Source organism: Schistocerca americana, chromosome 7, assembly GCF_021461395.2.
Source record: "Schistocerca americana isolate TAMUIC-IGC-003095 chromosome 7, iqSchAmer2.1, whole genome shotgun sequence".
NCBI classification, from domain to species: Eukaryota; Metazoa; Arthropoda; class Insecta; order Orthoptera; family Acrididae; genus Schistocerca; species Schistocerca americana.
The window spans coordinates 593,455,957-593,528,045 of NC_060125.1; the positions used below are offsets into that span (position 1 = coordinate 593,455,957).

Below are 72,089 nucleotides of genomic sequence, written 5' to 3' on the forward strand. Positions count from 1 at the left end.
CTATTTGATTTTGTATTTATAACCCTGTAATCACCTGACCAAAAGTCTTGTTCCTCCTGCCACCGAACTTCACTAATTCCCACTATATCTAACTTTAACCTATCCATTTCCCTTTTTAAATTTTCTAACCTACCTGCCCAATTAAGGGATCTGACATTCCACGCTCCGATCCGTAGAATGCCAGTTTTCTTTCTCCTGATAACGACGTCCTCTTGAGTAGTCCCCGCCCGGAGATCCGGATGGGGGACTATTTTACCTCCGGAATATATTACCCAAGAGGATGCCATCATCATTTAATCATACAGTAAAGCTGCATGTCCTCGGGAGAAATTACGGCTGTAGTTTCCCCTTGCTTTCAGCCGTTCGCAGTGCCAGCACAGCAAGGCCGTTTTGGTTAATGTTACAAGGCCAGATCAGTCAATCATCCAGACTGTTGCCCCTGCAACTACTAAAAGGACTGCTACCCCTCTTCAGGAACCACATGTTTGTCTGGCCTCTCAACAGATACCCCTCCATTGTGGTTGCACCTACGGTACGGCCATCTGTATCGCTGAGGCACGCAAGCCTCCCCACCAACGGCAAGGTCCATGGTTCATGGGGGGATACAGACATTATTAAAAACAACAGTTATAAATATATAACTATGGGTCACACTAATTCTACTTTCATATTCCAGCATGAAAATCATAAAGAAAACTTTAGTAGCATATACTGGTAGATGTAAAGCTATGGACGTGGGTCGTGAGTCGTGCCTGGATGTCTCAGTGTGAAGCGCATGCGCCGGCAAGACACTTAGGTTCGCCGCGCGGAGTGGCCGCGCGGTTTGAGGCCCCATGTCACGGACTGCGCGGCCCCTCCCGCAGGAGGTTCGAGTCCTCCCTCGGATATGGGTGTGTATGTTGTTCTTAGCATAAGTTAGTTTAAGTAGTCTGTAAGTCTAGGGACCGATGACCTCAGTAGTTTCGTCTCTTAAGAATACACACACACATTTGAACATCTGAACGCTTAGGTTAACCCAATCTGGCACACAGTTTTAATCTGCAGGGGTGTTTCAGTAGTAGTAATAATAATAATAATAATAATAATACACTACTAGCCATTAAATTTGCTGCACCACGAAGATGACGTGCTAAAGACGCGAAATTTAACCGACAGGAAGAAGATGCTGTGATATGCAAATGATTAGCTTTTCAGAGCATTCTCACAAGGTTGGTGCCGGTGGCGACACCTACAACGGGCTGACATGAGGAAAGTTTCCAACCGATTTCTCATACACAAACAGCACTTGTCCGGCGTTGCCTCGTGAAACGTTGTAGTGATGCCCCGTGTAAGGAGGAGAAATGCGTACCATCACGTTTACGACTTTGATTTAGGTCGGATTGTAGCCTATCGAGATTGCTGTTTATCGTATCGCGACATAGCTGCTCGTGTTGATCGAGATCCAATGACTGTTAGCAGAATATGGAATCGGTGGGTTCAGGAGGGTAATACGGAACGCCTTGGTGGATCCCAACGGCCTCGTATCACTAGCAGTCGAGATGACAGGCATCTTATCCGGATGGCTCTAACGGATCGTGCAGCCACGTCTCGATCCCTGAGTCAACAGATGGGGACGTTTGCAAGACAACAACCATATGCACGAACAGTTCGACGACGTTTGCAGCAGCATGGACTATCAGCTCGGAGACCATGGGTGCGGTGTGACAGGTGATGAAACATGGCCCCATCATTTTTCACCAGAGACGAAGAGGCAATCAATGTAGTGGCATCATGCAAATTCACCCAAGAAAAAAAATTCAAAACCCCACCTGCTGGAAAAGTTATGGCTACGGCGTTTTTCGATTCCGAAGGACTGTTGCTTGTGGACATCATGCCAAATGGAACCACCATAAATTCTGATGCATATGTGACGGTACTGATGAAACTTCAAGCTCGACTGAGTCGTGTTCGACCACATCGGCAAAAGCAGGATGTTTTGCTGTTGCACGACAATGCACGGCCACGTGTCAGTCACAAAACCATGGAAGCGATCACAAAACTCGGATGGACAACACTGAAACACCCGCCTTACAATCCTGACCTGGCTCCATGTGACCATCATCTCTTTGGGAAACTGAAAGACTTCGTGGAACAAGGTTTGAAGATGATGACTCCCTTGTGCACGCTGCCAAACAGTGGCTCCAACAGGGTGGTCCAGAATTTTACCGTGCGGGTATAATGGCGCTGGTCCAAGATGGCGTAAGGCAGTTGAGAGGGGTGGGAATTATGTGGAGAAATGAAAATATTGTTCCTAAGGATGTATCTACACACTGTAAAACTTTCAAACATGTAGAATAAAAGATGGATTTAAAAAAAAATAGTGTGCATTTCTTTTGGAGTGACCCTCATATTATTTCAAGCTCCATCGATTACAACGATGCCGCAAAAGCAATCAAACACAACTTCTACGGTGAAAGTACGATGAGGACGAGCATTATTCAAATGAGAGTGCCGCGAGGGGTAGCCGCGTGGCCTGAGGCGGCTTGTCACGGTTCGTGAGGCTCCCCCTGTCCGAGGTTCGAGTCCTCCCTCGGGCATGGGTGTGTGTGTTGCCCTTAGCGTAATTTAGTTTAACTTAGATTTCCTCTTCCAATTTCTTGCATTCCTCACCAAACCACGATTTCCCCCTGTACTTAATTGTACCTATTGTGACCTTCGGTGCCTCTTTGATATTATTCCTCACAGAGATCCACTGTTTATTTACATCCTCGTCTTGATCTTCGTGTGTCCTGAGAGCATCAAACCTATTTGAAATTTCTATCATGTACCTTCTTCTAAGGTTTTCATCATTTAGCTTGTCAGTGTCGAACCTAACAAGTTCTGCATTGTGACACCTTGATGTTGCTGTAGATAGCCGTTGGTGAACTTTGGCACCTACAAGAAAATGATCAGAATCGCAGTCTGCTGCTCTGAAAGTCCTAACATTTTCTTTACTAGTGTGCCAAATCCGATCTACAAGAACATGATCAATTTGGTTTCGGGTGTGTCCATCCAGAGAGACCCAAATTGCTTTATGAATGTCCTTCCTTCTGATATATGTGCTCTCAGCAATCATGTCTTTTGAAACAGCAAAATTAACCACCCTTGTGCTATTATCATTCGAAATGTTATGCATACTTTCTTTCCAAATTGTAGGCCGGAAGCTTCTTCCTTCACTATCTTCGGATTAAAATCACCTATGATTAATTTTGTGTCGTACTAAGAGAACTCATCAACCTAAATAATGCTCACTGTATTGTATTTGTTGATATTTTCAAAGAACAAAGGGCAAAGGAAAGTGTGGGATTGCAATTAAATTTCCAAAAGGGGTTGTAAGGCGTGCACGGAATCTTCGTATATAAAATTAGACACTTATTTTTTTTGCAGTTGATGATTTACACATTCTGGACTAACGTTCATCGTAAAAACAGGGAAATCAGCAATTTTCTCGGCGTGTTGCACTCCTTATAAAGCCGTTACATTGTTCTTTTACAGTTGCTATAAAAAAATACTCGGCTTACATTCATAAAAGGTTGTCTCTCATCGCGTAGTTCGGCGGCAAACCGCACGTAGCGCATCATTTCGCCAAATATTCTTGAGAATAGCTAGTGACGTACAGCGGAATGTATTTTGAAGCGGTCTGCTCAGAACGTGATTTTTTTTTCTCTCTGGACGAGATAAGAGCAGTTTTGATGCTCTTTGGTCAAATGATTTAGCAGACGATAAAATTGGACATCGCTGGATGGCTCTAGCGGAGTCCATTTGGAGGAGAACGGGGGTGGGGAATTACTTTTCCAAAATCCTCGTCGTATAATTGTGAGTTTGATGCCCTCCCCACGAGTCATTCAATAGAAGAGATTTGTTCTCCTGCGCGTAGGGTTTCATCACATCAAATACACTATACTGAGCGTTATCTCGATTTGCTTCCGGTGTAAGTAACGTAGAAATTGAAAATAAAAAGTAGTTACCGGACAGGGAATCGATGCCAGGATCCTCAGATTGCCGTTCTGTACTCTTCCCGCTGCTCTAACTGCCCCCTGAAAACTACGCTAAGACAAAAGGGCTCATGTCTCGACCGACCCGCGTAAAAATTAAATTTTTTCCAAACGCGTGACAATCTGGAACGTCCACTTCAGTCACTTTCATTCCTAGCCTAGCCCTGAATGTGCACCGAATTCGGTAGAAGTCGGTGGTGACGAATTGGCGCGGTACCCTAGTAAGAGTGAAATAAAGCAGAGTCAGCAAATCCACAGAGCTCACTAATTATGAGCATGATTATTAAAATGGACTGCATTTGTTGGAACGCCTGGCAGTGAAGACTCAGAACAATATTCCTCCAGCGGCGCAGACGTGAAATAAAGGGTTTCCATGATTTGTCGAACTGGGAACTCTCCTCTCGGTTGAGTAGGCTGTCTGCTAATCGTGTTTGCGCAGCTTCCTGAACTACTGAGTACCGATAGGATGAGGCTGTGGCCTGTACCTCTACGTCCCCGTAGTCCACTGAATGGCCAGTGCGAGTACAACGTTGAGCCGCTGCAGAACGCTGGTGTGTCGCTGTTGACCTGTGCACCGCTCTCCCGTTATGCGTATTGTTTGTCCTACGTACCTCTTACCACAACGACAAGGCATTTTATTTTTGCCCGCTTTTATTGAAAGTAGACCATTTTTCACAGATCTCAGAAGAGATGCTGTCTTGGCCCGTGGCAAGAAGATCACACGTACTTTATGTACTTTATCATTATTCTGGCAGTTTGGGTAAAAACATTTCCCACAAACGGCAGAAAAGCCGTAGATTTTTCCATCTCTTTCTTCTTGCTTTTTCTTTGGTTGGTCTGACGTTCTCGCTTGTAGAATCCTATAAATTTGACGGTTAGTGCCTCCATTTTCACTGAGTACGTTTTCGAAGGGTACCAGTTCATCCTATAGGCTGTCAGCGTCCCACATTACATATGCCCTTCGGCAGGGTTGAAAGTTTACCACCCGCAATACCGTAAGAAGAAATAATAATATCCCAGACGCTCCCATGCAAGATGATGAACTATTCTATCCGCTGGGAAAAGTGCAAGTAACACATTGTCATTACATCGTTTGCACGAAGTATTATAGTAATACGAACTCCTGAAAAACACTGGGGAGAACATAATATACACAATTTATTGCAAGCTACATTAACGATCCTCTAAAATGAATTTCCGATCATATACAAAAGTAACTCCCCCTGAACAGTCCATGAAGGCCCAACAGTACCGACCGGCAGCCGTGTCATCCTCAGCCGGCCATAGTGGCCGTGCGGTTCTAGGCGCTACAGTCTGGAACCAAGAGACTGCTACGGTCGCAGGTTCGAATCCTGCCTCGGGCATGGATTTGTGTGCTGTCCTTAGGTTAGTTAGGTTTAAGTAGTTCTAAGTACTAGGGGACTGATGACCTCAGATGTTAAGTCCCATAGTGCTCGGAGCTATTTGAACCATTCGTTCTATTTGTCAATAAACCTCTTTCTTCGAGGTAAGTAATAATGCTCGAACACAGCATATGTTCCAAAATCCTACTGCAAATCAACGTTGGTGATATGGATCTGCAATTCAATGGATTACTTCCTTTTTTGGGTATTGGTGGGACTTGTGCAACTTACCAGTCTGTGGATACGGAACTTCCTACGAGCGAGCGGTCGTGTGTGATTGCTAAGTATGGAGCTCAGGTGTTAGCGTACTCTGAAAGGAACCTGATTCGTGTACAATTTGGTTAGCATGCTTTGCGTTCATTAAGTGACTTGAGCAACTTCGCTACACCGACATCTACTAAGTTACTCATGTTGGCAGTTGTGGGATGTTTGACATTAGAGCGGATTATTACAACCGTGGTTACTCGCGGTCAACAACAGGATGGGCTGTGCAATTTGTCCATGGTTGATACTATAGCAATGTGTAGTAGCCTAATAACCTGTTATCAGTGTTATTCTACGTGTAACTAATGTTCATAGTGCGTTTTAGCGGCAGAACGCATGTCTTGTACCTTAATTCATATACAGGTTTAGAGTGCAGTATTACGGTAATTCTCCTCCATGTCTTCTGTGGCATCCGCCGAGAGGTCGGATATAGACTTGTCTTCTGTGGGCTCGTGTCTATTTATAGTTTATGTTTTGGGTATTACCAGGATAATACTCCAAATACATGTGCTAAAACCTCAGTAGCAAACGTATTGCAACCCTGGGCAAGCCACTGTGGGGGCTGTCGTATGAATTCCATATTATCATACATACGCTGGTTAAATGCTCAGCATTCAGGAAAAGTAAGCACATTGCAGAAAATACCGTTCATGTGCAACACAACTAGTTCTTTATTCTCATGAAGAAATGGGTGCTATCGACAGGGGATCTCAAATTGATAGCATATTTTTAGATAGGTTTTTGACACCGTGCCTCAGAAGAGAATTCTAATCCAATTGCGTACCTGTGGAGTACCGTCTCAGTTGTGCGAGTGGCTTCGTGGTTTTCTGTGAGAAAGGTCACGTTTCGCAGTAATCGACGGAAAGTTATACAGTAAAACATAAGCAATATCAGCCATTCCCCAAGCTAGTGTTATAGGTCCTTTGTTGTTCCTAATCTACATAAAAGATTTAAGAGACAATGTGAGTAGCGCTCTTAGATTGTGTGCACATGAAGTACTCATTTACCGTCTAGTAAAGTCATCAGAAGATCAAAACCAATTGCAAAGTGCTTTAGAGAAGGAATTTCTATGGTGTGAAAAGTGGCAATTGACACTAAATAATGAAAAGGGTGAGGTCAACCTCACGAGTACCTGCTAAAAGGAATTCGTTACTTTTCGGTTGCACGATAAATGACACAAATCTGAAGGCCGTGAATTCAAGTAAATACTTAGGGAGTACAATTACGAACAACTTAAACTGGAACGATCACATAGACAATGTTGTGGGGAAGGCGAACCAAAGACTGTGATTTACTGATACATCATTTAGAAGGTGCAATAGAAGCCTACACCTCACTTGTCCGTTCTGTGCTAGAGTACTGCTGTGCGGTGTGGACATCGAAAATATTCGAATGGCAGCTCGTTTTTTACTGTCGCGAAATAGGGGAGAGTGTGTTATGGGTAAGATACACGAACCAGTGGTGGCAATCTTTAAAACGAAGGCATTATTTATTCCGGCGAGATTTTTCCACGAAATTTAAATCACCAACTTTTTCCTCCGAATGCAAAAACATCTTGTTGACGCCCACCTACATAAAGAGATTATCGCAATGAAACAAGAGGAATCAGAGCTCTCACGGCAAGATTTTCGTTTTCTTTTTGCCCACGCGCTGTTCGAGAATGGAACGGCAGAGAAATAGTGTGAAAGTGGTTCGATGTACCCTCTGCCAGGTGCTTAGTTGCCAGTTGCATGGTAGTCACGTGAATATAGACGTATATTACTATGAGAACCATTTCCAATGAAATCGGTTTTAATCTGTAGATCAACTTACTAGGAGCTGCGAGAAAGCCTCGTTTCTTCTCGTTCGCCTACGGTAGCCGTTAAAAACTGGTTTTAGAATAGAAAAAACCGTCAAATACTAAATCCGTTATAATAATAAATGAAAAGCACCAGTTTGCTTTTGTTCTACAATATTACTTTTATTGCTAACCGGTTCTCGGCTTACAAGGCCATCTTCAGACATTTACTTGTAAGCCGAAAACCGGTTAGCAATAAAAGTAGTATTGTAGAACAAAAGCAAACTGGTGCTTTTCATTTATTATTATAATGTTGTTATACCAAGAACCGACGGAAGATTCTGTTAATATGACTAAATCCGTTCTATAATCGTGTTCTTAGTGGCAAAGAATCTCAAAGCTAAAGATACCAATTGCGAAATTTGTACTGTATACTTACGGAATCTCGTCGTCATCGTCTTCCTTACAAGGCACAGCCTACTGCCTTTACCCAACTGTTTTTCTATTCCGCTTGTAGTTCAGGATCTAGGTGAATTCTACGACTTGTCATTCTCATGAGGTCTCCAATTTTCATGATACTTTTGAATCTTTTTAGTGCTGAAAATATATAATTCTGTTCAGATATCTTCATTTATACATAACTATGTCTCTTCACGCGCAGCCCTTCGTCCTCCCGAGGCGGAATTCTATTGTATTTTTTCTTAATTTTTTGGTAACGCCGTTTTCGCTTTATTCAAAAAGGATTTTTTAATAATATGTTTTAAGGAAAGATAGTGAGTAAATGAAATTATATTGATGAAAGAATGATAAAAGTCAACTTTTAAGGTAATTTAGTTTTTTGTATTTGTAACTGTGTAGCTTCTTGTTGCTAGAACATTGCGTATGGTTGAAGTTTGCTGTAGAAATTTTGTAATGGAGTATATGGTCCTGTCTTATAGTTGAAACAAGTGTCAGGGGAGGCAATAGTACACAGGGGAGTTATTAAGAAATATTTTGCTAACTTGTCTAGACGTGAGGACCTTACGAGAAGGTGTATTGTTGTTGTAGCTTAATGAAGCACAGTAAACTTGTAGCCTTTCTTCTCATTTAACACTAGTTAAGATTAGTTTCCCATTTTCATTTATGCTACGGTCGCAGGTTCGAATCCTGCCTCGGGCGTGGATGTGTGTGATGTCCTTAGGTTAGTTAGGTTTAAGTAGTTCTAAGTTCTAGGGGACTGATGACCACAGATGTTAAGTCCCATAGTGCTCAGAGCCATTTGAACCATTTTCATTTACTTGCTCAATCGCATTGCACATCGCGAACTGTGCACTGACAAGCGGTTATGAAAAATGGTAATATACTATCTTGCACTGCACATAGCAAGTACGATTAATTAAATTTGATTTTTAACAGTCACATCATTATTCCTGGTAGCAACAAGTTGCGGAGCAGATGAGCGTTCAGTGCCCACAGGTAGGCCAATAAATTTAAGTACCACCAAAGTTCATGTTCCAATGTGAGGCACAGTGTTTGGCAGAGTGTATTTGTGAAAATAATATCAGTATCACTTCAGAAGTGTTGCACCAGTAAAAGATCTTGTGAATTTTCATGCAGTTTTATCAGAAAGTCAGATGCGTTAATTTTTTTGTTAATTTGCTGTTTAATTACAATAACAGTTCCAGTACAGTGATTTTTTGTAAGACTAACGATAAAGATTAGTAATATTCAGGGCCAACATTTTTAACTGAGTAATTTTGTTTTGCACTGAGATGGCGTATGTAAATTTCATTGAAAACGGATTGCCCTCTCACAGATCAATTGTTTGATGTACGGGCTAGTGTGTATCTTGCATCGTGTAGCGTGAGATCCTGAAATTTCCCTTTAAAAATAAATTTTCACATAGTTACGAACTTCACATTGACGAACACGAGGTTCAAAAAATAAGTAGCTTCCAAAAGTGATCGTCAGTTTTCCGTGACCAACGAAATGATGAGGAAAACTATCCAAACAATTCGTGGTAACCGTCTTTTCAGAATGTATCATTTGTTGGACAACTATTTGCATGTTTCTCGATTTGTAAGTAGTTTGATGCCAACAGTTCTGTGCTCGTTGGGTTAACAGTCATGTGGTAGAATTATATTCAGAGGGAATTAAGTAACTCATGAAGAGATATGATAAATGCTTAAATCTGACTGGTGATTATGTAGAGAAGTAATGCGAACATCTATAGTAAATCCCCACTAATTCCTTCCCTTCCCGACAAAAAAATAAATAAATAAAAAATTGAAACGTATGTGAATTCCTAAGGGACCAAACTGCTGAGGTCATCGGTCCCTAGACTTACACATTGCTTAAACTATCTTACACCACACACACCCATGCGGGAGGACCCGAACCTCCGCGGTAGGGGCTGCGCAATCCGTGACGTGGCGCATCAAACCGCGCGGCCACTCAGCGCTGCTTCCCTTCCCCTCCTATTCACCTGTAGGCCGGAAAGGTTCCGGATGGTAAAACCATGGAAACATTGGTATAGGTTTAAATGTTGATGTGTCATTTAATAATCGTTCTTCTGTTTACACTCTTGAAATAGCTAACTAATTCGTATGAGCATGAAGATTTATTACGTAACTGTCTACAGATGTGCCTTCTGAGCGGAGATTTAATTCACACTCAATCTTTTTCCAAACATGTTTAAACATCCGATGACTCGTGACTTCATCTACTCCGAGGCTCCCCTTAAATCCAAGTGCCGCGTCCCGCTCAAGAAGTGCCTCAAACCAACAACAATATAACACAAAACAAATGTTTGACCATATAAAAATGTCCTTTGCATTAAAATGACTCTTTCATGTATTTTTTAAACATCATTAACGTTATTATAATATTTGCTGCAGAAACGTTTTTTTTTTTTCATTTATATACGGCGACGAGGGTTCTAACTAATAAAAAATTTGTTTTTTTGTAATTTTACTATTCACACTTAAATATTATACGTGGTGGGAGATTATGTTTACTTTTATATAGCTATAACAATGAAATCCTACACGAAGCTGAAATGCGGTCGTACTGCAACTTTTGTTCATAAATGGTTATCAAGAATACTTTCTTTCGTATGAAATGCTAACGACATAAAACACGTAATATTCCATAACTTACTACGTAAAAAGTCTTAAACTTAAGAAAAGAGGGGCCACAGGCTACAGAAACTTCATACGCCTAATGTTTACGCGACTAATCCAGAATTTTATTTCACAAAAAATTCTGTATCTTCACAGGCCGACAACGAATAACATACGTATCTGTGTTGCGTAGAGGGACACAACAATTTAGAAACCTGCTCAGTTTGCTTTCTCAAGCTTACATAATGAGTTACGCTAAATTCTGTCTCTTTGATCGCTTAAAAGGGTATTAAAATGCGGTAGTGTATTCATCAAGTTTGTTAAATGTTTGAATTTGCATTGCAAACTTCAACGCATTTAATCCAGTCGCACATTTTTGTGATATCATTGCATATCTTCTGAACTCTGGCTACTAGCTATACTCAACGATAGTTAATGACCACAAGACAAATATTACAGACTAAAAATACACGCTTTGTAACAAACATAGGTAGGAATTTATTAGAAGAAATAGTTATTAACGAAGGAGAAAGAAAAGGACGTGGCACTCTGCTATTCATTCTGTTATTTACAGTGACTTCACTCTTTGTAAATGAAAATGTAATATAAACAAAGGAATTAAGATTACAAATGTTCATCTGTTTGCTGATGATATCGTTATCATTCAGAAGAATGAGAAAGACGCATAACGTTACATTTCAACTTAACTACTACGTCCACGGGTTGTTAGATTCATTATTACAGCTGCAGATAACTATTTTAGAAAACATTTATGTGATTCCGACTTTCTATAATTCGGACTAGGACTGGCCCCAATTATACAGGTTTCGCTGTAGTTTTAAGACTTTTCTACTAAATTGGCTGAACAATTTCAATATTTCATTTATATCTGTAGTTCTCTGTAGGGAGCTTCCGATAAGTATCGTCGTTCAGTAGCGCACAGATCTTCGTGTCATAGTCCTCGAACTCCATAATTACGGCGGCATTGCCCTTTTCAGCGGGAAGTACCATAATGCTTTCATCATTACGTAGTGCTCGAAGGCCGTTGCGCTCAGCCCTGGTCATGTTGGATGCTCGTAACTTCGCCTTTGTCAGTATAAAGCTGGGTTCTCGCCGTATTCCGTCCGCTGTTTCATGTGGGAGATTGTGGACTGCCTGTTCAACACCGCTTATTACTTCACAGACAGGAATGTCCCTCGGGGAAGGTGCGAAATTAAGTCCTTTCTTAAGTGCCGACATTGCGCCCGCGTCTATATCTCTCGCCGTCAAGTTGATGACGGTGCGTTCTGAAGATCTGTGGTCCGCACCATGTTGTTGTTGCGAAAGGCGGCCGAACTTTCCTTTCTGCTTCTCTGTAGTTCTTTCCTGTGCTGACGTCTGTTGAGATACCGTAGCAGCGTCGACCCATTCCCAGTCCAAAGCGGTGAGTGTTTTTGATAACTGCAGGTGCAAGGCCATAATAGGACGTCCAATTGCATCCAGCTGTTGCCTTGTGTTGTGAATCCTTTCTCGTAATAATGCAAAGCTGGCATGACGAAAAGACACAAGATCAAATCAATCTTCAGGCCTCCAACGAAAATCAGCCAATTACTGAGACCAGTTAAAGACGCAGTAGGTCTCAGAACACCTGGAGTCTACGGAATACCTTGTGAGTGTGGCCAGAAGTACATCGGACAAACAGTGCGCACTGTGGAACAACGCAGGAAAGAACATGAGAGGTATTATCGCCTACGCTATCCAGAGAAATTTGCGTTAGTTGAGCATGCCTTAAAAACGGTCACCATATAAAATTTGGCGATACCTCTGTCGTGGCTCGCACTAACGGCTTCTCGGACAGTTTAATAAAGGAAGCTATTGAAATAAAAATTACCACAAACACCCTGAATAGAGACGGTGGCTTGCAGCTCAGCGCTGCGTGGGATCCAGCGATCGCGCGGTTGAAGAGGGCACATCGAACGCTGACTCAAAACATGCCCATATATGGCAATGTCACGGGCACCAGTGACGTCACAGCCGACAGCTAGCGTATATAAGGGCACACCAACAGCCCACTGGCAGTCATAACACTTGACAATGGCCAAGGAGTGCTTGGCCGAAAGCTCGTGTAGTTTTAAGCAATTGACGCGGTTGGAAACCCGAGAACATTTTATTCAATGTTATCACCGCGAGACTCTGCATTCATACAGCTTCAAATACCGGTTCTCTAAATTTTTTCAATAGTGTTCCCCGAAAAGAACGTCGCCTTCCCTCCAGGGATTTCGACTTGAGTTCCCAAAGCACATCCATAGAACTTGCGTGTTGTTCGAGCCCACCAGTAATACATCTAGCGGCCTGACTTTGATCCAGCCTGGTGGGAATCCCAAACTCGCTAGCAGTACTCAAGAATAGGTCGCATTAACACTGTACCAAAATTCTCCCAGTAAACTGAAGTCGACCATTATCCTTTCCTACCACAATCCTCATATGTGTGTTCCATTTCATATCACTTTGCAAGTTACGCCCAGGTATTTAAAAGATGTCACAGTGTCAAGATGGACACTGCTAACGCTGCATCCGAACATTTCGGGATTGTTCTTCCTACTCCTTCGTATTAACTTACATTTATCTACATTCAGAGCTAGCTGCCATTCATCACACCAAGTAGAAATTTTTTGTAAGTCATCTTGTTTCATTCTATAGTGTTTCGTCCACGACAACTTGCCTTACACACTGTATGATCAGCAAACAACTGTATATTGCTCCCCACCCTGTCCGCCACATCACTTATGTGTATATAAAATAATAACGGTCCTATCACACTACCCTGGGGAACTCCTGACGGTACCCTTGTCTCTGATGAACGCTCTCTGTCGAGGACTTCATATTTGGGTTCTATTACTTAAGAACACAAACATTAACCAGCTACATGAATATTTTCTATCGTTTCATGCTCTTATAGTTGTTGGTGTGTAGCACTTAAGTTATGTTGTTTTCGGGACAACTACGTGCTGGGACATGTAATCTGACTGTGGAGTTAAATAATGGACACAACACACAAAAGGTTTTCTATAAAATTAATTTCTTTTTAGTTTACAAAAATGAAAGCACAAACAAATTCTGAAAGAATATTCTGTCCCAGTCATCCAGCTACCTTTTGTAATTCACTGCACAAAATACTGTAACAAATTGTCTTTGGCCCTGCTCATGCGCCCAAATCTAGTACGGAAGTATGCTTCACGCTTCAGACTTTGACAACAGCTTTCCGTAGGTTCTCTCCTTGCAGCATGCCAACAAAGGCTTTGGGAGTGTTCTGGAAGCCGTCGGTAACAGTCTCGTGGTACTTGATTTTCCCCTCCCTGATCCACTGCATCAGCTGTCCGATGCCCTCTCCCCAGCGGTCGTGCCATCGGATGTACATGAATCCCTCCATGCGGAGCTGCTTGAATATGGCTGCGTGCTGGATGATGGTAGCCTTCGGGAGATTAGACTCGTTGTATCCAGATATCGCGCCGCACACGGAGATGCGACCGTACTCTCGCATGCTGTTGATGATTGCGCTGCTCATCTCGCCGCCCACGTTGTCGAAGTACACGTCGACGCCGTCAGGTGCCGCCTGCTTCAGCGCCTCTGTGACGTCATTCGTCTTGTAGTTAAATGCGTGATGGAATCCCAACTTCTCTTTCAGCCACTTCACCTGCGGAAGAGAGGCCAGTTACGCAGCTAGAAGCGTGAGTTCTCAATTTTCGTAAATGGTTATTGAAATAGTACCAACTCATTTTGCTTTGTAGGTGACTTCAAAATCGTTCGAGGCGAATGTTTGGACTGTTCTTACTAATAGGTCCACAGTCAACACCTTCCCCTTTCTATCTCCATAAATAATACCTCTAAAGTGTGGTAGATTTTTGTACTATATTATTATTATTATTATTTCCAATTGCGCTTTATTTTTCATTCTGGAATAATAAGGAGCAGTCAAATAGAAATGAGACAGATGGGAAAAAGTAGATCAACTGTTTATTATTTCAAAATTAATCAACGTAACTGTTAACACGTTTACTCCACAGTGAGACAAAATCGTCGTTCCTTTCGTGGATAAGCGTTTGCGATTGCCTACAGAATCTTGGTTATACTGAGGTGTGCATCTTTCCATCCGAAGCAAATTGACAGTCAAGAATATCTTTCTTCAGGGCTCCGAAAAGGTGGAAATCGCATGGGGAGAGATTTAGACTCTATACAGGATGTGTGAGGGTCTCCTAGCGAAACTTCTGCAGCGAAATCGAAGAACCTTAGCAACATGTGGGCCTGACCCTTGGCAAGTTGCCAAGTCCTTTTTTTTTCCAGTGGGCTGCAGAAGTTTCTCTGGGAAGTCCTCACACATCCTCCATACAGTCTCAATCTCTCCCCATGCGATTTCCACGTTTTTGGAGCACTGAAGAAAGACATTCGTAGCCGTTGCTTTTCTTCGGACAGAGAGGTGCACGTCTGGTTACAACCAAGATTCTGTAGGCAACCGCAAACGTGTCTCCATAAAGGCAACGACTGTCTTGTTTCCCAACAACAGAGATCACGAACGAAACAAGTTTTTGTGCTTTGTAATTATTTTTGACGCGCTGAAAACATAATATAATTTTTGTGCGGTACAAAATCTCGGCGTAAGGGCAGACACCGACAGATTCACAGATTTTCGCACTCAGGTTGCTGTAAATCATGATTCACTTAGTTTCATAATAGAAAAAATGTCTTTCACACAATTATGCCGGTCGAAATATTGTAGCACTTTTCCAACCTCTTTATGGAGACTTGGAAATTCTACGAGAGGAAAGCAATGTAGACGTCCTAGACAGTTTTAATGTCAAAATATTTCTCATTAGAACGGGAACTACCTTTCAGATCAGTCAGTTACAGTTAATTCCACATGCACAGGGGCGCTTTCAACTGAGACGGAAAACGTTCTCGATAACACATGTAAGACAGATAGACTGTCGTAGGACACTATCCTTGTAATTCCTTCATGGGCACAATGAATTCTTCAAACCTCGCGTTTTCCTTAACAGCAGCGAGCTTAGGGAATTGGACTGTGTTTGTCTGAATGTGTCCCTTGTATAATCCGATCTTCTTTTTGAATGCATTCCCATAAAATCAGAAAAAAGATGTTTCTCCCTTGCAATGTCTTATTGTGGGCAGTGTGCAGTCAAGTCCACTTAAAATACTAGGTCTCCAGTCCTTTCTGGATGATCTACTTTTCAAGTCTCCTCTCCAACCCCCCCCCCCCCCCCCCTCCGTCATCCTCATCCTCTTTTTCATAAATTCAGCAATAGCATATTGACTTAATCGACGTACTTTGTAGTGATATATAAAGTCTCCATACCTTCGATCAGTTCCATCGAAAACTGCTACAACTGAGAGTGGAATAATGTGAGCGACTTCAGCAATTTTACTAGTCGTACCATTCATTTCTACCGGTGTGGCATGCCTGTTCATGTAGCACAAAAAGCTTCTTGATCAGCAGAACAGTGAATTCCGTCTGTCGATTGTTGTAATTTTTCGCTCTTTCATTGTTCGCTAAATCTTTAAATTGTTTCTGCATGGTATTGTAATATACAAGAAACTGATATGGGCATGCGTATTCAAATAGGGAGATATGTAAACAGGCAGAATACAGCGCTGCGGTCGCCAATGCCTACATACGACAGAAGTGTATGGTGCAGCTTTTAGATCGGTTACTGCTGCTACAATGGTAGGTTATCAAGATTTGAGTCTGGTGTTATAGTTGCCGCACGAGTGATGGGAAACGGCCTCTCTGAGGCAGCGATGAAGAGGGAATTTTCCCTTACGATCATTTCAAGAGTCTATCGTGAATATCAGGAATTCAGTAAAACATCAAATCTCCGACATATTTGCGGCCGGAAAAAGATCCTGCAAGAACGGGATCAACGACGACTGTACAGAATCGTTCGACGTGACAGAAGTGCAATTCTTCCCCAAACTGCTGCAGGTTTCAGTGCTAGGCCATCAACAAGTGTTAGCGTGCGAATCATTCAAAGGAACATCATCAATATGGGCTTTCGGAGGCGAAGGCCCACTCGTGTACCTTTGATAACTGCGTGACACAGAGCTTTACACCTCGCCTGGGCCTGTCAATACCGGCATTGGACTGTCGATGACTGGAAACATGTTACCTGGTCGGACGAATCTCGTTTCTAACTGTATCGAGCGGATGGACGTGTACGGGTATGGAGACAACCTCATGAATCCATGGACGCTGCATTTCAGCAGGGGACTCTTCAAGCTGGTGGAGGTTCTGTAATGGTGGGGGTGGTTGCAGCTGGAGTGATATGGGACTACTGATACGTCTATATACAACACTGACAGGTGACACGTACGTAAGCATCCTGTCTGATCACCTGCATCCATTTATTCCCATTGTGCATTCTGACAGACTTGGGCAATTCCATCAGGACAATGCGATACACCACGTGTCCAACAGAGTGACTCCGGGAACACTCTTCTGAGTTTAAACATTTCCGCTGGCCACCAAACTCCCCACACGTGAACATTAATGAGCATTTCTGGGATGCCTTGAAACATGCTGTTCAGAAGAGGTCTCCACCCCCTCGTACTCTTACGGATTTATGGACAGCCCTGCAGGATTAATAGTGTCAGTTCCCTCCACCACTACCTCACACATTAATCGAGTCCATGCCACGTCGTTTAGCGGCACTTCTGCGTGGTTGCGAGCGCCCTACATGATATTAGTCAGGTGTACCAGTATCTTTGGCTCTTCAGTTTAGTTTCACAGCAAATTTGCTGTACCCATCACTTATGCAAATGCATAAGACATATTGGGAATAATAATCCCTATCTTCTGTCATCCCCATTCCTTTTTAGAGGCTTGTGACGATGGATTGCTAGACTGCTTATTTTGTGCTAACAGCCACTGGACCTGTGAACGTCTGTCATACCACAAACAAATAGCGGACGGTAGACAGCGCTGACACCATGATTCTGCCCAGCTGTAAAGAGCCGTGCCGACCAGCTTATGACACACTGCAATACTACACTACTGGCCATTAAAATTGCTACACCACCAAGATGACGTGCTACAGACGCGAAATTTATCCGACAGGAAGAAGATGCTGTGATATGCAAATGATTAGCTTTTCAGAGCATTCACACAAGGTTGGCGCCGGTGGCGACACCTACAACGTGATGACATGAGGAAAGTTTCCAACCGATTTCTCATGTACAAACAGCAGTTGGCCGGTGTTGCCTGGTGAAACTTTGTTGTGATGCCTCGTGTAAGGAGGAGAAATGCTTACCATCACGTTCCGACTTTGATAAAGGTCGGATTGTAGCCTATCGCGATTACGGTTTATCGTATCGCGACATTGCTGCTCGCATTGGTCGAGATCCAATGACTGTTAGCAGAATATGGAATCGGTGGGTTCAGGAGGGTAATACGGAACGCCGTGCTGGATCCCAACGGCCTCGTATCACTAGCAGCCGAGATGACAGGCATCTTATCCGCATGACTGTAACGGATCGTGCAGCAACGTCTCGATTCCTGAGTCAACAGATGGGGACGTTTGCAAGACAACAACCATCTGCACCAACAGTTCGACGACGTTTGCAGCAGCATGGACTATCAGCTCGGAGACTGTGGCTGCGGTTACCCTTGACGCTGCATCACAGACAGGACCGCTTGCGATGGTGTAGTCGACGATGAACCTGGGTGCACGAATGGCAAAACGTCATTTTTTCGGATGAATCCAGGTTCTGTTTACATCATCATGATTGTCGCATCCGTGTTTGGCAACATCGTGGTGAACGCACATTGGAAGCGTATATTCGTCATCGCCATACCGTCGTATTACCTGGCGTGATGGTATTGGGTGCCATTGGTTACACGTCTCGGTCACCTCTTGTTCGCATTGACGGCACTTTGAACAGTGGACGTTACATTTCAGATGTGTTACGACCCATGGCTCTACCCCTCATTCGATCCCTGCGAAACCCTACGTTTCAGCAGGATAATGCACGACCGCATGTTTCTGGATACAGAAAATGTTCGACTGCTGCCCTGACCAGCACATTCTCCAGATCTCTCACCAATTGAAAATGTCTGGTCAATGGTGGACGAGCAACTGGCTCGTCACAATACGCCAGTCACTACTCTCGATGAACTGTGGTATCGTGTTGAAGTTGCATGGGCAGCTGTACCTGTACACGCCATCGAAGCTCTTTTTGACTCAATGCCCAGGCGTATCAAGGCTGTTATTACTGCCAGAGGTGGTTGTTCTGGGTACTGATTTCTCAGGATCTATGCACACAAATTGCGTGAAACTGTAATCACATGTCAGTTCTAGTATAGTATATTTGTCCAATGAATACCCGTTTATCATCTGCATTTCTTCTTGGTGTAGCAATTTTAATGGCCAGTGGTGTAAATGAAATGTCGTGCTGTACCAGGTACTTCCAGAAAGGAATGATCAAATGCAAGATGGACCAGACCAAGCCTTGGCCTGCAAAGCAGCCAGCACGAAATGTGGCAGGCTGCGGCCGGCCCTGGTATAGAACCTTGACTGACTCCATTTGTCACGTCTAAGCATTTGGAGTATTCACCATCCACCTTTATGGTTGCAGTATGACTGGTACGAAGATCTTTCAATAATGATACTAGGTACTTCTAAACCCTAAAATCATTGAGCACATGCCTCTACTCGTCCCACATGACACAATCAAAGGTCTTTTTTATAATCTAGGAAAAAAATTAAGGGAAGGGCACAAAATTCACGACATTTTCCAGTTACCTGCCTCAAATTCAGGCTTGTCTCTCGAGTAGTTTTACTTGTGACAGGACCTGCTTGTTCTGCAGAAATCTGAGACTGCAGGAAGAACAGATGCAGTCCAGTTTTAGGCATTCGCCAGTCTGCTTGGTGGCATTCTCGATTCAACTAATCAGAATATCAGGTACCATGTCTGAATTCATATAAATATTCTCTTCCTCGAAGTTACGTTCTTTGCAATACAGTGTAGTGAAACCAAAATGGTATAGTGTCTTACCTTAGCGTCTGATAACGGGAAGCCAATTACTTTGCACCCCTTGAGGCGCGCTATCTGCCCGACTATGGACCCCACAGCACCTGCTGCCCCACTGACTACGGCGACCTCTCCCTCCTTAGGCTTGCAGACCTCCAGCAGTCCAAAGTAGGCCGTGATTCTGGGCATGCCCAGCACCCCCAGAGAGAGGGAGAGGGGCAGCTCCCCCAGGTCTGGCACCAGCATGGCCGGAGAAATGAAGTAGGGAGCGTCCGGCCCCACGTCGGCCACGGTGCGGTCGCGCCACCCCCAGTAGCCGACCACGTACCGCCCCACTGGGAAGTCCACAGCACGGCTCTCCACGATGCGGGCCACCTGTGGGCAGAGGATAATATTCTGTTACCTGCATATCACTGCATAACAACGAACAAACACCTCACCACAAACATCTACATCTACGCAGATACTCCACAAGCCACTGTACAGTACGTGGTGGAGTGTACGTTGTACCACTACAAATCGTTTCATTTCCTGTGCCACTTGCATATAGAGCGAGGGAAAAACGGTTCTATAGATGCTACCGTATGAGCCCTAATTTCTTGTATCTTGTATCTTGTATGGTCCCTACGTGAAGTGTATGCTGGCGGCAGGAGGATCGTTCTGCAGTCAGCATCAAATGGCAGTTCTCTAAATTTTCTCAATAGTGCTCTTCAAAAAGAACATCTCCTTCCCGCCGGGGATTCCCATTTGATTTCCCCAAGCATCTGCGTAACATTTACCTGTTGTTCGAACATACTGGTAACAAATATAGCACCTCGCCTCTGAATTGCTTCAATGTCCTCGTTCTATCTGACCTGATGTGGATCCCAAATACTCGAGCGCTATTCAAGAACAGGTTGCACCAGCATACTGTTTGCGACCTCCTTTACAGATGAGCCATACTTTCCTAGAATTCACCCAATGAACCAGAGGCTATTATTCGCCTTCCTTACCAAGTCCTCACAGCTCGTTCCATTTCATATTGCTCTGCAACGGTACACCCAGATATTTAAACGAGGTGACTGTGTCAAGCAGGATTTATGCTGCATCCGAACATTACAGGTTAGGAGTTTCTATTCATCCGCATTAACTTACATTTTCTCACATTTAGAGCTAGCTACCATTCATCACACCAACTAGAAATCTTGCCTAAGTTATCTTGTAACCTCATACAGTCACTCAGTTTCGACACCATACGGTACACCACAGCAATCTTCAGTAAACATCACCAGATTGCTGCCCACTGCGTCCGCCAAATCATTTATGTATACTGAGAACAATAGCGGTCTTATCACACGTCCCTGGGGCACTGCTAACGGTATGATGAAAACTCGCTGTCTGTTAGTTAAGAAACCTTCGAGCCACTCACGCATCTATGAATTTAATGTATATGCTCGTGTCTGCGTTAATAGCCTGCACTGGGACGCCATGTCAAATGCTTTCCGGAAATTTAAAAATACGGAATCTGTCTTTTGGCGTTCATCCGTAGTTCGCAGTATATTACGTGAGAAAAGGACAAGCGATGCTTCTAAAACTATGCTGATTCGTGGGCATTATCTTCTCGGCCTCAAGAAAATGTGTTATATTCGAGATGAGAATATACACAACAATTCTGCAGCAAACGGCAGTTAGGAATATTGGTCTCTAATTTTGCGGATCCGTTCTTTTACCTTCTTATGTGCAGTAGTCACCTGCGCTTTTTTCCAGTCTCTTGGCGAGAGATCGCAATAAATGCAAGCTAGGTAGGGGGCCAGTGCCTTAGAGTACTCGCTGTAAATCCGAATTGTGATTCCATCCGGACCTGGTGACTTATTTACTTTCAAATCTTTCAGCTGTTTCCCAACACGCCACAGATACGTATTACTGTGTCGTCCACGCAGGCATCTGTCCAGTGCTCAAATGACGCTACGTTTGTGCGATTCAGCTGCGTGATCGATTTCTCGAATGCGAAATTTGAAGCTTCGGCTTTCGTTTTGCTATCTTTAACTGCCACAGAAAAAACTGGTCAACAAGGGAATAAATGAAAGCCTTAGATATGCTTCGCGATTTTACATGGGGCCAGAAATTTGTCAGGTTCTCTGCCAGACCTTTTGCAAAGGTATGACAATGGCAGTTGTTGCATGCTTCGCGCATTATCTTTTCACAGACGCACGAATCTCTACTAACCTTTGCTTGTCGTTATTTGTGCGCTCTCTGACTTAATGATATAGTAACATTTATTTCTCTCTCTCCTTTGTTTATTTGTAACATACCTATCCTCTATTGTTCTTAAGTGCTAATTTGTATATCTGGAATAGTCACACCACTAGCAGAAGATATATTGTGTTGCTCTTCTGTTAGAGATTCACGGCCTTAAATAACATCGCTGCAATAGACAGACTTTCATTAGCACAGATATTACTACTACTATTCAAACTACTTTTGAAATGTGGTGCTGAAGAAGAATGCTCGAAAAGAGATAGTTGCACCATTTAATTAATGAGAAATACTGAATCGAACAGGAGAGAAAAGAACTTTATGGCACAACACCACTAAAAGAAGGGATCGGCTGTTAGGACACATTCTTAGGCATCAAGGAATTGTCAACTTGCTGTTGGAGGGAAGTGTGTGTGCATGGGGTGGGTGAGTAAACATTGTAGAGTTTGACCAAGAGACGAATACAGTAAACAGGATCAAATCGATGTAAGTTGCAATTATTATTCGAAGGTGGAGAGCTTTTCACGAGAGCTGCATGAAGCCAGTCTTCAGATTGAAGACCACAACAACTACTTATGTTACAGTCGATTCTGCATAGCGATTTATGCCCAGTTTCGCTGCTAAACATAAACATTTGTAAACTCAGCAAGATTTACGAAAAGAGTATACTGTCGTGCAGTGACTTCAAATTAAATAATTTCGTTGTGCATGTGTTGGGAAGTAAATTTTGCTTTTATTAATTTGCACTAATTTTCTTTAAAGAATGATGAATATTCGAGCAGTAACTGCGACGTTTTCCAAGTTAGAAGACTGTTATGGAATTTGCACAACAGACTATACTCAGCCGGCCGGAGTGGCCGAGCGGTTATAGGTGCTACAGTCTGGAACCGCGCGACCGTACGGGACCAAGTTCGAATCCTGCCTCGGGCATGGGTGTGTGTGATGTACTTAGGTCAGTTAGGTTTAAGTAGTTCTAAGCTCTAGGGGACTGATGACCTGAGAATTTAAGCCCCATAGTGCTCAGACCCATTTGAACCAAGACTATACTCTTTACGTGAATTACGATAGGAACAGATGCTCGATCCGAAATATCATTGACATCGGAAGATTGTGGAATAAAACACTAGTCACACTCTTGTCTGACAGTTCTGCGTATTGTCCATAGCTCCTTGTTTTTACATAACTGTCACCGTTTAATTTTTAATACGAACACTGTTTGCGTAAATTACATAAAACAATTTGATATCTTCCCATAAATCGAGAAGGTTGGACAATGTTCAAAACAAAACGAAATGTGTTACTGTCACTTCGGACTCTCATTTCGAAATTTGGAAATTTGTGGTAAGTGCTACGGGACCAAACTACTGAGATAATCCGTTCCTCAGCTTACACACTACTTGATCTAGCTTAAACTAAATTACGCTAAGGAAAACACACACACCCATGCCCGAGGGAGTAATCGAACCTCCAACAGGGGTAGCCACGCGAACCGTGACAAAGGGCCTCAGGCCGCGCGGCTATCCCGCGCGGCACTCTCATTTGAATAATGCTCATCCTCATAGTACTTTCCTATAGAAGTTGTGTTTGATTGCTTTTGCGGCATCGTTGTAGTCGATGGAGCTGGAAATAATATGAGGGTCGTTCGAAAAGAAATGCACCCTATTTTTTTTAAACCCATCTTCTATTCTACATGTTTGAAAGTTTTACAGTGTGTAGATACATCCTTTAGGAACAATATTTTCATTTCTCCACATAATTCCCACCCCTCTCAACTGCCTTACGCCATCTTGGACCAGCGCCATTATACCCGCACGGTAAAATTCTGGACCACCCTGTTGGAGCCACTGTTTGGCAGCGTGCACAAGGGAGTCATCATCTTGAAACCTTGTTCCACGAAGTCTTTCAGTTTCCCAAAGAGATGATGGTCACATGGAGCCAGGTCAGGATTGTAAGGCGGGTGTTTCAGTGTTGTCCATCCAAGTTTTGTGATCGCTTCCATGGCTTTGTGACTGACATGTGGCCGTGCATTGTCGTGCAACAGCAAAACATCCTGCTTTTGCCGATTTGGTCGAACACGACTCAGTCGAACTTGAAGTTTCTTCAGTATCGTCACATATGCATCAGAATTTATGGTGGTTCCATTTGGCATGATGTCCACAAGCAAGAGTCCTACGGAATCGAAAAACGCTATAGCCATAACTTTTCCAGCAGGTGTGATTTTGAATTTTTTTTCTTGGGTAAATTTGCATGATGCCACTCCATTGATTGCCTCTTCGTCTCTGGTGAAAAATGATGGAGCCATGTTTCATCACCTGTCACAACGCACCCATGGTCTCCGAGCTGATAGTCCATGCTACTGCAAACGTCGGCGAACTGTTCGTGCATATGGTTGTTGTCTTGCAAATGTCCCCATCTGTTGACTCAGGGATCGAGACGTGGCTGCACGATCCGTTACAGCCATGCGGATAAGATGCCTGTCATCTCCAGTGCTAGTGATACGAGGCCGTTGGGATCCAGCAAGGCGTTCCATATTACCGTCCTGAACCCACTGATTCAATATTCTGCTAACAGTCATTGGATCTCGATCAACGCGAGCAGCTATGTCGCGATACGATAATCCGCAATCGCGATAGGCTACAATCCGACCTTTATCAAAGTCGTAAACGTGATGGTACGCATTCCTCCTCCTTACACGAGGCATCACTACAACGTTTCACGAGGCAACGCCGGACAACTGCTGTTTGTGAATGAGAAATCGGTTGGAAACTTACCTCATGTCAGCACGTTGTAGGTGTCGCCAACGGCGCCAACCTTGTGTGAATGCTCTGAAAAGCTAATCATTTGCATATAACTGCATCTTCTTCCTGTCGGTTAAATTTCGCGTCTTAGCACGTCATCTTCGTGGTGTAGCAATTCTAATGGCCAGTAGTGCATTATTATTATTATTGTTATTACTACTGAAACATCGCGGCAGATTAAAACTGTGTGCCAGATTGGGTTAACCTAAGCGTTCAAATGTTCAATTGTGTGTGTGTATTCCTAAGAGACGAAACTACTGAGGTCATCGGTCCCTAGACTTACACACTACTTAAACTAACTTATGCCAAGAACAACACACACACCCATGCCCGAGGGAGGACTTGAACCTCCTGCGGGAGGGGCCGCGCAGTCCGTGACATGGCGCCTCAAACCGCGCGGCGAACCTAAGTGTCTTGCCGGCGAATGCGCTTCACACTGAGACATCCAGGCACGACTCACGACCCACGTCCATAGCTTTACATCTACCAGTATATGCTACTAAAGTTTTCTTTATGATTTTCACGCTGGAATATGAAAGTAGAATTAGTGTGACCCATAGTTTTATATTTATAACTATTGTTTTTAATAATGTCTGGATGTACCCTGAGGTATCTGGTATCTATTGTTATTGACACGCTGTTCCGATGACCCAAAAGCTAAACTTTTTTTTTATTATTTTCATACTGGAATATGAAAGTTGAATTAGTTGTGTCCCACAGATTTATGTTTATAACTATTATCTTTTCACTATACCTGGATGTATTTTGATGTATCTGTTACCTAGTGTCATTGAGACTGTATTCGAATAGCTCAAAAGCTAAATAAATATGTATGTTATTAAAACGTGTTTTTTTAGAATATCGTAAGTTTAGCTTACAAAACATTCTGTTAACAATATTCTTCCGGGTATTTTGCAGCTTTATCAAGCTTTTATATCGAAGACTGGCAGTGTATAAATTGCCTCGAAAACAACAATCAATAGGCAAAACTGATAAAATAGTAATTACTACCTTGATCCGTACATCTTATTCCACCATCTTTCGAGCGTATTCGGAATAGTGTTAATTCACCGTCTGATATCGTGGCTGATAACTGTAGCTGATAGCCATGACTGATAGCCATCTCCAAGGTGAGTCGCTGGCAGAATATAAACCACTTGACTTAACACGTGGAGTAGGATCACGAGTACGACTGAGATGACTATGCTAACAACAAGAGTGTCAAGTCATAGATAAAACTTCATGAGTCTCAGAAAGGGACCGCGCCTCTTCGTCATCACCGTTTTCGCCTAAATTTATGGTACATGCAGGGCTCGGCCAAAAATGGAAGTGACAGATGTGGGTGCTACAGATGGCCAAACGCTTAGAAAAGAGTAGCATTTTTGGCGCGGATCGGGTGAGACACGAGCTGTTTATGTTATCGTACTTTCTCCGCAGCAGTTGGCGCAGCGGAAAAGAGTACTGAACAGTCAGCCGAGGGCCGTGGGATCGTATCTCTGTGTAGGAACTTATTTTTATTTTTAGTTTTTATGTTCCTTATACTGCAAATAAACCTAAACAAACACACACTCACACACTCGAGAGTCCGTTACCGCAGCAACGTATTTTCGCCATCTGTCCCTGTCTTGGGCTATTTCCTTCCATTCCGCTTCAGTACCTAGGCTCCTCAAATCAGCCTTTACATTGTCCTCCCATCTACGCCTCGGTCTCCCCACAGTACGTTTTCCCTCTAAGTGCCCTACCAGTACTCTGCTCGCTGACCTGCCCTCATCCACTCAAGCTACGTGACCCGCCCATCGCAGCCTACGTGATTTAATAATACTGATTATGTCAGGGCTTGAATAGAGTTCGTAAACCTCTTAGTTACGCAGTTTTCGTCACTCTCCGCTAATGTCATCCCTTTTTGCTCCGAAAATTTTCCTTAAAAATTTTGTTTTCAAATACCCGAAACGGCTTTTCATTTTGCACAGTGAGAGACCAAGTCTCACACCCATACAACATAACTGGTAGAATAATAGTTTTGTATATTCTAATCTTTAAATTCCTAGACGGTATCCGTGATGAAATTAATTTATTCAGTGAGAAGTAGCACGCATTTCCCGTCCGTAATCTCTTCTTCAGTTCGGATTCAATCTCATTTCTCGAAGCCACGCCTAGATACATAAATGTGTTCACTTTTTCAAACTGCATGTCTCCCACTCTTAACATTTCCTGGTCTACTGCTGTTGGCATTCTAGTAGTAGCCAGGAATTTAGTTTTGTCTTCACTTATCCTTAGACCTACATCTTCACTAGCCTTGATTAACGCATTCGAATTTGCTGTAACAAATTCTTCCCTATCGCTAATGATGTTTAGATCATCTGCATACCCTAATATCTTAATATTTCCATTTAACTCCACACCCTCTGAATTATCTGCTACCATTCGTACAATTTATTCTAGGACTAAATTAAAAAGTAGCGAAGACAGGGCATCTCCTTGCTTAAGTCCGTCCTTTATTACAAAATTCTTCTGACTCCAATTTCCCCACGCGTACTCTACCTTTTGTCTTTTTTAAACTCCCTTCTAACATATTTCTTTGGTATTCCAAGTTCCAAAAGAATTCTGTACAATTTTGATTGCAATGCTGAATCATATGCTTTTGTAAAATCTGTGCAAAGATTATGAAATGGTTAATTGTATTCCCACTTCTTTCCCAAAAATTTGACGCAGTGTGAATATTTGGTCTATAGTTGATCTGTTCCTCCGAAAGCCAGCTTGGTAATCCCCCACAATTTCAGCTGCATGTGGTGTAAGCCTGCTTAACAGAATATTCGAGAAAATTTTGGAAGATAATAGTAATAGCGAAATCCCTCTATAATTACTACAATCCGTTTTGTCGCCCTTCTTAAAAATTGGGATCAGAATCAACTCCTGCCACTCTTCAGGTATCATCTCTGAGTTCCATACTTTAGTTATCACTTTGTGAACTACTTCCACCAATTTCTGTCCCCCATTTGTGCTAATTCTGCAGTTATGCAATCTGATCCTGGTGTTTTACGGTTTCTCAATTTGTTGATTGCATCTCTGCTGTATGTATTTCGTACGCCTGCTCATTTCCTGCTTCCTGGTGTACATTTAATACATGCTCAAAATACGCGTTCCATTTACTTAATATAGCACTGGGGTCTGTCAGTATTCCCCCGGCATCCTCTTGAAGTGCAGTTGTCTTAGCCTTGAACCCCTTCCTATAACCATTTATGTCTAGGTAAAGTTCCCTAATGTTTTTTGTTTCACTGTTTGTTTCCATTTTTTTAACTTGATTGTTCAAATAATCCCTCTTATTTGCCCGTAGCCTACGACCAACTTCCCTTCTCATGTTCAAGAAGTCCTCTCGTTTTTTGTCTCCCATTCTATTCCAATCTAATCGCGCTTTTCTCCTTTCCTCTACCAATTTCTTGCATTCCTCACCAAACCACGATTTCCCCCTGTTCTTAATTGTACCTATTGTGACCTTCGGTGCCTCTTTGATATTATTCCTCACAGAGATCCACTGTTTATTTACATCCTCGTCTTGATCTTCGTGTGTCCTGAGAGCATCAAACCTATTTGAAATTTCTATCATGTACCTTCTTCTAAGGTTTTCATCATTTAGCTTGTCAGTGTCGAACCTAACAAGTTCTGCATTGTGACACCTTGATGTTGCTGTAGATAGCCGTTGGTGAACTTTGGCACCTACAAGGAAATGATCAGAATCGCAGTCTGCTGCCCTGAAAGTCCTAACATTTTCTTTACTAGTGTGCCAACTCCGATCTACAAGAAAATGATCAATTTGGTTTCGGGTGTGTCCATCCAGAGAGACCCAAAATGCTTTATGAATGTCCTTCCTTCTGATATATGTGCTCTCAGCAATCATGTCTTTTGAAACAGCAAAATTAACCACTCTTGTGCCATTATCATTCGAAATGTTATGCAAACTTTCTTTCCCAATTGTAGGCCGGAATGCTTCTTCCTTCACTGTCTTCGCATTAAAATCACCTACGATTAATTTTGTGTCGTACGAGGAGAACTCATCAACCGAAATAATGCTCACTGTATTGTATTTGTTGATATTTTCATAGAACAAAGGGCAAAGGAAAGTGTGGGATTGCAATTAAATTTCCAAAAGTGGTTGTAAGGCGTGCACGAAAAGTTCGTATATAAAATTAGACACTTATTTTTTTTTTTGCAGTTGATGATTTACACATGCTGGACTAACGTTCATCGTAAAAACAGGGAAATCAGCAATTTTCTCGGCGTCTTGCACTCCTTATAAAGCCGTTACATTGTTCTTTTACAGTTGCTATAAAAAGATACTCGGCTTACATTCATAAAAGGTTGTCTCTCATCGCGTAGTTCGTCGGCAAACCACACGTAGCGCATCATTTCGCCAAATATTCTTGAGAATAGCTAGTGACGTACAGCGGAATGTATTTTGAAGCAGTCTGCTCAGAACGTGATTTTTTTTTCTCTGGACGAGATAAGAGGAGTTTTGATGCTCTTTGGTCAAATGTTTTAGCAGACGATAAAATTGGACATCGCAGGGTGGCTCTAGCAGAGTCCATTTGGAGGAGAAGGGGGGTGGGGAATTACTTTTCACAAATCCTCGTCGTATAATTGTGAGTTTGATTCCCTCCCCACGAGTCATTCAATAGAAGAAATTGGTTCTCCTGCGCGTAGGGTTTCATCACATCAAATACACTATACTGAGCGTTATCTCGATTTGCTCCCGGTGTAAGTAACGTAGAAATTGAAAATAAAAAGTAGTTACCGGACAGGGAATCGATGCCAGGATCGTCAGATTGCCGTTCTGTACTCTTCCCGCTGCTCTAACTGCCCCCTGAAAACTACGCTAACACAAAGGGCTCATGTCTCGCCCGACCCGCCTAAAAATTCTGTTTTCTTCCAAACGCGTGACAATCTGGAACGTCTACTACTGTCACTTTCATTCCTAGCCTAGCCCTGAATGTGCAGCGAATTCGGTAGAAATCGGTGGTGACGAATTGGCGCGGTACCCTAGTAAGAGCGAAATAAAGCAGAGTCAGCAAATCCACAGAGCTCACTAATGGTGAGCATGATTATTAAAATGGGCTGCATTTGTTGGAATGCCTGGCAGTAGAGACTCAGAACTATATTCCTCCAGCGGCGCAGACGTGAAATAAAGGGTTTCCATGATTTGTCGAACTGGGAACTCTCCTCTCGGTTGAGTAGGCTGTCTGCTAATCGTGTTTGCGCAGCATACTGAGTACCGATAGGATGAGGCTGTGGCCTGTACCTCTACGTCCCCGTAGTCCACTGAATGGCCAGTGCGAGTACAACGTTGAGCCGCTGCAGAACGCTAGTGTGTCGCTGTTGACCTGTGCACCGCTCTCCCGTTATGCGTATTGTTTGTCCTACGTACCTCTTACCACAACGACAACGAATTTTATTTTTGCCCGCTTTTATTGAAAGTAGACCATTTTTCACAGATCTCAGAAGAGATGCTGTCTTGGCCCGTGGCAAGAAGATCACACGTACTTTATGTACTTTATCATTATTCTGGCAGTTTGGGTAAAAACATTTCCCACAAACGGCAGAAAAGCCGTAGATTTTTCCATCTCTTTCTTCTTGCTTTTTCTTTGGTTGGTCTGACGTTCTCGCTTGTAGAATCCTATAAATTTGACGGTTAGTGCCTCCATTTTCACTGAGTACGTTTCCGAAGGGTACCAGTTCATCCTATAGGCTGTCAGCGTCGCACATTACATATGCCCTTCAGCAGGGTTGAAAGTTTATCATCCGCAGTACCATAAGAAGAAATAATAATATCCCAGACGCTCCCCTGCAAGATGATGAACTATTCTATCCGCTGGGAAAAGTGCAAGTAACACATTGTCCTTACATCGTTTGCACGAAGTGTTATAGTAATACGAACTCCTGAAAAACACTGGGGAGAACGTATTATACACAATTTATTGCAAGCTACATTAACGATCCTCTAAAATGAATTTTCGATCATATACAAAAGAAACTCCGCCTTAACAGTCCAAGAAGGCCCAACAGTACCGACCGGCTGCCGTGTCATCCTCAGCCGGCCTGAGTGGCCGTACGGTTCTAGGCGCTACAGTCTGCAACCAAGCGACCGCTACGGTCGCAGGTTAGAATCCTGCCTCAGGCATGGATGTGTGTGATGTCCTTAGGTTAGTTAGGTTTAAGTACTTCTAAGTTCTAGGGGACTGATGACCACAGATGTTAAGTCCCATAGTGCTCAGAGCCATTTGAACCATTTTCATTTACTTCCTCAATCGCATTGCACATCGCGAACTGTGCACTGACAAGCGGTTATGAAAAATGGTAATATACTATCTTGCACTGCACATAGCAACTACGATTAATTAAATTTGATTTTTAACAGTCACATCATTATTCCTGGTAGCAAAAAGTTGCGGAGCAGATGAGCGTTCAGTGCCCACAGGTAGGCCAATAAATTTAAGTACCAGCAAAGTTCATGTTCCAATGTAAGGCACGGTGTTTGGCAGAGTGTATTTGTGAAAATAATATCAGTATCACTTCAGAAGTTTTGCACCAGTAAAAGATCTTGTGAATTTTCATGCAGTTTTATCAGAAAGTCAGATGCGTTAATTTTTATGTTAATTTGCTGTTTAATTACAATAACAGTTCCGGTACAGTGATTTTTTGTAAGACTAACGATAAAGATTAGTAATATTCAGGGCCAACATTTTTAAATGAGTAATTTTGTTTTGCACTGAGATGGCGTATGTAAACTTCATTGAAAACGGATTGCCCTCTCACAGACCAATTGTTTGATGTACGGGCTAGTGTGTATCTTGCATCGTGTAGCGAGATTTTCAAATTTCCCTTTAAAAATAAATTTTCACATAGTTACGAACTTCACATTGACGAACACGAGGTTGAAAAAATGAGTTGCTTCCAAAAGTGATCGTCCGTTTTCCGTGACCAACGAAATGATGAGGAAAACTATCCAAACAATTCGTGGTAACCGTCTTTTCAGGATGTATCATTTGTTGGACAACTATTTGCATGTTTCTCGATTTGTAAGTAGTTTGTTGCCAACAGTTCTGTGCTCGTTGGGTTAACAGTCATGTGGTAGAATTATATTCAGAGGGAATTAAGTAACTCATGAAGAGATATGATAAATGCTTAAATCTGACTGGTGATTATGTAGAGAAGTAATGCGAACATCTATAGTAAATCCCCACTAATTCCTTCCCTTCCCGACAAAAAAATAAATAAATAAAAAATTGAAACGTATGTGAATTCCTAAGGGACCAAACTGCTGAGGTCATCGGTCCCTAGACTTACACATTGCTTAAACTATCTTACACCACACACACCCATGCGGGAGGACCCGAACCTCCGCGGTAGGGGCCGCGCAATCCGTGACATGGCGCCTCAAACCGCGCGGCCACTCCGCGCTGCTTCCCTTCCCCTCCTATTCACCTGTAGGCCGGAAAGGTTCCGGATGGTAAAACCATGAAAACATTGGTATAGGTTTAAATGTTGATGTGTCACTTAATAATCGTTCTTCTGTTTACACTCTTGAAATAGCTAACTAATTCGTATGAGCATGAAGATTTATTGTGTAACTGTCTACAGATGTGCATTCTGAACGCAGATTTAATTCACACTCAATCTTTTTCCAAACATGTTTAAACATCCGATGACTCGTGACTTCATCTACTCCGAGGCTCCCCTTAAATCCAAGCGCCGTGCCCCGCTCAACAAGTGCCTCAAACAAACAACAATGCAACACAAAACAAATGTTTGACCATATAAAAATGTCCTTTGCATTAAAATGACTCTTTCATGTATTTTTTAAACATCATTAACATTATTATAATATTCGCTGTAGAAACGTTTTTTTTTTCATTTATATACGGCGACGAGGGTTCTAACTAATAAAAAATTATTTTTTTTTAAATTTTACTATTCAGGCTTAAATATTGTACGTGGTGGGAGATTATGATTACTTTTATATAGCTATAACAATGAAATCCTACACGAAGCTGAAATGCGGTCGTACTGCACCTTTTGTTCATAAATGGTTATCAAGAATACTTTCTTTCGTATGAAATACTAATGACATAAAACACTGTAATATTCCATAATTTACTACGTAAAAAGTCTTAAACTTAAGAAAAGAGGGGCCACAGGCTACAGAAACTTCATACGCCTAATGATTACGCGACTAATCCAGAATTACATTTCGCAAAAAATTCTGTATCTTCACAGGCCGACAACGGATAACATACGTAACTGTGTTGCGTACAGGGACACAACAATTTAGAAACCTGCTCAGTTTGCTTTCTCAAGCTTACATAATGAGTTACGCTAAATTCTATCTCTTTGATCGCTTAAAAGGGTATTAAAATGAGGTAGTGTATTCATCAAGTTTGTTAAATGTTTGAATTTGCATTGCAAACTTCAACGCATTTAATCCAGTCGCACATTTTTGTGATATCATTACATATCTTCTGAACTCTGGCTACTAGCTATACTCAACGATAGTTAATGACCACAAGACAAATATTACAGACTAAAAATACACGCTTTGTAACAAACATAGGTAGGAATTTATTAGAAGAAATAGTTATTAACGAAGGAGAAAGAAAAGGACGTGGCACTCTGCTATTCATTCTGTAATTTACAGTGACTTCACTCTTTGTAAATGAAAATGTAATATAAACAAAGGAATTAAGATTACAAATGTTCATCTGTTTGCTGATGATATCGTTATCATTCAGAAGAATGAGAAAGACGCATAATGTTACATTTCAACTTAACTACTACGTCCACGGTTTGTTAGATTCATTATTACAGCTGCAGATAACTATTTTAGAAAACATTTATGTGATTCCGACTTTCTATAATTCGGACTAGGACTGGCCCCAATTATACAGGTTTCGCTGTAGTTTTAAGACTTTTCTACTAAATTGGCTGAACAATTTCAATATTTCATTTATATCTGTAGTTCTCTACAGGGTGCTTCCGATAAGTATCGTCGATCAGTAGCGCACAGATCTTCGTATCATAGTCCTCGAACTCCATAATTACGGCGGCATTGCCCTTGTCAGCGGGAAGTACCACAATGCTTTCATCATTACGTAGTGCTCGAAGGCCGTTGCGCTCAGCCCTGGTCATGTTGGATGCTCGTAACTTCGCCTTTGTCAGTATAAAGCTGGGTTCTCGCCGTATTTCGTCCGCTGTTTCATGTGGGAGATTGTGGACTGCCTGTTCAACACCGCTTATTACTTCACAGACAGGAATGTCCCTCGGGGAAGGTGCGAAATTAAGTCCTTTCTTAAGTGCCGACATTGCACCCGCGTCTATATCTCTCGCCGTCAAGTTGATGACGGTGCGTTCTGAAGATCTGTGGTCCGCACCACGTTGTTTTTGCGAAAGGCGGCCGAACTTTCCTTTCTGCTTCTCTGTAGTTCGTGTCTGTGCTGACGTCTGTTGAGATACCGTAGCAGCGTCGACCCATTCCCAGTCCAAAGCTGTGAGTGTTTTTGATAACTGCAGGTGCAAGGCCATAATAGGACGTCCATTTGCATCCAGCTGTTGCCTTGTGTTGTGAATCCTTTCTAGTAATAATGCAAAGCTGGCATGACGAAAAGACACAAGATCAAATCAATCTTCAGGCCTCCAACGAAAATCAGCAAATTACTGAGACCAGTTAAAGGCGCTGTAGGTCTCAGAACACCTGGAGTCTACGGAATACCTTGTGAGTGTGGCCAGAAGTACATCGGACAAACAGTGCGCACTGTGGAACAACGCAGGAAAGAACATGAGAGGTATTATCGCCTACGCTATCCAGAGAAATCTGCATTAGCTGAGCATGCGTTAAAAAACGGTCACCACATAAAATTTGGCGATACCTCTGTCGTGGCTCGCACTAACGGCTTCTGGGACAGTTTAATAAAGGAAGCTACTGAAATAAAAATTACCACAAACACCCTGAATAGAGACGGTGGCTTGCAGCTCAGCACTGCGTGTGATCCAGCGATCGCGCTCTTGAAGAGGGCACATCGAACGCCGACTCAAAACATGCCCATATATGGCAATGTCACGGGCACCAGTGACGTCACAGCCGGCAGCTAGCGTATATAAGGGCACACCAACAGCCCACTGGCAGTCATAACACTTGACAATGGCCAAGGAGTGCTTGGCCGAAAGCTCGTGTAGTTTTAAGCAATTGACACGGTTGGGAACCCGAGAACATTTTATTCAATGTTATCACCGCGAGACTCTGCATTCATACAGCTTCAAATACCGGTTCTCTAAATTTTTTCAATAGTGTTCCCCGAAAAGAACGTCGCCTTCCCTCCAGGGATTCCGACTTGAGTTCCCAAAGCACATCCATAGAACTTGCGTGTTGTTCGAGCCCACCAGTAACACATCTAGCGGCCTGACTTTGATTCGGCCTGGTGGGAATCCCAAACACGCTAGCAGTACTCAAGAATAGGTCGCATTAACACTTCACCACAATTCTCCCACTAAGCTGAAGTCGACCATTATCCTTTCCTACCACAATCCTCATATGTGCGTTCCATTTCATATCGCTTTGCAAGTTACGCCCAGGTATTTAAAAGATGTCACAGTGTCAAGATGGACACTGCTAACGCTGCATCCGAACATTACAGGTTTGTTCTTCCTACTCCTTCGTATTAACTTACATTTATCTACATTCAGAGCTAGCTGCCATTCATCACACCTAGTAGAAATTTTTGTAAGTCATCTTGTTTCATTCTATAGTGTTTCGACCACGGCAACTTACCTTACACACTGTATAATCAGCAAACAACTGTAAATTGCTCCCCACCCTGTCCGCCACATCACTTATGTGTATAGAAAATAATAACGGTCCTATCACACTACCCTGGGGCACTCCTGACGGTACCCTTGTCTCTGATGAACACTCTCTGTCGAGGACTTCATATTTGGGTTCTATTACTTAAGAACACAAACATTAACCAGCTACATGAATATTTTCTATCGTTTCATGCTCTTATAGTTGTTGGTGTGTAGCACTTAAGTTATGTTGTTTTTGCGACAACTACGTGCTGGGACATATAATCAGACTGTGGAGTTAAATAATGGACACAACACACAAAAGGTTTTCTATAAAATTTATTTCTTTTTAGTTTACAAAAGTGAAAGCACAAACAAATTCTGAAAGAATATTCTGTCCCAGTCATCCAGCTACACTTTGTAATTCACTGCACAAAATACTGTAACAAATTGTCTTTGGCCCCGCTCATGCACCCAAATCTAGTACGGAACTATGCTTCACGCTTCAGACTTTAACAACAGCTTTCCCTAGGTTCTCTCCTTGCAGCATGCCAACAAAGGCTTTGGGAGTGTTCTGGAAGCCGTCGGTAACAGTCTCGTGGTACTTGATTTTCCCCTCCCTGATCCACTGCATCAGCTGTCCGATGCCCTCTCCCCAGCGGTCGTGCCATCGGATGTACATGAATCCCTCCATGCGGAGCTGCTTGAATATGGCTGCGTGCTGGATGATGGTAGCCTTCGGGAGATTAGACTCGTTGTATCCAGATATCGCGCCGCACACGGAGATGCGACCGTACTCTCGCATGCTGTTGATGATTGCGCTGCTCATCTCGCCGCCCACGTTGTCGAAGTACACGTCGACGCCGTCAGGTGCCGCCTGCTTCAGCGCCTCTGTGACGTCATTCGTCTTGTAGTTAAATGCGTGATGGAATCCCAACTCCTCTTTCAGCCACTTCACCTGCGGAAGAGAGGCCAGTTATATCGCTACAAGAGGACGTTTTCACATTGTGTAAATAAGTTACAGCTAATTACTATAATGACATCCACTCCTGATTCGGCTGGCTGGCTCTGAGCACTATGGGACTCAACTGCTGAGGTCATTAGTCCCCTAGAACTTAGAACTAGTTAATCCTAACTAACCTAAGGGCATCACAAACATCCATGCCCGAGGCAGGATTCGAACCTGCGACCGCAGCGGTCTTGCGGTTCCAGACTGCAGCGCCTTTAACCGCACAGCCACTTCGGCCGGCTCCTGATTCGGATTTTCACTCGTTTTTCCAAATCATTCCAGATGAACGACACAATTTTTGCTACAAATAGGTCATAATTAGCACTTCTCCTCTGCAGCTTTAATAGATATCTGATTATGGTGGCATATGTTTATCATACAATAGTTTTTGCCTTGCTTTTCATTTTTACTGGAATGGTAAAACTGCGTTGTTTAGTGTCTTATTATTTCAACTACATTCTTCCTTTATTAACTTCTGAATAGATTAGTTTTTGGAGGGGGTCCACCTTCATAAACACCCAGTTTTACCTTTTCTTCTGTTTACCACATATGTTTCGCTGAATATTGAGAATCATCAGTGGGCCTTTATTTTATTTCTATTAAACAGGAAATATTGCTCTTTACTATGTACTTGTAAACATATAAATTTGGGTTTTGAAGACAGTATTTACAAATTTGAAACACAAAGTATTGTTTATATGCAGTGGTTTTCCTGGGTTTTTATGTTTTTTTTTATTGCACTTGTTTTCTTTCGCGGCTTGTCTTTTGCCACCATATAGATCTTAATGTGGAAAAGTTATTTACTTCGAAATTTTACGCCTGGGATGTTATGGTCTACCTAACATTAACTAGTTCTATTTGGAAGATTTGTGTGTGTGCATGCATGTGTGTGTGTGTATGTGTGTGTGTGTGTGTGTGTGTGTGTGTGTGTGTGTGTGTGTGTGTTTTTGTGTGTGTGAATGGGTGTGTGTTTTATTTATTTACTTAGTTTTTTATCTAATTATTTATTTTATTTTCATTTATTTCTATGTATTTTCTTTAAAAAGATGTGTGCGTAAGGGAAAGGGGTGGGGGGAGGAGGAGCTTATAGGTCGGTGTTGTCCGATAGTTCTTTGAGGGCGGGGAACACACTTCCATTATAGAGAGCTCTGTATACATCTATTATTTGTTTGTAAACGAACACAGACAGAAGAGCTTCAACCTCAAGATGACAACTTCTGGATTTGTTACTCGACGCTCTATTCAATAGCTAACAACAGATTCCGGTACATCCTTGTAACTAACCACTTTTGTTTATATTACCCCCAAAAATTTCGTATAGGTGGCGATGAGATCAGATGATTAATGCAGAAAAAATATTGCGTCGCTGCATGCTTCCCCGTTCTGTATTACATTTCTATTTTGTATATTTTTGTCGATATTTTAATTTCAAAGAAAGACAGTAATAAACATAAGATCTCCCGTTTACAGTAGACGTTTGCAGTGCAAGAACACACAGACACAGCAGAAGTACGAGTACTGTGACATAAGTCAAGCCTGCGATGAGTACGTACAATGAACTGACTGTCGGGGTTTTGAAACAACCACAGAGTGTAATTTTTCTGAATTTGCTTACGTAATTATCGTTAATGAAACATAACTAGTCATTTTTTTCTACTGTCCTTAGCGGGTCAGTGTTACACTGTGGCCTTGAAACAATGATAATGCGCCAAGACTCGACCAGATAGTACGTGGTTAGAATATTCGTGAAGAATGAGATTTCGAGCTTTAAAATTAGCTGTTGTGCTTGAGAGACTGAGTGCAAACGGTTTATGGTTCATCAGTACAGTACGGAGTGAAGACACGTGAGTACTGCTCATCAACATCTATCCTTGAGACGTCTCCAGAGAAGAGTGGAGGCTGTGAACGCATGGCCAGTTTCATTCTCTTTTTCTTATTTTTCATATGTATATTCACCGATAGTAATACAAATACGACACTTCATCTCTCAAGCTCTCTTTATACCGGCCAACCAAACAATATGCTTTTGTACGAGTGACACATCATACAATTTTTTGAAAATAGCCAACATAATCTCGTTGAATGGAGGTGCGACCTTAAACATCTGATCAAAAGCATCCAGATACCTATTAATGGACATTAATATTGGAGGTGTCCACCCTCCGCCTTTATGACAGCTTGAAACCTCCTAGGGACACTTTTAGTGAGGTGTGTGTTTGTGAAGAAACGCCATCCCATTCTTCCTCAAGAACCGAAACGAAAGAAGATTGATTGATTGATTTTAACAGGAGAGCTAAAACAGCTTAGGTCTAACCCGCCACTGCCCGCACCGAAACTAGGTTTATCGTGCGGTACCGCTCCCTGTCTATCTAGTAAAGCCAACCAGTGCCCTTAAATAGTGCAAAGAGTCCCTCTACCGGTTTTTTGCTAGACACAATTTCTTCAGGTCTAGTTGTCCCGAAGATTCTGTATCTTTTACTCTCTAATGCCATGCATTCAAAGATTAGGTGTGATGCAGTTTCTTCACCCTCATCACAGATCCTACATTTAGGGTCCTCTTCCATTATACTCATTGTGTGTAGGTGTTTTTTGAGGTTCCCATGGCCGGTCATCAGTCCAGTCATGAGTTTGATCTCTTTCCTGTTCAATCCCAGGATTACAGAACTTCTTTTAAAACATGGCTTGGGCATCATTACCTTACCATGTTTTTGTTTATGGACCTTGGTCCAATATCCTACGTGCTGTTTCCTAAGCCACTTCAGTAGTTCTAATTTGACCAAAGCCTTGGTGATTTTCAATACAGGTTCCAGTCCAATAAATGGAGTTGTTGCCCCCATCCTAGCCAATCTATCGGCTTGTTCATTGCCACAGATCCCTGAGTGGCCAGGGACCCCACACTAGGTACACTCTATTGCTTCCCCCTAGCTCCACCAAAACCCTGTGGCAATCTGCAACAATCTTAGATTTTGTTGCAGGAGCTGCCAATGATTTCAGGGCTGCCTGGCTGTCTGAATAGATGTAGATGCTATGGTCAGTGTAGCACCTACGCATATTCTCCTCCTCACATGCCATGACTGCAGTAATTTCGGCTTGGAATACAGAGGCCAGTTTCCCTAGAGAGATGCTGCTCTCCAGTCTTGGTTGAACCCCTTACAACCCTGCCCCGACGCCTTGATCTGTTTTCGACCCATTGGTGAACCAAACGATGTCCCCCGTACGGTGTCGAACTGTTTTCTTCCACTGCCCCCTACTTTCAATTATTATGTTGTAAGGCTCGTCGAAGCAGTTCGGAGCTATTATATAGTCGGCGGGCATTTCCCCGGCCATACCTATATTTACCTCACTCACTATGTTAGTGTGTGATTCTGGATATCCGAATGAGACCCAGTTTTGGCCAGTTTTAAGTCTATATGCCCCAGCTACTGCCTCCATCTTAACCCAAAGGTGAAGTGGAGGCACATCCAGCATGGCTTCCATTCCAGCGGTTGGTGTGCTGCTATTTCCGCCCGTTATGGCAAAGCAGGCCAATCTCTGCACATTAGCAAGCTCTTTAGCAGAAACCCGCTGTTCTACCTTCTTTCACCACACTATGGCCCCATAGGAAATCCTAGGTCTAACCACTGTGGTGTATATCCAGTGCATACCCCTGGGGCTTAGGCCCCAGTTTTTGCCACAAGTCCTCCTAGTAACGAAAGAAGATAGTGAAGTTGGACACTGGGATCTGGTGCGAAGTCGACGTCCTAACGGTGATTCACTAAGTTCAGATAGGGGCTCTGGGTAGACTAGTCAATTTTAAGAACGTTATTGTACACAAACCATGGGCTCACGGACGCTGCTTTGTGGCAGAGTGTAGTGTCACGCTGATACAACATTCATCGTCTCCAAACTGTACCTTTACTGTACACAGTATGCAATATTGCAGAATGTGTAAGTATCCTTCCGCATTTGGTGTTTTCTTAAACCCATTAAGGGGACCACTCCATAACCATGACAAACACCCCAGTAGCATAAAATCACTTCCTCCGCATTTTACTGCTCACAGAATCGTTCTCCAGGCATCCAGCAAACCGGAAACTTCCCACGGAATTGTCACAAGGTATAGTGTGATTCATTACTCCAAATCATCAGTTTCATCCACTATCCAGTGATGTTGTTGTTTACAGCTCTCCAAGCGTCGCTTTGTACTGACTGCAGAAACGTGTGGCCTATAAGCAGCTGCTCGATCACTGTACCCCATGTTTGTTAACTACCTGTGCACAACCAATGTGCTGGCCGTACTGCTGGTAGCACTTTGGAACTGACGAGTGAAATCTATCGCTGATTTCACGCGATTTTTATAACCACATTCCGCAATATTCGATGGTACCTGTCTCTCAGTGTGTGAGCCCTGCCTGGTCTCGGTTTACTGTGGCTGTTCCATCGCTTTTCGACTTCAAATTCGAAGTAACAGAGCTCTCGCGACTGATAAATCCTGCTGTCGCTGCTTCTCTCCCCACTTCCTTTCGTACTGGCACGTCTGCCTCTAGCGACAATTAGTCGTCAATTTCCCATTACATAGAGGTGTCCGAATACTTTTGAGCAGGTAATGCACATGTCTTTATTTACACTTTGTGCGAGGGTTGCCAGACATTAATGCACCGCATTTTTTTTCTTCAATAATTCTTTATTGGACATAATGAGAATTACACGCACGAATGAATGGTGTTTTATCTACATACCCTATTTTTTCACGTAATCTCCATCCCGTTCTATGGTCTTCCTCCAGCGCAAAACGTCCTGTCGGTTCCAGTCCCTGTCCTGGTGACGGAGCCAGTGCTTCCCTGTGTGAATCACCTCCTCATTGTCCTCAAAGTGTCTTCCACGAATGGCATCTTTTATTGGCCCAAACAAGTGTTAAGCCCGAGGGGGAGGTCAGGGCTGTAGGGTTGATGGAATATCACTGTCCAACCCTGTTCTGCGATGCGTTCAGCAGTCCTCATACTTGTGTGGGGCCGAGCGTTATCATGTTGCAGCAAAACATTTGCTGGATTGTTGTGGCGCCTAAGTCGCCGGAAGCGCGTCTTCAGTTTTGTTAATGTGTTGACATATGCTCCTGAATTAATGGTACCGCCTCTTGGTATCATATCAATGAGAATAACACCTTAACAGCCCCAGAACACGATGATCATGATCTTACTGGCGGAAGCAGGTGCTTCGAATTTTTTCTTCTGCGGGGAAAGGGAATGGCGCCATTCCATCGACTGTCGTTTTGTTTTGGGCTCAAGATGGTGAACCCAGGTTTCATCACCTGTCACAATCTGGGACAAGAAGGCCTCCCCCTCAGCTTCAAAACGTTGCAGCAAATCAAGACAAATGTTTTTTTCTGTGCGATTTGTGATCCACCGTTAGAAACTGCATGACCCATCTTGCACACGCTTTTGATCCAAAAATGCGGATAATTGCATCCACACTTCCTTTGCTGATTGACAGATGCAGCGCCAACTGCCGAGTCGTAATGCGTCTGTCCTCGTGAATCCGGCCGGTGTGGCCGAGCGGTTCTAGGCGCTTCAGTCTGGAACCGCGCGACTGCTACAGACACAGGTTCGAATCCTGCCTCGGGCATGGATGTGTGTGGTGTCCTCAGGTTACTTAGGTTTAAGTAGTTCTAGGTTCTAGGGGACTGATGACCTCAGATGTTGAGTCCCATAGTGGTCAGAGCCATTTGAACCATTTGTCCATTTGTCCTCGTGAATGACTACATCAGCTCGCTGCAACATGTCAGGTGTGACAGCCGTGGATGGTCTCCCCGACCGCTGCAAATCGTCGAGCTTCACTGAACCACCTTCTGATGACCTCACCCTCCGTGCCCAGCTACTAACTGTACTCCTGTCGACAGCAGATGCTGCATAGACTTTGCACAAATGTTTGTGAGTATTCCCCACTGTTTCTCCTCTACAGTGAGAAATTCAATGGCGGCACGTTGCTTGTAACGTGTGTCACCCTCAGACGCCACTTTGAAACTGTCCTGCAGCTACGCTATCTGTCGGAAGTCACAGATACTTGGCGCGCTCACTCAGGAGACTTCAAATAATACGTACGTAACGTTTCCCATTCGTAGCATTGTTTTCAGCTGAGATAAAAATGGGATGCATTACTTTCTGGGCAGCCTTCCTATGTCTGAAGAATGTAAGGATTTTGAGGAAAACTCAGCAGTACTTACGAACAAGTGTCACTGATCTGATGAGATTATGCTGCACTGACCTCACCTGCGTCTGTTGTGTACATAGTTCCACGTAGTCAGCGCATACACAACTTTCCCACTAGAGCGCACCCCGCTAAGCACAACAGCGCAGGCGCAGCGCTCGTCCATCTCCGCACTACGAGATGGCGCTGCCATAGAGACAGACCAAATTCTGCTTCCGCAGATCTGTGTATTAATATGTAACGCAGCCAATGAGATTGCTGCTAAAGTAGAACTTTTTCTCCTCGCGGATCACACTCGCGCAGTGATACACGAATGCGCGTGGTGTTATAACGAGTGTACAGACCTCCGATTAGTCAGTTTGCATTTGTCTGCACCAATCTGCACCAGTCTGCATTAGTCTGTACCAGTCTACATTTGTCTGTACCAGTCTATAGTCAAGTTTCAGTCTGCGCCTAATAAGATTACCATATTCCTGTACATAGCCATGAAGATAAATGTATACACACTTTTGTCAAGTATCAGAGATATATGCGAGAATAAGACTAACGTACCAATACCAAAGGAACTTCAGATTGTCAATTGTAACTAGCATCCAGAACCAAGTTAAGTAATTTTTATGTTTGTTATTATTTTAATAAATGTGTGTGAAAATTAATCAAGTTCTGTTTTAGGTTGGTCACCGTAAATCTGCTACTCTAAGCGTGCAAGTGGCATTTCTATCGTCCGACCTAACGGCAGAAGATAAACACGCCACGATAAGACCACGAGACATATTGCTGACACTCAACTACTTCGTTAGAGCGACATGTCAAATAATCTGATGGTGTGTGTACTGAAGGTCTTACAGTACGCACACCACAGTGTCATAGGTGCAGGAATCGCAAATGGAAGCGGTGTCTTACCTTAGCGTCTGATCCTGCGAAGCCAATTACTTTGCACCCCTTGAGGCGCGCTATCTGCCCGACTATGGACCCCACAGCACCTGCTGCCCCACTGACTACGGCGACCTCTCCCTCCTTAGGCTTGCAGATCTCCAGCAGTCCAAAGTAGGCCGTGATTCCGGGCATGCCCAGCACCCCCAGAGAGAGGGAGAGGGGCAGCTCCCCCAGGTCTGGCACCAGCATGACCGGCGACATGAAGTAGGGCGCATCCGGCCCCACGTCGGCCACGGTGCGGTCGCGCCACCCCCAGTAGCCGACCACGTACCGCCCCACTGGGAAGCCCGCCGCACGGCTCTCCACGATGCGGGCCACCTGTGGGCAGAGATTAACACACTTCTCTTTGTGATTTCTGTTAATTGCAATAACTGGTATTTTTAGTAGTGTTTTGTTACGGTTTTGCGAATTCACAACCTGTATCCCTCCACAATGGAAGTGAAACGTGGAGTGGACGATAAATAGTTTAGACAAGAAGAGAATAGAAGATTTCGAAATGTGGTGCTACAGAAGAATGCTGAAGATTAGATGGGTAGATCACATAACTAATGAGGAGGTATTGAATAGAATTGGGGAGAAGATGAGTTTGTGGCACAACTTGACTAGAAGAAGGGATCGGTTGGCAGGACATGTTCTGAGGCATCAAGGCATCACCAATTTAGTATTGGAGGGTAGCGTGGAGGGTAAATATCGTAGAGTGACACCAAGAGATGAATACACTAAGCAGATTCAGGAGGATGTAGGTTGCAGTAGGTACTGGGAGACGAAGAAGCTTGCACACGATAGAGTAGCATGGTGAGCTGCATCAAACCAGTCTCAGGACTGAAGACCAAAACACATCCCTCCACAATCCATCAACATTAAAATATTTCTGTTGCTATCGTCTGACCTATTACATTGTGATTAGTAACTTGTAAGGACTAACAGTCACTGACAAGTGCGTTGCTAACTGGTATACCTAGCCAGGTGGATTGTAACAACGTGACGGAAGCCATATGTTCTCGCTTGTAAAGGCGATTACTTGTTTAGACCTAACGTTAGCGTTTTCGATAACCGACGAGACAAAATGTTAGGTGATATGATATTGTTAATACTCGTATTTAGAACCATTCATCCTCAGTTGTTGCTGACAGGCTAGAGTGTGATATTAGAACTCCACAAAATCTTGGTTGTAATGACAGACTGAGACAGACTGATCTCTAGTGTAGCCTGATGTTTGGATTAGGTTGGAAGGCGATAGTTTGCTTGTGAATTGGCGGAGCTAACGAATGAAAATGGCAAATAAAAGTTGTGGTAAAAGATTGACCTACAGTGTAGCCTGATGTTTACGTTCACCCAATTTGCTACGTTTATCGCACTTTTCATCAAAAAATCTAAAACTGCAAGGTAAAGTCAGAAAACGTTTCTCAGATAATGGACAGGACTACTACATAAGTTTTACTACACGATAAACAAAAGTTACTTGAGAACTGGACACGACTGTGCACAGAGAAAATTTTGCCCCAACGAAACAGTCTATAGCAAGTATGGATTAAATGTATTCTTCCTCAGGCTTTCAATTTTTTAGTATTGAAACAAGTGTGAATATATTAATGGTGGATGTTGAGAATAACACAATTTGCCATGCACTACAGTTCGAGTTTGTGTTTAGAATACGTGGACCACTTCTTCGACCATAGACAGTTTATACATCGATAGCCTGAGACACAAGACTCTCAGAACGAAGTACGAACGTCGGTCAACAGATGGCGTATGACGTTGAAAGTTATAATGCCTCTTTTAGTAGAATAACCTTGCTTTTAGTTGTTACTTGTGACTTATATAATAACCTGTGAGTTTCATGATAGTGTGGATGCTATAAAACAGGTGGCACGCAGTCTGAATGTAACTGAAATCACAGCCAAATGCTGATAATTTGTTACTGTCTTAGGCGTGACTTATTGATCATTTTATATGTTCCGGACATTGTATCAGCTTTACTAGCGATCTTGGCGTTTGAAAGTTTCTTCAGAGTTCTCAATCACTTGTTGATTTCTTGCCACCCAAGTTCTCTACAAAGCGCTCGAGAAAGATCTACTGCAGACTGCATAACAGAAAGGAATTACAGCGTGAGAATTATTGAACTATATGAAAAAACGTAATTTAGTTACAAACTACAGCGTGCACACACCTTATTCAACATTTAAACGTTACTACATATATTCGGATGTAGGTTATGACATGTTCGATAAGACTGCCTTCATTGGCGTTGATGCGGCACAGACGAATAGCGAAATTCTGCATGACCTGCTGAAGTGTCGGAACATTGATCTTGTCGATGGCCTCTGGAATAGCTGTTTTCAGCTCAGCAATAGTTTTGGGGTTATTGCTATACACCTTGTCTTTAATATAGCCCCACAAAAAGGAATCGCATGTATTCAGATCCCGAGAATATGGCGGCCAATCGAGGCTCATGCCAGTGGCCCCTATACATCCCAAAGGCAGAATGCGGTCCCCAAACTGCTCCTCGAGGACGTCAAACACTCTCCTTCTTCGATGGGATCGAGCTCTGTCTTGCATGACCCACATCTTGTCTAAATCAGGGTCACTTTGGGTAATGGGGACGAAATCATCTCCAAAACCTTCACGTACTGTTCGGTAGTCACCTTGGCATCAAGGAATATCGCACAGTCAACTGTTGAGGGTGAAGAGACTTCTCGATCGCGCATTGTGGATTCTCAGTTCCCCAAATGCGCCAATGTTCCTTATTGACGAACCCATCCAAATGAAAGTGCGCTTCTTCGCTAAACCAAACCATGCATCTGAGTACTAATTCCCACCGTGCCCTGCGGCCAACCGTACAGTTTGAACGTGCTAACGCAAACCGTTCAGAAGTAATGACGATTTCATTTCATACAGTTCAATAGTTATCACACAGTGCTTTCCATCGATTTACATTCGTAATATTAACGTCACACTGTAGTGTATGGTAAAATATAGTCTGCCAACACAGTAATATTTAATGATATGCTGTTTCGGGGTCTTCATTCCAAAGACTGATTTGATGCGTCTGTATCTGTTAGACCTTCTGATTAACTCTCATCATCTCTGCATACCTAATGCAAGCTTTGTCCGCATGAAACTCCATAGCCGAACACTGGCCGCCCTCTACAATTTGTAGCAACACACTTCTCCGAATTACCAAACTGACTATTGCTTGATGCCTCATGATCCAATCTTACAGTTAAGTTTTGCTCATGCACTTTTTTCTGCTCAACACGATTCAGTTTCTCTTCATCAGTTATCCAGTCTACTCATCTAATGTTAAGCATTCTCCGTAACATCCGACATTATTCTATTCATGTCTGCTCTGTTTATTCTACACGAATCGATTACAGATAAGGTTACTACAATCCAGCAAATACTGTCGTGGAAGACATTCTGACTTTCAAATTTGTGCACGGTATTAACGTTTTTCTTGCTTTGCTTGAGGCTTACCCGACGGATTAGTAGGAAAGGTTGTCGGAAGAGAGGTCGACTGTCGTTGTGAAATAGGCACAATGTTTCATTGACGCAGCTGATCGACATCTGCAGGTGCGTCGAACTCACTGCTGAGTTATGACAGTGATAACATTCATTATTCAGCAATGTATTAGTCGCACCTGAAGATGTCATTCGGTTGCGTTTGATGAAATATTGTCGAAATTCACAACGACATTCGACCTCACACCCGACAACTGTTTCCACTCCCTGTTTCTTATTTTTAGAAAAGATTTCATTGCTACTGCTAGTATACATTTCATATTCTCGTTACTTCTGCCATCGTAAGTTATTTTGCTGTCCAAATAGTAAAAGTCGTCTACTACTTCTAGTATCTTGTTTCATAATCTAATTCCCTCATCATCGCCTGATTTAATTCCACTACACTTCGTTACCTTTGCTTTGCTATTGTTGATATTCATCTTACAACTTCTTTTGAAGACACTATCCATTTGTTCAAATAATCTTCCAAGTTTTTTGCACTGTTTGGTAGAACTGCAATGCTGTCAAGAGAACTGAAGCGTTTTTTATTTGTTCTGCTTCAACTTTAATTTGCTTTCCGAATTTCTCCTGAGTTTCCTTCATTGCTTGTTCAGTGTACTGACTGAATAATATGATGGAGAGGCAGTTACTGATTTCCTTTTCGTATTCTTCTTGGCAGCTGCAGTCTGGTTACTGTGCAATCTAAATACATTTTCCTCCCCGTGTTTTATTTTCGATAACTTTTTAATTCCAAAGAGTTTATCCCAGTCAACAATGTCATTGTTTTTTTCTAAATATACAAATGCTATAAATATTGTTTTGCCGTTTTTGAATCTATCTGCCCAGATAAATTTTCTCGTATGATCCTACATTTCTCCAGAACCCAAAAAAATCCCCCCCCCCCCCCCCCCCAGGTCATTGATACCTGTCGTTCCATTCGTCTTCAGGTGAATTAGTGATCTAACAATGCTTTTTATACGTAGATATCACATCAATTAATACTCTTCTGCGTTTGCACAAGCGGCTGAAAGCTGTAGTGTAAGTTAGAAGAAACTAAACCTTGAACCGAGGGGCTGCTGTACTCTTATCAACTGCTATGTATTCAAAAGAGTGATATGATTCTGTTGACAACACGTCTTCTAGGAAAATGCAAGATGTCGGTTCAGAGAAATTAAATTTTTCTTGTTACATAAAGCTTACGAAATATGTCGATGGACAAGGAGTGATTGAACTAGTGTCAGTTAGTCACAGCGATTGGTATTACATAAAGTAACTGTTGACTTAAGGTCGTATAACACACTTGCCAGTTGTCAACAATATCAAGAATAACATAAATACAAGTCAGACTATTCCTATTTTTCTAAACACACGGAATTTGGATATTTCTTATAGACCATAAACATGTGTAAATGTCGAATTAATGTGTGTGATAAGTAGCAGTTCACAACAAGATGACTTTTACAGTAAAACAGTAATGGCAACTTTCTTATACAGTGAGACTGATGGTTTACTTAACGACATATGAATTGATCGTGTACTGTTGTAGGGAAGAGAGTCATGGATCCTTAAAAACGAGATAAAAGCAAACCACAAGCAGCAGAAATGAGATTTTTTAGGGAAGTGAGAGTTGTTCCCAGTGAAGATCGCATAAGAAATGAAGTTGTTAGGAACGAACTAAATATTTATAACACTAATGAAAAGACTGAACAAAATAAAACTGTATGCTAACATCACCCACAAAGAATGAGTGGCCACGCTGTACCAGCCAAGAGGAAGAAGGGACGTACGAAGGCCCAGAAAGAGGTGGCAGTAAAAGGTGAAGCCGGAAGAGGCACAAACGACTCAGCCTTGAAGGACAGAAGAAGGAGAAGATAAAATTGATCGTAACTAAAGGACCACGGCAAAAATCGCATTCAGTTAACGATAGATTTATGTCTATCATTTTATGATCAAGTAAATAAAAAAAGGCGTACACCAACAAACTAATTATTCATAATGTTATCATTTGAGATTAATACCAACTCACAAAGCAGTTTCAGTATCTATCTGATTACTTCAGCTTTGTTACATATTAGAAATAAGCATGTGATAATATTATTCTCATTCATCATCGCCTGTAAGCAACTTAAATCTGCCACGGTTCGCGCCGCTGCCCCCGTCGAAGGTTCGAGTTCTTCCTCGGGCATGGGTGTTTGTGTTTGTCCTTAGCGTAGGTTAGTTTAAGTTAGATTAAGTAGTTTGTAAGCCTAGGGACCGATGGCCACAGCAATTTGGTCGCATAGGAACTTACCACAAATTTCCAAACTTAAATCAAGTAATAAAAAAAAAGATAAAAGTGAAATACGAGTATCTGTCAAAACGCCTGAAAAGGCTTTTATCTTTCAAAAAATTGAACTCGTTCATGTACGACATTTTTTGCAAAGTTTTATCATCTGCCATTACCCAAAAGTAAATTGATTCATTGACTTCAGCACAGCAAATTGTTTTTATTTTATTTTTGTATCAGTGGTGAACAGAAACAGGGGGTGCCAATGGAAAGTCAGTGATGTTATTTGTGAGCGTGTGTGTGGGGACTTGTGTTCTTCAGTATGGCGTACCAGTAATAATTTTGTCATTCGCAATGGTGTTCTTCTGTCAGGATAGTAGTTAGTGCGAGTTAATTAGAATTGGTTAGCAACGGAGGCATATGAAAGAAACTTCACCTGTGAGCCGATCATGGTGTTGCCGACGTGGTGCATGTTCTTGTACGCCCTCTGGTAGGGATCGACGCTGATGTAGACTGCCTCGGCGAGTATCTGGCCATCGCGGAGGGCCGGCAGGTCCTCCTCCTCGATGCGGAAGTCTTGGAGCCGCGGCTCTCCCTGGAACACGCGGGCGATCACGATCTTGCGCGCCTTCACCATGGCTGCCGGTGTCCTACTGCAAGCGCGGTCGCTGCACGCCGCTTATATAACGCGGCCGCGCCGCGAGGCCTTGACGCGTTGTCATCGCTATCTGTATTGGGTCCCAGATGGAAGGTCGTCAGACTCACTGTGCTGAATCACTGTGGGTCTGAGAGGCGATGAGATGCAAATTCCACCACTGTCTTGCAATTTAACATCCGTTTGTTGTGTAAATTAATAGCTAGTTCTCTCTACAAATGTACTGTCGCCAAATTCTGGGGCAACTCTTCACAAAGTGTTGCTACAGTACAGTACGGAAGGTAAATGAAAGAAATACGCAATGAGACGAACAGAAATGATACTTTTATTCACAGACAATAATTACACTAAAGTCAGCGGGATTTGCACTGAGGTGACAAAAGTCACAGGATACGTTTCAGTGCCTTGTTGGACCTCCTTTTGCCCTGCAGAAATACTGAAACCATGCTGCCTCTATAGCCGTCCAGAATGCGGAAGGTGTTGCCGGTGCAAGATTTTGTGCACGAACCGACCTCTTGCTTATATCCCATTAATGTTCGATGAGCCGGCCGGTGTGGCCGAGCGGTTCTGGGCGCTTCAGTCTGGACCCGCGCGACCGCTGCGGTCGCATGTTCGAATCCTGCCTCGGGCATGGATGTGTGTGACGTCCTTAGTTTAGTTAGTTTTAAGTAGTTCTAAGTTCTAGGGGACTGATGACCTCAGAAGTTAAGTCCCATAGTGCTCAGAGCCATTGGAAACATTGTAGTGCTGTTAGCAAAGGCACAAGCGTCGGTTGTCTGCTGCCATGGCCTATTAACGCCAAATTTCGCCTCACTGTCCTAACAGACAAGTTTGTCGTACTTGCCACATTGATGTCTGTGGTTATTTCACGTAGTGCTCGTTATCTGTTAGCACTGAAAGCTCGACACGAATGGAGCTGCTCTCGGTCGTTACGTGAAGGCCACTGCGTTGTCTGTGGTGACGGGTGATAACTGAAATTTGGTCATATCGGCACACTCTTGACACTGCGGATCTAGGAATACTGAATTCCCTAACCATGCCCCATGTGTCTAGCTCTAACTACGATTTCGGTTTCAAAGCCTTTTAATTCCCATCGCGTGGTCATAATCAAGCCGGAATCCTTTCCAAATGAACCATCTGAGTATACTACCGCCGTCTGTATATGTCGTCCTATCCCCCTATGGGATTCACACGGATATGAACATATACAGGGTGAGTCACCTAACGTTACCGCTGGATAATTTCGTAAACCACATCAAATACTGACGAACCGATTCCACAAACCGAATGTGAGGAGAGGGGCTAGTGTAATTGTTTAATACAAACCATACAAAAATGCACGGAAGTATGATCTTTAACACAAACCTACGTTTTTTTAAATGGAACCCCGTTAGTTTTGTTAGCACATCTGAACATATAAACAAATACGTAATCAGTGCCGTTTGTTGCATTGTAAAATTTTAATTACATCCGGAGATATTGTAACCTAAAGTTGACGCTTGAGTACCACTCCTCCGCTGTTCGATCGTGTGTATCGGAGAGCGCCGAATTACGTAGGGATCCAAAGAAGACGGTGATGGACCTTAGGTACAGAAGAGACTAGAACAGCACATTACGTCCACATGCTAACACCTTTTTATTGGTCTTTTTCACTGTCGCACATGTACATTACCATGAGGGGTGAGGTACACATACACACGTGGTTTCCGTTTTCAATTACGGAGTGGAATAGAGTGTGTCCCGACATGTCAGGCCAATAGACGTTCAATGTGGTGGCCATTATTTGCTGCATACAATTCCAATCTCTGGCGTCATGAATGTCGTACACGCCACGGTACATCTGGTGTAATGTCGCCGCAGGCTGCGACAATACGTTGTTTCATATCCTCTGGGGTTGTAGGCACATCACGGTACACATTCTCCTTCAACGTACCCCACAGAAAGAAGTCCAGAGGTGTAAGATCAGGAGAATGGGCTGGCCAATTTATGCGTCCTCCACGTCCTATGAAACGCCCGTCGAACATCCTGTCAAGGGTCAGCCTAGTGTTAATTGCGGAATGTGCATATGCACCATCATGCTGATACCACATACGTCGACGCGTTTGCAGTGGGACATTTTGGAGCAACGTTGGCAGATCATTCTGTAGAAACGCGATGTATGTTGCAGTGCTCTCCGATACACACGATCGAACAGCGGAGGAGTGGTACTCAAGCGTCAACTTTGGGTTACAATATCTCCCGATGTAATTAACATTTTACAATGCAACAAACGGCACTGATTACGTATTTGTTTATATGTTCAGATGTGCTAACAAAACTAACGGGGTTCCATTTAAAAAAACGTAGGTTTGTGTTAAAGATCATACTTCCGTGCATTTTTGTATGGTTTGTATTAAACAATTACACTAGCCCCTCTCCTCACGTTCGGTCTGTGGAATCGGTTCGTCAGTATTTGATGTGGTTTACGAAATATATCCAGCGGTAACGTTAGGTGACTCATCCTGTATATATGTACAGCTCACTATCCCATGACTTTTGTCACCTCACTGTACGTGATTGAACACAGTTAACTACAAATAGACGTGTGTGTAAACAATAAATAAATAAATAAATAACAACTGAATGTAGTCTAAGATCAGTGTAAGAAACAATCACGCAAAGGGTCAGCATGGTGTCGTATTTTACACTGAGAAAGTGTGTTGCAAGACAAGCTCCCGATTATCTGGCTGTGGATAATCGGGCTTGAGAATCATCCGCGATTTTTGAATAAATATAGAACTAGCCGTAAGGTATTTTGTTACGATTAGGAAGAATATATTCGTTTAGAATACAAATTTCTGGTTGTTAAGATGACGGAACATCCGCTGCTGGTTAAATAGAGATGCCAATGAACCGGAATCTGAGTAAACCAAGTGACAACGCAATAGTGACAAGTGTTTTTTGATAGAGGAAGCGAGCGAAAACGAGGTGATAGACGAACTAAAATACGACCATCTGCTTTTGCAGTATGCGGGACAGAATCCGTTTCAACGTACCGGTGTTCAGACTCTCCGGAAAACGAAAACCGTCGTCAAGAAAAACTGACTGAAAGACAGAAATAGAACGAACTGGACGACTATTTCCCGCAAGAGAACTGGCAGCATGTGGCAGGAACTGCGGTGTGTCTCAAGTGTAATTCTGCAAGCATGTTGCCACTTTCCGGTGAATAAGGATGTAAGTAATACGGCGTGCCTTCAAATGCTTTGTTAATACAGCAAACAGTAGATTCCGGTAAAAACTTCCGTGATTTGGACAGTTCTAGTTTTTCTGTTATCCGTGCTGACTCGAACCCGCATTATAATGATATACTGAAAGCTCAAGGCGAAGCGTGAGCCACGTGTTCACAACGTGTCTTCTGATCTGTCCACAGCCGAAGCCATGTCCAGCGGGTGCGAACTTTTCCCATTTGTTTCGGGAAATACGTCTGGAATTTCAACTCTCTTCAGATTAAACCAAGTTTTGCTTGGTAATTCGTACCTCAGTGATTTCTGGCGTGCTCCAGACCATGCTTGGTGTTTACATAATACGAGAGTAACCCAGAAAGTGGCTACATATATAAATGAAATATTGAAACTGTATCTACTAAATAGTAGAAAAGTCTTAAAACTACAGCGAAACTTGTATAATTGGGGCCAGTCCTAGTCCGAATTGTAGAAAGTCGGGATCACATAAATGTTTTCTAAAATAGTTATCTGCAGCTGTAATAATGAACCTAACAAACCATGGACGTAGTAGTTAAGTTGAAATGTAACGTTATGCGTCTTTCTCATTCTTCTGAATGATAACGATATCATAAGCAAACAGAAGAACATTTGTAATCTTAATTCCTTTGTTTATATTACATTTTCATTTACAAAGAGTGAAGTCACTGTAAATAACAGAATGAATAGCAGAGTGCCACGTCCTTTTCTTTCTCCTTCGTTAATAACTATTTCTTCTAATAAATTCCTACCTATGTTTGTTACAAAGCGTGTATTTTTAGTCTGTAATATTTGTCTTGTGGTCATTAACTATCGTTGAGTGTAGCTAGTAGCCAGAGTTCAGAAGATATGTAATGATATCACAAAAATGTGCGACTGGATTAAATGCGTTGAAGTTTGCAATGCAAATTCAAACATTTAACAAACTTGATGTATACACTACCGCATTTTAATACCCTTTTAAGCGATCAAAGAGATAGAATTTAGCGTAACTCATTATGTAAGCTTGAGAAAGCAAACTGAGCAGGTTTCTAAATTGTTGTGTCCCTGTACGCAACACAGATACGTATGTTATTCGTTGTCGGCCTGTGAAGATACAGAATGTTTTGCGAAATGTAATTCTGGATTAGTCGCGTAATCATTAGGCGTATGATGTTTCTGTAGGCTGTGGCGCCTCTTTTCTTAAGTTTAAGACTTTTTACGTAGTAAATTATGGAGTATTACAGTGTTTTATGTCATTAGCATTTCATACGAAAGAAAGTATTCTTGATAACCATTTATGAACAAAAGGTGCAGTACGATTGCATTTCAGCTTCGTATAGGATTTCATTGTTATAGCTATATAAAAGTAATCATAATCTCCCACCATGTACAATATTTAAGCGTGAATAGTAAAATTAAAAAGAATTAATTTTTTTATTAGTTAGAACCCTCATCGCCGTCTATAAATGATAAAAAAAGTTTCTACAGCGAATACTATAATACTGTTAATGATGTTTAAAACATACATGAAAGAGTCATTTTAATGCAAAGGACATTTTTATATGGTCAAACATTTGTTTTGTGTTGTATTGTTGTTTGTTTGAGGCACTTCTTGAGCGGGGCACGGCGCTTGGATTTAAGGGGAGCCTCGGAGTAGATGAAGTCACGAGTCATCGAATGTTTAAACATGTTTGGAAAAAGATTGAGTGTGAATTAAATCTCCGCTCAGAATGAACATCTGTAGACAGTTACGTAATAAATCTTCATGCTCATACGAATTAGTTAGCTATTTCAAGAGTGTAAACAGAAGAACGATTATTAAGTGACACATCAACATTTAAACCTATACCAATGTTTTCATGGTTTTACCATCCAGAACCTTTCCGGCCTACAGGTGAATAGGAAGGGAAGGGAAGCAGCGCGGAGTGGCCGCGCGGTTTGAGGCGCCATGTCACGGATTGCGCGGCCCCTACCGCGGAGGTTCGGGTCCTCCCGCATGGGTGTGTGTGGTGTAAGATAGTTTAAGCAATGTGTATGTCTAGGGACCGATGACCTCAGCAGTTTGGTCCCTTAGGAATTCACATACGTTTCAACTTTTTATTTTTTTATTTTTTGTCGGGAAGGGAAGGAATTAGTGGCGATTTACTATAGATGTTTGCATTACTTCTCTACGTAATCACCAGTCAGATTTAAGCATTTACCATCTCTCTTCATGAGTTACTTAATTCCCTCTGAATATAATTCTACCACATGACTGTTAACCCAACGAGCACAGAACTATTGGTACCAAATTACTTACAATCCGAGAAACATGCAAGTAGTTGTCCAACAAATGATACATCCTGAAAAGACGGTTACCACAAATTGTTTGGATAGTTTTCCTCATCATTTCGTTGGTCACGGAAAACGGACGATCATTTTTGGAAGCAACTTATTTTTTTAACCTCGTGTTCGTCAATGTGAAGTTCGTAACTATGTGAAAATTTATTTTTAAAGGGAAATTTGAGGATCTCACGCTACACGATGCAAGATACACACTAGCCCGTACATCAAACAATTGGTCTGTGAGAGGGCAATCCGTTATCAATGAAATTTACATACGCCATCTCAGTGCAAAACAAATTTACTCGGTTAAAAACGTTGGTCCTGAATATTACTAATCTTTATCGTCAGTCTTATAAAAAATCACTGTACCGGAACTGTTATTGTAATTAAACAGCAAATTAACATAAAAATTAACGCATCTGACTTTCTGATAAAACTGCATGAAAATTCACAAGATCTTTTACTGGTGCAAAACGTCTGAAGTGATACTGACATTATTTTCACAAATACACTCTGCCAAACACCGTGCCTTACATTGGAACATGAACTTTGGTGGTTCTTAAATTTATTGGCCTACCTGTGCACACTGAACGCTCATCTGCTCTGCAACTTGTTGCTACCAGGAATAATGATGTGACTGTTAAAAATCAAATTTCATTAATGGTACTTGCTATGTGCAGTGCAAGATAGTATACTATCAATTTTCATAACCGCTTGTTAGTACACAGTTCGCGATGTGCAATGCGATTGAGCAAGTAAATGAAAATGGGAAACTAATCTTAACTACTGTTAAATGAGAAGAAAGGCTACAAGTTTAGCTGTGCTTCATTAAGCTACAACAACAATACACTTTTTCGTAAGGTCCTCACGTCTAGACAAGTTAGCAAAATATTTCTTAATAACTCCCCTGTATACTATTGCCTCCCCTGACACTTGTTTCAACTATAAGACAGGACCATATGCTCCATTACAAAATTTCTATAGCAAACTTCAACCATACGCAATGTTCTAGCAACAAGAAGCTACACAGTTACAAATATAAAAAAAACTAAATTACCTTAAAAGTTCATTCAATATAATTTCATTTTCTCACTATCTTTCCTTAAAACATATTATTACAAAATCCTTTTTGAATAATGCTGCCTCCACAACACAGCAGACCAGCTTCCATCCTTTTCAAATCAAATACTTTGCCAGACTGTTCAACACACTCTGCTACTGCCGTTATCCGACGTACTCTGACAAAGGAAAGTTAACTTCTCTGACCGACATCGCCGGTGTCAAACACAGTTTTACAAAGAATATGATTTTATCGATATTACAGAGACTGAATACATTTATCAATTTCGTAACTTCATTCACATTTAGGGCCAAAACTTCCAGAAAATCGTCATGGCAAATAGCACAGCCCACCTTCAACTTCTGTCAGCGCTGTGAACATCCGTGTTATCACTCCTACACGAAGGACAGCAATGATGCACAACATATCTACTGAAACTATCGTGGCGTCATTCTTCTGAACTCTGGCTACTAGCTATACTCAACGATAGTTAATGACCACAAGAAAAATATTACAGAAGCTGTTACTTCTGGGAAACGAAATTGATTTATATCATATCATACACTCATGGACAATGTGTTTGTAATTAAGAAGATTTTAGAAAAACACAGTGATGTTAATCCAGAAACACATATGGCCATTTTGGACTTGAGCAGACTTTCGACCACGTCAGTCATGATAGCCAAAGGAAGATTTCCCCTGATTGTGGATAATCTTTGTCACCTAACAGAGGTAGGAAAAGTCTTTAAAAATACATGCTTTGTAACAAACATAGGTAGGTATTTATTAGAAGAAATAGGTATTAACGAAGGTGTAAGAAAAGGACGTGACATCTGCTATTCATTCTGATATTTACAGTGACTTCACTCTTTGTAAATGAAAATGTAATACAAACAAGGGAATTAAGATCACAAATGTTCTTCTGTTTGCTGATGTTATCGTTATCATTAACAAGAATTAGAAAGACGTACAATGATCAGTATACCAGCTGAAAAAAATATGCAAGCAATTTAAAATTTATGGTAATAAAACGAAAGTATTGGCAATCCAAGGGAAATATACAGTCAGATCAAAAACTGTTTTAGATAATTCAGTTTCAGAACAAGTATCTCGACTCTCTTACTTGGGTCGCAATTTACGTTTTGATTTTGACTCCAATATTTAAAATGACAGATTTCAAGTTCCCAGTGGTACAGTCAGCAGAGTAATGAGCCATAAACTACAATAAGAGATCACCAAGAAATTTATGAAGTGATGGCGGCTCCTGTCTTACCCTATGGAAGCGAAAACGGCGTTACCAAAACATTAAGAAAAAATACAATAGAATTCCGCCTCGGGAGGATGAAGGGCTGCACGTGAAGAGACATAGTTATGTATAAATGAAGATATCTGAACAGAATTATATATTTTCAGCACTAAAAAGATTCAAAAGTATCATGAAAATTGGAGACCTCATGAGAATGACAAGTCGTAGAATTCACGTAGATCCTGAACTACAAGCGGAATAGAAAAACAGTTGGGTAAAGGCAGTAGGCTGTGCCTTGTTAAGGAAGACGACGACGACGAGATTCCGTAAGTATACTGTACAAATTTCGCAATTGGTATCTTTAGCTTTGAGATTCTTTGCCACTAAGAACACGATTATAGAACGGATATAGTCATATTAACAGAATCTTCCGTCGGTTCTTGGTATAACAACATTATAATAATAAATGAAAAGCACCAGTTTGCTTTTGTTCTACAATATTACTTTTATTGCTAACCGGTTTTCGGCTTACAAGTAAATGTCTGAAGATGGCCTTGTAAGCCGAGAACCGGTTAGCAATAAAAGTAATATTGTAGAACAAACGCAAACTGGTGCTTTTCATTTATTATTATAACGGATTTAGTATTTGACGGGGTTTTCAATTCTAAAACCAGTTTTTAACGGCTACCGTAGGCGAACGAGAAGAAACGAGGCTTTCTCGCAGCTCCTAGTAAGTTGATCTACAGATTAAAACCAGTGAGTCGATGTGGACTTAAATTCATCGGAAATGGTTCTCATAGTAATCTACGTCTATATTCGCGTGACTACCATGCAACTGGCAACTAAGCACCTGGCAGAGGGTACATCGAACCACTTTCACACTATTTCTCTGCCGTTCCACTCTCGAACAGCGCGTGGGCAAAAAGAAAACGAAAATCTTGCCGTGAGAGCTCTGATTCCTCTTGTTTCATTGCGATAATCTCCTTACGTAGGTGGGCGTCAACAAGATGTTTTTGGATTCGGAGGAGAAAGTCGGTAATTTAAATTTCGTGAAAAAAATCTCGCCGGAACAAATAATGCCTTCGTTTTAATGATTGCCACCACTGGTTCGTGTATCTTACCCATAACACACTCTCCCCTATTTCGCGACAGTAAAAAACGAGCTTCCCTTCGAATTTTTTCGATGTCCACACCGCACAGCAGTACTCTAGCACAGAACGGACAAGTGAGATGTAGGCTTCTATTGCACCTTCTAAATGATGTATCAGTAAATCACAATCTTTGGTTCGCCTTCCCCACAACATTGTCTATGTGATCGTTCCAGTTTACGCTGTTCGTAATTGTACACCCTAAGTATTTACTTGAATTCACGGCCTTCAGATTTGTGTCATTTATCGTGCAACCGAAAAGTGACGAATTCCTTTTAGCAGGTACTCGTGAGGGTGGCCTCACACTTTTCATTATTTAGGGTCAATTGCCACTTTTCACACCATAGAAATTCCTTCTCTAAAGCACTTTGCAATTGGTTTTGATCTTCTGATGACTTTACTGGACGGTAAATGAGTACTTCATGTGCACACAATCTAAGAGCGCTACTCACATTGTCTCTTAAATCGTTTATGTAGATAAGGAACAACAAAGGACCTATAACACTAGCTTGGGGAATGCCAGATATTGCTTATGTTTTGCTGTATCACTTTCCCCCGATTACTGCGAAACGTGACCTTTCTCACAGAAAATCACGAAGCCACTCGCACAACTGAGACGGTACTCCATAGGTACGCAATTGGATTAGAATTCTCTTCTGAGGCACGGTGTCAAAAACCTATCTAAAAATATGCTATCAATTTGAGATCCCGTGTCGATAGCACCCATTTCTTCATGAGAATAAAGAACTAGTTGTGTTGCACAAGAACGGTATTTTCTGCAATGTGCTTACTTTTCCTGAATGCTGAGCATTTAACCAGTGTATGTATGATAATATGGAATTCATACGACAGCCCCCACAGTGGCTTGCCCAGGGTTGCAATACGTTTGCTACTGAGGGTTTAGCACACGTATTTGGCGTATTATCCTGGTAATACCCGAAACATAAACTATAAATAGACACGAGCCCACAGAAGACAAGTCTATATCCGACCTCTCGGTGGATGCCACAGGAGAGATGGAGGCGAATTACCGTAATACTGCACTCTAAACCTGTGTATAAATTAAGGTACAAGACATGCGTTCTGCCGCTAAAACGCACTATGAACATTAGTTACACGTAGAATAACACTGATAACAGGTTATTAGGCTACTACACATTGCTATAGTATCAACCATGGACACATTGCACAGCACATCCTGTTGTTGACCGCGAGTAACCACGGTTGTAATAATCCGCTCTAATGTCAAACATCCTACAACTGCCAACATGAGTAACTTAGTAGATGTCGTCGGTGTAGCGAAGTTGCTCAAGTCAGTTAATGAACGCAAAGCATTCTAACCAAATTGTACACGAATCAGGTTCCTTTCAGAGTACGTTGAGACAAGAGCTCCATACTTAGCAATGACACACGACCGCTCGCTCGTAGGAAGTTCCGTATCCACAGACTGGTAAGTTGCACAAGTCCCACCAATACCCAAAAAAGGAAGTAATCCATTGAATTGCAGATCCATATCACCAACGTTGATCTGCAGTAGGATTTTGGAACATATGCTGTGTTCGAACATTATTACTTACCTCGAAGAAAGAGGTTTATTGACAAATGGAACGAATGGTTCAAATGGCTCCGAGCACTATGGGACTTAACATCTGAGTTCATCAGTCCCCTAGAACTTAGAACTACTTAAACCGAACTAACCTAAGGACAGCACACAAATCCATGCCCGAGGCAGGATTCGAACCTGCGACCGTAGAAGTCGCGCGGTTCCGGACTGAAGCGCCTAGAACCGCTCGACCACCGCGGGCGGCTAGTCAGAACGGATTCAGTAAACATCGTTCACGTGAAACACAACTAGCTCTTTATTCTCACGATGTAATGAGTGCTATCGACATGGGCTGTCAAATTGACTTCGTATTTTTAGATTTCCAGAGGGCTTTTAACGCCGTTTCTCACAAAAGATTTCTACTCAGACCGCATGCCTATGGAGTATCGTCTCAGTTACGCGACAGGATTTGTGATTTGCAGTCAGAAAGGTTACAATTCGTGGTATATAACGAAAAATCATCCAGTAAAACAGAAGTGATACCTGTCGTTTTCCAAAGAAGTGTTATAGGCCGTCTGCTGTTCCTGATCTACATACACTATTTAGGAGACAGTCCGAGCAGCCCTCTTAGATTGTTTGCAGATGATGCTGTCATTTGCAGTCTTGTCAACCCATCAAATGATCAAAACTAATTGCAAAATGATTTAAACAAGATGTATGCTAGCGCGGAAACTGGCTACTGACTCTAAATAATGAAAACGTGAAATCATCCACGTGAGTGAAATCTGTTAAATTCCGGTTACACGATAAGTCACACAAATCTAAAGGCTGTAAATTGCACTAAATACATAGCGAGTACAGTTACAAATAACTTAAATTGAAACGATCACGTAGATAACGTTGTGGGGAAAGCAAACCAAAGACTGCAAATTATTGGCAGAACACTTACGAAGTGCCACAGGTCTACCAAAGAGACTGCTTAACACTACGCTTGTCTTCTGGAGTATTGCTGAGCAGCGTGGGATCCGCATCGGGTAGCAGGGACGGAGCACATCGAAAAAGTTCAAAGAATGGCAGCTCGTTTCGTACTGTCGCGAAACAGGGGAGAGAGTGCCACGGGTATGATACGCGAATCGAAATAGCAATCATTAAAACAAAGGCGTTTTTCGTTGTGGCAGGATCCTCCCACGAAATTTCAGTTTCCAACTCTCTCCTCAGATTTTTAAAATGTTTTGTTGGTACCCATCTAAATAGGCAGAAATGATTATCGTAATAAAATAAGAAAAATCAGAGCTCATACGGAAAGATTTAAATGTTCGTTTCTCCCGCACGCCGTTCAAGACTGGAACGGTAGAAACATATCTTAAATGTGGTTCGGTGAACCCTCTGACAGGAACTTAACAGTGAACTGCAGAGTAATCATGTAGATGTAGTTTGGTTTCTCTTGCCCTATTATGGGTAGGAGGCGGCAGAACTCTCCTTGTGCCTTTGACACTAGGTCCAGCTGTTGATACACGTAGCGTGTTGGTGTCGGGTAGTCAAGATCTCGCTAAGCGAGTACCCGTTCTCATTTCCTGATGAACATCTGCAATCGGAACATGACTTAAAGAAGAAACGTGATTATATTTTAACATCTGGTAGACGGCGAGGTCGTTAGGTGACAGAGCACTTTGGTGCGCATATTGGTGGAGAGTAAGAAAGGAGGTCGGCCGCTTACAAAGGATCCAACCACGAATTTGCGTTAAGCGGTTAGGAAGCTTTAGCGGACATTACGAAACATCAGCCGAACAGCACAGCAATTTCAGACGTAGTAGTGCATCGAAACACTTCCACAGGTTTAATGTTACAAGTGCAAAGTAACATTATTTTAGAAACAACTCAAACAAATGAACTTAGTATTTGTGATACTTGTTTCGAGGGTGTTAAGATTGCTCTGCACCTCTATATTATGTCGAACTGACAAGATACTAGCTTATTGGAAACTATGTTACATGGTCTTACGCAATCGAAAAGTAGGTTTTGCAGACGGTACTCTACTTGTACACCGCGTCCATTACTGCAAGCCGTGCAGGTGGCGAGAACGATGACGAAGCACCTGTGCCATCTGTTAGCCGCGCTAATTCGTTCCCCGGCTGTGTGCCGCATATGTGCTGACACAACAGATAATGCCACTCAAACAAAACAGACTGGGATTTTCCTCTTTTGGCGCAATCAAAGCCGTAGATAATAATCAAAACTCTTTCAGAAATGAGAATACATTCGTGCTTTGTAAAATCCATCGAGAATCAAATATTGTTGTTGTTGTGTTCTTCAGTCCTGAGACTGGTTTGATGCAGCTCTCCATGCTACTCTATCCTGTGCAAGCTGCTTCGTTTCCCAGTACGTGCTGCAGTCTACATCCTTCTGAATCTGCTTAGTGTATTCATCTCTTGGTCTCCCTCTACGATTTTTACCCTCCACGCTGCCCTCCAATGCTAAATTTGTGATCTCTTGATGCCTCACAACATGTCCTACCAACAGATCCCTTCTTCGAGTTAAGTTGTGCCACAAACTCCTCTTCTCCCCAATTTTATTCAATACCTCGAATTAAGTCGGGTGATGCTGAGGGAATTAGATTAGGAAATGAGACACTTAAAGTAGTAAAGGAGTTTTGCTATTTGGGGAGCAAAATAACTGATGATGGTCGGAGTAGAGAGGATGTAAAATGTAGACTGGCAATGGCAAGGAAAGGGTTTCTGAAGAAGAAAAATTTATTAACATCGAGTATAGATTTAAGTGTCAGGAAGTCATTTCTGAAAGTATTTGTATGGAGTGCAGCCATGTATTGAAGTGAAACGTGGACGATAAATAGTTTAGACAAGAAGAGAATAGAAGCTTTCGAAATGTGGTGCTACAGAAGAATGCTGAAGATTAGATGGGTAGATATAACTAATGAGGAGGTATTGAATAGAATTGGGGAGAAGAGGAGTTTGTGGCACAATTTGACTAGAAGAAGGGATCGTTTGGTAGGACATGTTCTGAGACATCGAGGGATCACCAATTTAGTATTGGAGGGCAGAGTGGAGGGTAAAAATCGTAGAGGAAGACCAAGAGATGAATACACTAAGCAGATTTAGAAGGATGTAGGCTGCAGTAGGTACTGGGAGATGAAGAAGCTTGCACAGGATAGAGCAGCATGGAGAGCTGCATCAAACCAGTCTCAGGACCGAAGACCACAACAACAACAACCTCCTCATTAGTTATGAGATCTACCCATCTAATCTTCAGCATTATTCTGTAGCACCACATTTCGAAAGCTTCTATTCTCTTCTTGTCCGAATAATTTATTGCCCATGTTTCACTTCCATACATGGCTACACTCCTTACAAATACTCTCAGAAACGACTTCCTGACACTTAAAGCTATACTCGATGTTAACAAATTTCTCTTCTTCAGAAACGCTTTCCTTGCCATTGCCAGTCTACATTTTATATCCTCTCTACTTCGACCATCATCAGTTATTTTGCTCCCCAAATAGCAAAACTCATTTACTACTTTAAATGTCTCATTTCCTAATCTAATTCCTGCAGCATCACTCCATTTAATTTGACTACATCCCATTATCCTTGTTTTGCTTTTGTTAATTTTCATCTTATATCCTCCATTCAAGACACTGTCCATTACGTTCAGGCTCTTCCAGGTTCTTTGCTGTCTCTGACAGAATTACAATGTCATCGGCGAACCTCAAAAGTTTTTATTTCTTTTCCACTGATTTTAATTCCTGCTCCTCATTTTTCTTTTGTTTCCCTTACTGCTTGCTCAGTATACAGACTGAATAACATCGGGGATAGGCTACAACCCTGTCTCACTCCCTTCCCAACCACTGCTTCCCTTTCACGTCCCTCGACTCTTATAACTGCCATCTTGTTTCTGTACAAATTGTAAATAGCCTTTCGCTACCTGTATTTTACCCCTGCCACCTTCAGAATTTGAAAGAGAATATTCCAATCAACATTGTCAAAAGCTTTCTCTATGTCTACAAATGCTAGAAACGTAGGTTTGCCTTTTCTTAATCTAGCTTCTAAGATAAGTCGTAGGGGCAGTATTGCCTCACGTGTTCCAATATTTCTACGGAATCCAAACTGATCTTCCCCGAGGTCGGCTTCTACCAGTTTTTCCATTCGTCTGTAAAGAATTCGCGTTAGTATTTTGCAGCCGTGATTTATTAAACTGATAGTTCGGTAATTTTCACATCTGTCAACACCTGTCTCAATCAAATAAGGCCTCTAATTCTGAATTGCTTGCATATTGATTTATTAAAAATGTTCCTAAGGCTCATAAAGATGTCCAAAGATGAGTAAGGAATATGGAGTTCACAATTAGGTGCCTAGCAGAGCATTCATCGAATCACCTTCAAGCTATCTCTCTGCAGTTCCAATCTCGAACAGCGTCTGGGAAAAACGAACACTTAAAACTTTTGAAGCCAGCTCTGAATCCTCTTACGTCATTACAATGATCTCCAGATGATCGAAACCAACTGCAAAACGATTTGGACGGGATGTTTGTATGATGCGACAGTCGTCTTTGACTCTAAATAATGAAATCTATGAAGTCATCCACAAGAGCTCTAAAAGGAATATGCTAAATTTCGGTTACTCGATAAATCACACAGATGCGAATTCAACTAAATACTAAGGGATTACACTTACTACTAACTTAAACCAGAACGATGACATAGATAATGTTGTGGGTTAAGTGAACCAATGACTGCGCTTTATTGGCACAACATTTAGAAGATGCAACAGGTCTGCTAAAGAGACACCAACATCACACTTGTCAATCCTCATCTGCTACGCGGTGTGGAATCCGCAGCAGATTAAATTGACGGTGTACGTTGAAAGTGTTCAAAGAATGGTAGCTCGTTTTGCGTTATCGCGAAATAGTAGAGACAGTGTCACGAATATAACAGGCAAGTTGACCTGGAAATCATTAAAACGAAGGCGTTTTTCGTTACGGCATGATCTTCTCATGAAATTTCAGTCCCCAGCTAAGTTGGTGCTCGCCTACATAGGGAGAAATGATCACTGTAATGAAGTAAGAGCAATCAGCTCGCTTGGAAAGTTTTTAAGTGTTCGTTTTTCCCGGACACTGTTCGAGAGTGGAACGGCAAAGAGATAGTGTGAAGGTGATTCAATGAATCCTCTGCTAGACACCTAATTGTGAACTGCAGAGTAGTTATGTAGACGTAGCTGTAAATTTAGAAGTAGACGACGGAACTGTGGTCATTAATTTGATGATATGTGGAAAAACTGCGATCTACTTAAATTGGAGTGGTCGTACAGATGCATGAGATTACACCTATTTTGATAAATCATTGTGCAAGATCGTTCGGTCACACTAAAATCACAATGTACCGTAATCCAGGTTGAAATGATTTTGCTCACGAATCTAAAATTCCCCGAAATTTGATCAGATCCAACGACAAATGGAAAGGATAATTTCAAGCTGATTACATCTCTTCAAGTCAAAGTTCGAAGACCATAACGCTTGGTATGGGAAAATTTTAATTATTCATAAATGATTAATCTAAGCGCCTTTTTAGATTTCATTAACAATGGAGAAGGAACAACAATTTATTGTAGTCTACGTACCATAGAAGTAATTTTATTCAGATGAGCTCTCCGTTGCATAAATTAGCTGTTTACTCCTTGTACAGAATTATCAAATGGTTCAAATGGCTCTGAGCACTATGGGACTCAACTTCTGAGGTCATTAGTCCCCTAGAACTTAGAACTAGTTAAACCTAACTAACCTAAGGACATCACAAACATCCATGCCCGAGGCAGGATTCGAACCTGCGACCGTAGCGGTCTTGCGGTTGCAGACTGCAGCGACTTTAACCGCACGCCCACTTCGGCCGGCTACAGAATTATCTGTGATAATTATATATTGTTAACTTCGTGATTTTGGTAAAATGAGGTTCCTGTTTTTTTCTTATGTTCTAGAAATTCGTAACGTTGGAAGCAACTACAATAGAATTCACGTTGTATCTCGAGTGGGGAAGAAAATTGAAAATGCACAATGACTGGAATGTTAGTTTCTTTATTATGAATTGTAGCAAGAGTCTGAAACCGTATTCTGTACGTGAAACACAGTCGCATTTGAGAAAATATTTTTTAACGGTAAAATGGAAGTATCATAAGAGGACGAACGTTTAGCCATCAACCGATGACAGTTGCCAATATTTCTGCTAAGAATTTGAAATTCTTATATGTCCGCGTGTTAATGAACAAATACTTCTGCTATCAAGGACAAAGACAAATCCTGCAATGTCTTAATTTTAGTACTTGCGCCCTGCAAAATAAAGTACCAATGGCTTTTGTTTGTTTGGAGTTTCAGAGTAGTGACCTGATTTTTGGAAGCACGGTATTAATGTACTTGTACGCAAGATTTTTAGAGAAGAGTAGCGGCATCGCAGAAGTCTAGCAGCTTCAGAACAAAAGCGAAACTCCCTGGCCAGAGTACATAGCACTGCAGTCGTATGTAAGCTGTCAGAGTACGCCGTGGAAGATACGGGTAAGGATGATGTAAAATCGCGCCCGAAATAAGGTCTAAGGTAAAAACTAAGACTTTTTATGTAATTGTTGATCAAATGGTTTACTCTGATCCAAAAAAAAAAAAAAAACTGCCAAATTATGATATAACGATGATTCGAAAACCGAGTTGCTATCGAGCTTTGCGGAAAATCCCAAAATATCGAGTCCGCCAGAGAAATGTATACCCACTGTAAGAAAGGAAAATTATTACTTATGTGTTTATTTTACATATAATAATTGATCGCACATGTTGTATAACCTTTAGTTTAGCACATGGTTACTTTAAATGTTCAAAATGTTCACCGCTGGCGGCTATACGCAATAACAGAACGATGAGCGGTCGCGGCAACTACGTCAGTCAATTTTACTGTGGAAACCGCTGCACATGTCGCTGTAATCCCCTGGCGAAGTTCCTCCTGCATGCGTTGCTTGTGTCAATAGACGTTATCTTTCACAGTTTCCCACAAGTCCATAGGTGTTAGATCTGGCGACCGTGAAGGGAACTCAATGGGCCCTCTTCGTCCAATTTAATGCCCCGGAAAATTGTCATCTAGGAAAGCTCGTACAGCTAGGTGGTAGTGTGGTGGCGCACCGACCTGTTGGTAGAAGACCACTTCATCAGCTCCATAAAGCGCACGTATACCCGGCAAAATTGAGGCGCATAACATTTCCAGGTACCCTTTTCCAGTGACAGTAGCATAAAAGAAAAAGGGTCCTGCTAAGCCTCTAGATGATAGTCCACACCACACGTGAACCCCTGATAGATAGACTGTTTTATCCACATAAACATGCGGGTTTTCCAGTGCCCAGTACAAACTGTTATGCCGTTTCACGGTTCCATTAAGTTTAAATTGTGCCTTGTCACTCCACTCTTCTTCGTCACAAGTTGTTCCTCATTAATTCGGCGATCAGGATCGTCATCACTAATCGCGTGCAGTAATCGTGGAATGTAAACTTTCCACTTTGCAGATTTCAGAATTCTTTGAACATTGGTACTTCTATGAAACTTCCTGGCAGATTAAAACTGTGTGCCGCACCAAGACACGAACTCGGGACCTTTGCCTTTCTCAGGCAAGTGCACTACCAACTGAGCTACCCAAGCACGACTCACGCCCCATCCTCACAGCTTCACTTCTGCCAGGCTCTGGCTAAGCCATGTCTCCGCAATATCCTTTCTTTCAGGAGTGCTAGTTCTGCAATGTTCACAGGAGAGCTTCTGTAATGTTTGGAAGGTAGGAGACGAGGTACTGGCAGAAGTGAAGCTGTGAGGACGGGGCGTGAGTCGTGCTTGGGTAGCTCAGTTGGTAGAGCACTTGCCCGTGAAAGGCAAAGGTCCCGAGTTCGAGTCTCGGTCCGGCACACAGTTTTAATCTGCCAGGAAGTTTCGTATCAGCGCATACTCCGCTACAGAGTGAAAAATCTCATTCTGGACTAGTACTGCTAACCCCCACTTCATGTGCACATTGCGTAGCAGACTTCTGTGGAAAATTAACAAATGTTTCCAACACGAGAGCCGCCGATGCAGGACTTGTAGCTGTATGCTGTCTTCCTGATCTTCCTTTGTGGATATCGCAAATCGTCCTACGCAATTAAAACTTGACAGTGACACGTTTAATTGTTAAGCAGGTTGGTAGTTCTGTTTCAAACTCCCGTCTCCATTGACGTTGCACTTCAACGGCATTATCAAACTTGAAAAACCACTTCACAATACATTTTCGTTACTCGAATGTCAAGCGTGCCCGAACCATTGAGTTTTCTGAATACCGAGATGAAAGTACTACTAACATCTGTTGAGCCAAAGACCGTACCAAACACACTCATGACTCAAATCGAACAACAATATCGATCTCTCGATAGAACCTGACAAAGGGTGTATTCATTTTTCTGGCGGACTGTATAATAATCGATAATTTTGAAGGGAAGTGTGGGTCTGTATTTGAGATTAGTGCTCAGCTGTAATTGAAAACTGATGCACAAACAGTGTCAGATGTCTAGGTACTTAGAGTAGGCAGTGCGAGTACGTAATAACATTATGTTGCAGTCAGCCTTGGAAACTTTGCACCGAATGTTTTCTAGCATTACAATAAGACTCAGAGCAGTTATTCTGAAGTATGAACCAATTGTTTCGAAGTGTGTATCCCATGTATACTGTTCTTAAAAATGATCTTAACTAAAACAAATTCTCACTCACTAAGGAATATAATAGAAGTGTTATTTCTTGAGGTTGTAAGCTAGAACAAAAGGTAGAGAAAGTGTAAGAAGACTGTATGTTTGGATTCAAGTGATGGTGATTCATTGTAACAAAAGGTTAGCGACGACTGTAGTAGCAGACAATAAAAGCTAGAGGAGCAGTGCGCGGAAGTTAAATCATCCCTAGAAGACGGATTATTTCAGGTGCAGGTGCGATGTACTGCTGAGCATGAAGGTCTAGAAGCCAAACATGCCGAAGGGCTGAAAGAAATTTATCGGAATATAGTGTGGCAGTCTTTTGGAGTCTGGTTCATGAACAGGTAAGGGTGTACCTGTGGAAAGTTTTCTAGTTAAGTGTAAGAATTTTTACAAGTTTGAGTCATCAGGAACAGTTCGCCCAATAGATTGTTTTTAAAGACTTTAGAGATGTTTTACTCAGTTATTGGAATGAAAAGAACTAGTCATCGTTTATGTTCATTTAGATTTACATTTATACTCGACGAACAACTTTTCACTGTTTAGTGGACGTTACTTCTGATGCCACTATACTCTTATACCTCTTTTCCCCGTTGAAGTGTCCGTCGAAGGCGGTGCCGGAAATATACCCAGATATAAAATGAATATTAAGTTGGTTGTAACACATAGAAACAATATTCTCTGAGGGGAGTTACACTACCGGCCATTAAAATTGCTACACCACGAACATCAAGTGCTACAGACGCGAAATTTAACCGACAGGAAGAAGATGCTGTGATACGCAAATGATTAGCTTTTCAGAGCATTCTCACAAGGTTGGCGCCGGTGGCGGCACCTACAACGTGCTGCCATGAGGAAAGTTTCCAACCGATTTCTCATACACAAACAGCAGTTGACCGCCGGTGCCTGGTGAAACGTTGTTTTGATGCCTCGTGTAAGGAGGAGAAATGTGTACCATCGCGTTTCTGACTTCGATAAAGGTCGGATTGTAGCCTATCGCGATTGCGGTTTATCATATCGCGACATTGCTGCTCGCGTTGGTCGAGATCCAATGACTGTTAGCAGAATATGGAATCGGTGGGTTCAGGAGGGTAATACGGAACGCCGTGCTGGATCCCAACGGCCTCGTATCACTAGCAGTCGAGATGACAGCCATCTTATCCGCATGGCTGTAACGGATCGTGCAGCCACGTCTCGATCCCTGAGTCAACAGATGGGAACGTTTGCAAGACAACAACCATCTGCACGAACAGTTCGACGATGTATGCAGCAGTATGGACTATCATCTCGGAGACCATGGCTGCGGTTACCCTTGACGGTGCATCACAGACAGGAGCGCCTGCAATGGTGTACTCAAAGACGAACCTGGGTGCACGAATGGTGAAACGCCATTTTTTCGGGTGAATCCATGTTCTGTTTACAGCATCATGATGGTCGCATCCGTGTTTGGTGACATGGCGGTGAATGCACATTGAAAGCGTGTATTCGTCATCGCCATACTGGCGTATCACCTGGCGTAATGGTATGGGGTGCCACTGGTTACACGTCTCGGTCACCTCTTGCTCGCAATGACGGCACTTTGAACAGTGGATGTTACATTTGAGATGTGTTACGACCCGTGACTCTACCCTTCATTTGGTCCCTGCGAAACCCCACATTTCAGCAGGATAATGCACGACTGCATGTTGTAGGTCATGTACGGGCCTTTCTGGATACAGAAAATGTTGGACTGCTGCCCTGGCCAACACATTCTGCAGATCTCTCACCAATTTGAAACGTCTGGTCAATGGTGGCCGAGCAACTGGCTCGTCACAATACGCCAGTCACTACTCTCCATGAACTGTGGTGTCGTGCTGAAGCTGCATGGGCAGCTGTAGGTGTACGCGCCATCCAAGCTCTGTTTGACTCAATGCCCAGGCGTATCAAGGCCGTTATTACGGCCAGAGGTGGTTGTTCTGGGTACTGATTTTTCAGGATCTATGCACCCAAATTGCGTGAAAATGTAATCACAAGTCAGTTCTAGTATAATATATTTGTCCAATGAATACCCATTTATCATCTCCAGTTCTTCTTGGTGCAGCAATTTTATGGCCAGTAGTGTAGTTTTGAACTAATAATTGAAAACAAGTCACTTATTCAACATTGAAAGAACATTAATAAAATCTGAAGACTTGAAAATGTCAGGGTAAATTGAAAGCTTCAAAATTCACTGTCCATGCACTAAGCGTGCCAAAGTCCAGAAGGGATCTGCAAAAGTTATAGTCGTAAGACGACAAGAAAAAGTTGAAGTCCCAAGAGGATGAGCGAAAGTCCCGAAAGGTTGCATGAAATTTTAAGTCTGGCGTCTTGCTGATGAAAAGCAGTGATAAATAGTACTAAGTCCAATTGTATGTCACGTCAGAGAGCATGTTTCTTCGATGTGGAGACCATGAATGTGTAGGTCCATACCTGGCAGTTCCTAGAAGCGAGGTCGGTGTGGACGATGGCACCATCGTGGCAGCGGCTACAGAGCAGATTCTGTTTGTGGGAATGCTTTCTCAATTGCAGTCTGGCTCAGGAAACTCACTCAGAGTGAACTGGTGGAGCACAGCCCAGGTGCTGTCCTAAATACTACCCGAGCACCGGGATACTGCAAGTCCTAGTTTTGGTCATGTGGCTGGCAGAGGTAAGAAAGCCTGTGGGGCCAGTGACCTCTGGCCGCATTTGGGCTGCTGCCTGGTGGCCAGACAGAGCACAGCCATACATTGTCTCTCGTCTTAAAATCATCCCCTGTGACGTCTGTGCCAGCATAACCTGTTGGTTGCTGGCTCAGTAGGCAC

At 42.3% G+C, this 72,089-nt stretch overlaps 2 protein-coding genes and 1 non-coding gene across 3 annotated transcripts; 1 reads left to right on the forward strand and 2 right to left on the reverse strand.

The window, feature by feature from the left end:
- Positions 1–13,778: 13,778 nt before the first annotated feature.
- LOC124623131 (prostaglandin reductase 1-like) lies at positions 13,779–34,179 on the reverse strand. The gene is made up of 3 exons (XM_047148920.1): positions 33,985–34,179; positions 19,601–19,951; positions 13,779–14,231 (listed from the first exon to the last, which is right to left on the reverse strand). Exons 1-3 carry the CDS (start codon positions 34,177–34,179, stop codon positions 13,779–13,781), a joined length of 999 nt encoding a protein of 332 aa, XP_047004876.1.
- A 1,755-nt stretch (positions 34,180–35,934) lies between these two features.
- LOC124622383 (prostaglandin reductase 1-like) lies at positions 35,935–49,981 on the reverse strand. Its single transcript, XM_047148070.1, has 3 exons — positions 49,768–49,981; positions 43,532–43,882; positions 35,935–36,394 (listed from the first exon to the last, which is right to left on the reverse strand). Exons 1-3 carry the CDS (start codon positions 49,966–49,968, stop codon positions 35,942–35,944), a joined length of 1,005 nt encoding a protein of 334 aa, XP_047004026.1. The 5' UTR covers positions 49,969–49,981; the 3' UTR covers positions 35,935–35,941.
- Positions 49,982–68,389: 18,408 nt separating this feature from the next.
- On the forward strand, positions 68,390–68,464 carry Trnas-uga. The gene has a single exon. It is a non-coding gene; the product is annotated as a tRNA-Ser (tRNA).
- The last annotated feature ends 3,625 nt before the right edge of the window (positions 68,465–72,089 follow it).

What these genes read in the sequence shown, in the direction of transcription:
- LOC124623131 (XM_047148920.1), bottom strand. Translation starts at nt 34,179, where the DNA reads ATGGCCTTGCACCTGCAGTTATCAAAAACACTCACAGCTTTGGACTGG. An exon ending in GCACCGTCATCAACTTGACG is followed by an intron (nt 19,952 to 33,984) that starts GCGAGAGATATA and finishes CTCTGCCCACAG; the next exon opens with GTGGCCCGCATCGTGGAGAG. An exon ending in TCCCGTTATCAGACGCTAAG is followed by an intron (nt 14,232 to 19,600) that starts GTAAGACACTAT and finishes TCTCTTCCGCAG; the next exon opens with GTGAAGTGGCTGAAAGAGAA.
- LOC124622383 (XM_047148070.1), bottom strand. Translation starts at nt 49,968, where the DNA reads ATGGTGAAGGCGCGCAAGATCGTGATCGCCCGCGTGTTCCAGGGAGAG. An exon ending in ACACCATGATCGGCTCACAG is followed by an intron (nt 43,883 to 49,767) that starts GTGAAGTTTCTT and finishes CTCTGCCCACAG; the next exon opens with GTGGCCCGCATCGTGGAGAG. An exon ending in TCGCAGGATCAGACGCTAAG is followed by an intron (nt 36,395 to 43,531) that starts GTAAGACACCGC and finishes TCTCTTCCGCAG; the next exon opens with GTGAAGTGGCTGAAAGAGGA.